This window comes from Nyctereutes procyonoides, unplaced genomic scaffold, assembly GCF_905146905.1.
Source record: "Nyctereutes procyonoides isolate TBG_1078 unplaced genomic scaffold, NYPRO_anot_genome, whole genome shotgun sequence".
Classification (NCBI taxonomy): domain Eukaryota; kingdom Metazoa; phylum Chordata; class Mammalia; order Carnivora; family Canidae; genus Nyctereutes; species Nyctereutes procyonoides.
In genome coordinates this window covers 11644339-11705286 of record NW_026575044.1, presented here as the reverse complement: position 1 = coordinate 11705286, position 60948 = coordinate 11644339, and the positions used below count along the sequence as shown (strand labels likewise).

The 60948-nt window shown below is 46.1% G+C and overlaps 1 protein-coding gene across 1 annotated transcript; it reads right to left on the bottom strand.

Annotated features, from left to right (window-relative positions):
• Positions 1–13316: 13316 nt before the first annotated feature.
• Positions 13317–26129, bottom strand: SDE2 (SDE2 telomere maintenance homolog). The gene is made up of 7 exons (XM_055324532.1): positions 25954–26129; positions 19673–19790; positions 18178–18289; positions 17622–17791; positions 16331–16445; positions 14183–14687; positions 13317–13650 (listed from the first exon to the last, which is right to left on the bottom strand). The coding sequence occupies exons 1-7, from the start codon at positions 26071–26073 to the stop codon at positions 13429–13431; spliced, it is 1362 nt and encodes a 453-aa protein (XP_055180507.1). The 5' UTR covers positions 26074–26129; the 3' UTR covers positions 13317–13428.
• Positions 26130–60948: the final 34819 nt, after the last annotated feature.

Here is a 60948-nt window from a genome sequence, read left to right as displayed (position 1 = left end):
CTTGCTTCTCCCTCTGCCTGTGTCTCTATCTCTCTCTCTGTGCATCTCTCATGAATAAATAAATAGAATCTTAAAAAATAAAATAAAGCACTTAGAACAGGAAGGCCCCATGTAAGTGCTTTAAAAAAAAAAAAAAAAGGAAAAGGAAGGATGTCAGAAGCTATTTAACTGACCCCAGGCCCCTCAGCCAGTCCCATCCATGGAGAACAGCCCTGGTCAATGGGAAGGGAACACCTCGTTCGGAAGATCCATTGTGAAAAGTCCGTAATATATACCAAGGACCTTCAAAACATTCGTAGCCTTGACAGCTGGTAGCTATGCCCATGGTGAGCGGGGCGTGAGGCGGAGTCGTCCATCACTGCGTTGTACATCTGGAGAGAATGTGACGTCGTGTGCCAACTGTACTTCAATAACAAAACAAAAAGAAAAAGAATTAAAGATTTAAAAAATCTTCCTAGTCTTGCTCCAGCAAGTCCCCTTTTGTGGATCTATCCCAGGGAGATAATCTGAGATTCAGATAAAGGTTGTTTACACAGATTCTATGTGGCATTTTCTTATAATTACCAAAAAATTAAGAAAATACAAATGCCCAATTCAAGAAATATAAAAAGATGATATAAAATAAATACACAAAATAAATCATTAGTCATTAAAAATCATGTTTAAAAGAACTTAGGGGGCCCACAGATGGCTGTCAGTTGTTCAGAGTCTGCTTTTGGCTCAGGGCCCTGGGATCCAGCCCTATGTCGGACTCCCTGCTCAGGAAGGAGTCTGCTTATCCCTCTGCCTCAGCCCCTTCCTTCATGTTTGATCTCTCTCTCTCAAATAAATAAGTAAAATCTTCTAAAAATAAAACAAAAAAATTTTTAAAGAATTTTAAATGAGGCACCTGGCCAGCTCTGTCTGTGGAGCGTGCAACTCTTGATCATGGGGTCATGAGTATGAGCCCCACATTGGCTGTAGAGATTAATTCAAAATAAAACCTTAGAAAAAAGAATTTTAAATGGCATGAGGAGAGCTCACGCTATGCAGGGTCAATTTAGAGAGCAATACATAGCATCATTTATAATGTATGATTCCAGTCAATATACATAGAAGGGGGAAAAAAAGAAATTCACCGATGTGTTAATGATGATTATTCTTGAGTTGAAGAAATCTGGGTGATTTTTAATCTCTTTTTTTTTAAGATTTTATTTATTTATTTATTTATTTATTTATTTATTTATTTATTCATGAGAGACAGAGAGAGAGAGAGGCAGAGACACAGGCAGAGGGAGAAGCAGTCTCCATGCAGGGAGCCTGACATGGAACTCGATCCCAGGTCTCCAGGATCACACCCCAGGCCAAAGGCAGTGGTAAACCACCGAGCCACCTGGGCTGCCCTTTAATGTCATCTTTATACTCTTATTGTATTTTCCAGAATTCCTGAGAGCTTATTTTTTAATAATCAGAAAAATGAGATTTTTGTTTTGCTTTGTTTTTAGTGCACACACTCGGATGTCACGACAGATAACTTTCTGCCAATAACCTGCCTGCTTGGCAGGGGTGCGTTATCTAACCACAGACACCCAGTCTGATGAACCATGACAAGGGGAGAAACTTGAAGTTTGGGGATCGCCAGCATCTGGGGGCTCCCCAGAAGTAACATGCATTCCCTGACAACCTGCCTCCATGCTTGGTGCCAGAGGGGCTGCCACTGTGGAAGAGGCACAGACTCCCTCGGGATGGGTCCACAGATGGCTGTGAGTTTATGGATTGGCTTCGCTGCCCATGCAGCAATCACACTATTTTTAAAATATTTTATTTATTTGTTTGAGAGAAAGAGTGTGTGCACACAGGGGTGGAAGAGGAGAGGGAGAGGGAGAAGTAGATTACCCACTGGGCAGGGAGCCCAATATGGGACTTGATCTCAGGACCTGAGACCATGACCTGAGCCAAAGGCCGACACCCAACCCAGTGAGCCACCCAGGTGCCCCCTGCAACTGCATTATTAAGTATTTATTCATTCCTCCTTTTACATCCTTACAACTTGATTCATGTACACACTAAATCTTAATAGATAATCTATGTCCAAGTTGGAGAGATTATGTTTTGAATGTACTGGAATTTCATACTCATCCCTGTTTTACACATTTACTATACTTACTATTTTGGGAGCTATGATTTAATTTTGCAGCCACACCAGAGGTGTTTCCAGTTTTTACTACTGAAAGCACTGCTATTAAAACATATTTGTGTATGTGATTCTTTTCTCTTTTGACCTACTTCCTTGGGGAGTAAATTTGCAGATGGTACTAACATTCTCGTCTCTGTCTGCCTAGTTGCACTCCAAAAGGATGTTCACATGTTCTAAGTCTCCAGCAATGAAACGAGTGTACATGTTTCCCAGAATCCTCAACACGGAATCTTCAGAGTTAGCTCTCTTGTGTTGCTCGCTACCGGTGTAAGAGCCATAAAATGACCCCTCGGTGTTGTTTTAAGCTGTACTTCCTTATAATTTTAATTATTTTCCATATTTATTGTTTCCTCTAGACTGTCGTGTTGGACAAGAATAGTTTTAGACATCAATTGCAGAAAATATCCAAGAGGTAATATCCTCTTTCAGCTACAGTTTCAACTTGTCTTCAAAGTCTTTAGTGTAAAACAGTGTGATATTGGTAGGAATAGATAAATACACCAAAAAAATAAGAGAATCAGAAACAGACCCCACAGGGGACGTGGGGGTGGCTCAGTGATTGAGCATCTGCCTTTGGCTCAGGGCGTGATCCCAGGGTCCTGGGATCAAGTCCAGCATCGGGGTCCCCGTAGGGAGCCTGCTTCTCCCTCTATGTCTCTGCCTCTCTCTCTCTCTCTCTCTCTCTCTCTGTGTGTGTGTGTGTGTGTGTCTCATGAATAAATAAATAAAATGTTAAAAAAAAAGAGTAAACTCAAGCCAGACAGGGGAAGAAGATACAATTCATCTATTTGACAAGGGACTCGTATTCAGAATACATAAAGACTTAGTAAAAGTCTCTCAGGACAGAAAACCAACAGCAGAATGGACGACAGACAGGCAGTCACAGAGAAGAGACCCACATGGCCCAGAAACACAGAACATTGCTCAGCCTCACCAGTCATCGGGGAAATGAAAGTTAACACAATGCAATCCCACCACAATCTGACCGTTAGGAAAGACCACATGTTGGGGTCTCCCACCATCTCCTACAGCTGAATGTGCCCATATCCTAGGACCAGCGCAGGTGTGTGGCCAACAGAACAGGGTCGTGCATCCCTCAAAACCATGTGTTAGAATGTTCATTGTGCTACTGATAATGCAACCAAACTGGAAACCATCCAAATGCCCATCCATCATAGAACAGATGCAGCGCCAGGCAGCAGGAGGAAGTGCAGAGCAACAACCGTGAATGAATGACAACTACCACAAGCGATGCGCTGAGTCCCACATCCACATGTGCACCACGGAGATCGGACTTGTATTCCAGCCACAGGAGCTGGGATGCTGCTTACCCCTGGGGGTGGTGCCCAGGTGCAGGTACAAAGGGACGCTGGAGATGCTGGCAACGTTCTGATTCTCCATTCAGGTGCTGGCCACACCATTTGCTTGTACAAACCTCACGCTACACATTACGCCTTATATTCACTATTCTTCGTGTACGTCACATTCAATAACACAGTTATTTCCAGTCACCATCAATGAAAAGACCTGTCAAGAGTAGGAAGGGTGCTTTAGCAGAACATTGCTGGTGCCTCACTTGCTCTGGAAGCCGGGGGCCTCCCTTTTTAGTTTCTCTTCATCTTTCCCTAATTATATAGTTTTATGTGTTTCTACAGATAGGTGTAATTTGAAAATAAATTCTTTTTGTGTGTGTTTCTTGGAACGATTTTCCCACGGTACAAACCTGTGAATGCAGATTGGCAGAATTTTGGCCATTCCTCTGGGGAAATGTTTCAAATAATTGTATTATGCTGCCCTTCATTTCTCGCTTCTTGTGGTAAAGAGATCTGATGTGTTTCTCTCTAAAGCTCTTTATTTTTACCCAATGTTTTTAGTTTCTCTGCGTCCTACCTTTGCACAAGATAGTAATGACGTAGAGATACAAGACCACCGCAGTGTCACCTCCCTCCAGCTGCAGTGGGGAGAGCCTGGCCCTGTCCCACCAAGCAGTCAGGGGGTGTAGGCTCAGGGACAGGGGAAATCAGGGGCTCCGAACAGGCCAAGGTGACCCCTCTCCAGGCCATCCACCACCTGTCAAGACCAGCATTGCCATAAATGAGCTGGTAGGGCAGGTGATGCCACCAAACAGCCTGCCAGCACCCACCCCTCCACCCCTGGCCAGGCACCAAGCAGCACATCCCCTACAAGCTCCGCAGCTGTGACCTAGACACAGCCGGGGCCTGGGTAGTAGCCGTTCCGGGGGAGGAGACAGACGATAAACAAGACAACAGAGAAACCAGATAACAGGAAGGAGGTAAACAGGGTCATGAAAGAGAGAGTGACCGGAAGGCCTCCCTGAAAGGCCACGTCTGGGGTGAGAAGGGGCCAGCCGGGCAGCAGCCATGTGGGTTCGAGGTCAGGAAGTGGCCAACGTGGCTGCAGACAGGGGTGGGGGCAGGGTCTGGCAGAGAGGGTCCCAGGCCATGGGAAGGCTCTGACTCAGAGCCCTGGGAAGCCACTAGGAGGTCTAAGCAAAAAAAGTGACACGATCTGACTTGTATTTGTTTTTTTTTGGTTCTGTTTTTTAATTTTTATTTATTTTATGATAGTCACAGAGAGAGAGAGAGAGAGAGAGAGGCAGAGACACAGGCAGAGGGAGGAGCAGGCTCCATGCACCGGGAGCCCGACGTGGGACTCGATCCCGGGTCTCCAGAATCGCGCCCTGGGCCAAAGGCAGGCGCCAAACCACTGCGCCACCCAGGGATCCCTGTGTTTTGTTTTGTTTTTTTTTTTAAGATTTTATCCATTTATTTGACAGACAGCGAGAGAGTACAAGGAGGGGGAGCCGCAGAAGGAGAAGCACCCTCCCCGCTGGGCAGGGAGCACCATTCGGGTCTTGATCCCATGACCCTGAGATCATCACCTGAGCTGAAGGCAGACACTTCACTGATGGAGCCACCCAGGCACCCCCTCTACATACAATTTTTATATCTGGTCTTTTTTTAACAAGAATTGCAATATTTCATTCTTATATCTTGGTATCATCTTTTACCCTGTCTTCCCACTTTACTCAGTGATTATTCATTTTCCCAAAAATCATGTTTCCAAAATAAGGATATAAAGAATTATGCCTAAATTAAAAAGGGGGGGGGAATCCCTGGGTGGCGCAGCGGTTTAGCGCCTGCCTTTGGCCCAGGGCACGATCCTGGAGACCCGGGATCGAATCCCACGTCGGGCTCCCGGTGCATGGAGCCTGCTTCTCCCTCTGCCTATGTCTCTGCCTCTCTCTCTCTCTGTGACTATCATAAATAAATTTTAAAAAAAAGAATTATGCCTAGAAGCTTTCAAAACTCTTTTTGTCAATAAACTTTATTTTTGTAAAGAGAATCTTTTTTTATTCTTTGGAATAATTTTTTTAATTTAAAATCAATGAACTAACATATAATGTATTACTGGTTTCAGAGGTAGAGGTCAGTGATTTGTCAGTCTTAAGTAACACCCGGTACTCATCACATCACATGCCCTCCTTACTGCCCATCACCCAGTGACCTTGTCCTCCCTCCCCTCCAGCAACCCTCAGTTTGTTTCCTAGAGTTAGGAGTAAATAGAATCGCATGTCAAACTCTGATATACAAAGTTTAACAATGCTATTTTACTCAGATGCATTTGTTTTCCAAATCAAAATCCTGGCATTTGCTTAGGGTAATGGCAAAGAGTAAGCACACAAAGACTATCCAGATGAAGACAGCATTGGTCCAGCACAGAGGAGGTGCAGAAAGGCAGCACCCAGCACCCTTGCCCTGCTCAGCTCCACAGACCAGGGACAGACCTGCTGCATCCCCAGCAGCCCATTCCCTCCCCAGCCAGGGCTGCACCCAAGCGGATTTCCCGGCACTTCTAGGAGCCTGTCTAGTTCTGCCGAGTGATCAGAGGGGACAGGGTGAGTTGGGGAACACCAGGGCAGGAGTAATGAGCTGGAACATCACATCAAGCCAGACATTTCCCACTGAAGTGACACGAGGGCATCAGGCAGAAATTCCTGTCAGAACTGTCCAAAACACAGCTATACCCCCCAAAATATATATTTTTAGAACACAAAAATAAAGGCGTTGTTGAAGATATAAGCATATTCAAATTCCTCCAGCAGGACACAATAGCACATGATTATGAAAGAATCCTTTGTTGAGAGGTAGTAATTTTATGGGACACTCAGCAAGCCTGTCACTGCAGTGTTCCCCATCTGCAGAGGCAAAGCAGAAGCGAAACACAAGAATCCCAGGATCAGAAAGGGTGGAGTCAGTTCCCATCCAGGCCAGCTGCGCCCGAGCTTCTGCTGCCACTTATCCTGCGTGTGGGGTGGCGGGTCTCAGGGACCCTCCCCGGCCCCCACTGCCTGGCCCTGGGCTTTGGATCGAGTTTGTTAGCGCCCGGCTCCCTCTGCTGGCAACGAGAGGAGCCTGCCTTCCTCACCCAGCCCCACGGTTTTTCATGGGAGGCGGTGGAGAAACACAGAACATTCTCTACAGGATTGCCATTCGTGCCGGCACTTCAGTTGCTCTCAGATTTTATTCTAGTAAACTATTCGCTTCCAGTCATTTTCCTCAACAATTTTCAAAGGCACCCCATGCCTACAAGCAAAGATTTCAAACACACCCCATGGGATACACCTTACAATCCACTGGTGATGGGGAATATATTTGTGATTCTATTTATGGTCTCAGAAAACACGCCTTTATTAGTAGAGATGTACATTCACTCATTCAATAAATATTTGCTGAGCACCTTCTATGTGTGAGGCATTAACGAAGCACAGAGAATCTCTGCCATGATGGAGCTTATTCCTTATGGGAGGAGAAGGATATGTGGTAAGTAAAATAACCAGTATGAAAAGTGGTGGTACAAAAAAGGACAGGCAGGAAAGGAAAGAAGGATGTGTACGGAAGAGAGGTAGTTGCTGTTTTATTTTTAAGATTCTATTTATTTATTATTTAAGAGAGCACGAGCAGTGGGGAGGGGCAGAGGGAGAGGGAGAAGCAGGCTCCCCATTGAGCAGGGAGCTCAATAAGAGACTCAGTCCCAGGATCCTGGGATTGTGACCTCAGCTGAAGACAGACACTTCACCAACTGAGCCCCTCAGGCACCCGGGAGTTGCTGTTTTATTTATTTTTTATTTTTTTATTGGAGTTCAATTTGCCAACATATAGCATAACACCCAGTGCTCATCCCGCCAAGTGCCTCCCTCAGTGCCCGTCACCCAGTCACCCCAACCCCCAGCCCACTTCCCCTTCCACTACCCCTTGTTCATTTCCCAGAGTTAGGTGTCTCTCATGTTTTGTCACCCTCACTGATATTTTCACTCATTTTCTCTCCTTTCCCTTTATTCCCTGTCACTAATTTTTATATTCCCCAAATGAATGACACCATATAATGTTTGTCCTTTTCCAATTGACTTATTTCACTCAGCATAATACCCTCCAGGTCCATCCATGTCAAAGCAAACGGTGGGTAGCTGCTGTTTTAAATGGAGATGAGAAGTGAGCCATCCCTGTCAGCAGATGGAGAAAGAACGTTCTGGGCACAGGGACTGGTCAGTACTAAGCTCTGGGGGCCGAGTGTCTTCATATTAGCACTCTTCAAGGTTCTGGGCATGCTGATTTGGACTCAGGGGGATTGCTGTGCCGTGCTCCCCATGACACCTTCCTGAGCCAGGCACTAGAGCCCTAAAGTCCAATTCAGCATGAGAGGTGGCTGCTGTGGATTGAGAAGTGCTATGAGTGTAAAACACACACCAGATTTCAAAGACTTGGCTCAGTGGTTGAGCGTCTGCCTTCAGCCCAGGGCGTGATCCTGGAGTCCCGGAATCAACTCCTACATCAGGCTCCCTGCATGGAGCCTGCTTCTCCCTTTGCCTGTGTCTCTGCCTCTCTCTGTGTGTTTCTCATGAATAAATAAAATCTTTTTAAAAAGATGAACGATCTTATTATTGTCTTAAATTGATTACATGTTGAAGTGAGATTTTGAACATATTGGGTTAAATGTTAATTTTATTCATCAAAATTAATTTCACCTGTTCCTTTCTTTTTTAAAAAAGATTTATTTATTTATTTTGGGAGGGCGAGGTGGAGGGAGAGGGAGTGAGAATCCCAAACAGACTCCCCGCTGAGCAGGGAGCCCCACTTGGGGTTCAATCTCAGGACCCCAAGATCACGACCTGAGCCAAAACCAAGAGTCAGACACCTAACTGACTGAGCTACCCAGCACCCCTCCTCTGTTCCTTTTTCCTGTTTCATGTGACTATGGGAAGATTTCTGATCCACTTGTGGCTCACGTGGCATTTCTGTCAGACAATGGTGCTCTCCAGAACACTCCAACAGCTTCTGTTTATTGAGTAACCACAGCTGCCCAGCACTATGTCTGGGGCCTTACCTACCATATTCTTTCATCCTCAGAAGCCTAGAACAGATATGACCTCTTCTCCTGGTAGGCTTAGGGAACCAATGCTCAGGAAGGCTATGCAAGTTACCTGAGGAAATACTGCTAGAAAGTGGAAGAGCAGGATTTGGACCCAGATCGGTGATTGTGCCCTGAAGCCCACCACACAACATGGCCTGTATTGCAGGGAAAACTGTTCATTTTATGTCACTGCAAATGCTTCCATTCAACCCACAAACCCATGTGGCTCAGGCCCCAGATTCTCAGGGTGACCCTGAAGCAATCATGCATGAATGATTTGGATGTGGGCTCATTTCACAGCGCACCATTAGTAATTTATTAGTAAATTACTGGAGATGTAATGAAAAAGCTGGAGATGAATGAAAAGTGTGTTAACACCAAGAGGCATTTTTTGAATCTGACATCAAAGTGTCCATGTCCAAGAGTAGACTGGCATGGCCTGAACCAGACTTCTGTCCAGAAATAGGGTGAGGGGCTGGCGGCTGAGAGTGGCCACCTGGATTCCACGGTACCCTTCGCCGTGTTCCTGTTCAGACAAGTGAGTACCTTGCCAGGAGCTCAACATGTGGTACCTTCTTGGGTCTAATCAGAGCCAGCCTCAAACCTATAGCTGGTATTAGGTTACTGAGCTTTCAAAGGCACTTCCGATCTTGAAAACCCATTAACCCGCCGGTCCGCCGTGGTAATCTCAGCACGTGGAAGGTGAAAGCCTCCCTCTTGCCGAGTCCCCTTGAATTGATCGACAGAATGTTGCCAGGAGGTTCTCTCACAGAGCATGCAGGTGAAGGGGGGCTAAGGAGCAGCCCATGGGCATCTCCACCCAGGGCTGTGAGGGCAAGAAGGCGACCTGGCCCTTCACCACAAACCCCCTGGCCTCCAGCCTTTCACTCGCCCAGGAAGGGGCAATTTCAGAATCAGGGTCTTCTCGCTTTGCAAGACCAGGTCTGTGGCGCCGATGAGCTGCTGGGATGGCCCTGCGGTCAGGGAAGGACGCCCCAGCCAACCTCACGCAGCCATTCAGGAAAGAAAGCTTCAGGGGATCCCTGGGTGGCTCAGTGGTTTAGCACCTGCCTTTGGCCCAGAGCGTGATCCTGGAGTCCCAGGATCAAATCTCATATCAGGCTCCCTGCATGGAGCCTGCTTTTCTCTCTCTCTCTCTCTCTCTCTCTCTCTCTCTCTCTCTCTCTCTCTCTCTCTTTTTCGGTATCTCTCATGAATAAATAATCTTAAAAAAAAAAAAAAAGAGGAAAGAAAGCTTCAGCGCCAGCTGCCTGAACCACCCCCAAGTGAAAGCACCTCTGATCTGACAAAGGAAACCCCTGGTTAGTCTCAATTATCTCCTTCCCGCTCTGAGGGTGCTCCAGATGTACACATGCCAACGTGATGTGAGGAAAACCATTTCAACCACAACTAGAAAACTCATGCTCCCTAAGCAACGGGAAAACCCCACCACCACAAGCATATAGCAGATTCCCTCCCCGTGGGAGCCCAAGTGACAGATGTCCTTGTGGGTCCCCCAGGCTCACACCCAGGCCACACTTCCTGCGGGTGATGCTTTCTAGCCAGTTAGCATTGTGGTGGCACAAAGGCCTAGCTGGTGAGATGCTGGATTCTGATGGGTGACTTCAGCTGGAGGGTCCTTTATCCGCCTGGACGAACATTCCTTGGAAGGCACTGCAGTCTGGGACTCTGCCTACACTATCCTTCTTTCTCCTCTGGCCTTCCATGGGAGCCCGCCTCTCACACCAGTCCCCAGTGAATCTCTTCCTAGACCCTTAATTGTGCACAGGTGGACATCCTGAAAAAATAAGTATTTGTAGAGAAATCAACTCGAGGGATCAGAGGAAATGTGTTCCCACGAAGAAACAGGAGATATGCTGAGCCCGGCGTGCATACGCACGTTTCTAAGATTAAAGCAAGCCAGCACGACCAGGTCCAATCTGAGAAAGATTTTTCTACAGGAAAAACCTAATTGTTGAATTGATGAGCACACAAAAAGTGGCAAATGGCAGACTGGATATGAGATAAGACTCAAGTTGGGAACAGAGCAACAATCAAATAATAGAATAATGCCCTAAAATAAAAAGGCCAGTCTTCATACCTCAAAAGGGCCACCCAATACCAAGAACTATTAAGGAAGAGACCTCACCTAGAAATAACCTGTGGCCTTTTTTCTTCAGAGAGGCAGAGACAACCTCAAGCAGACTCCACACCCAGCACAGAACCCCTGACACAGGGCTTGATTTCATGACTTTGAGATCACAATCTGAGCTGAAACAAAGAGCCAGACGCCCAACCAAGCCACCCAGATGCCCCTCTTCCTCTTAATTTCCTTTAAATATGTATGATTAAGTATAGAAATTACAACATATTAAAGGGCTTATAAGGAATATAGTTTAATATATATAAAAACAAGACCATAAACGACAGGAATGGTAAATGGACCTATGGTGTTGCAAAATTTCTGTTTTATGTGAAGTGGTACAGTAACTCTAGGTAGAAAAAACTGAGAATGAATATAACTCCCAGAGCATCCACAAAAAAATCGTGCAAAGACAGGTCACCTAAAAAGGCAATCAATTAAAATGTAATTCCAATCCAAACAGAAAAACAATAAAATGATAAACCTAAATCTGACTATGCCAATAATCACAGCTAAGGCTAATGAAAAGGTGGAGTCTGTCAGAACAGATAAAAGTGCAAAATCCGGGGATCCCTGGGTGGCTCAGCGGCTTGGCGCCTGCCTTTGGCCCAGGGCACAATCCTGGAGTCCCGGGATCGAGTCCTGCATCAGGCTCCCGGCATGGAGCCTGCTTCTCCCTCCTCCTGAATCTCTGCCTCTCTTTCTCTCTATGTCTATCATAAATAAATAAATCAATATTTTAAAAAAAAAAGTGTAAAATCCTGGGTAGCCCCGGTGGCGCAGTGGTTTAGCGCCGCCTGCAGCCCAGGGCATGATCCTGGAGACCCGGGATAGAATCCCATGTCAGGCTCCCTGCATGGAGCCTGCTTCTCCCTCTGCTGTGTCTCTGCCTCTCTCTGTGTCTCATGAATAAATAAAATCTTAAAAAAAAAAAAAAAAAGTAAGATCCAAGTTTGCACTGTGTATAAAAATTCCACTTACTTTAAGTAGAAAGACACCAGAGAGGCAGAAAAGTAGTGTCTCATGCACACAGGATGCATTACAAGGGTGGAGAGGCTCCAATTCACATCAGATACAAGAGAACTGGACACAAAAGGTATTAGCAGAGATAAAGAGGGAAATTTTGTAAGAATAAAGTGGTCAATTTATTAGGGAGGACATGACATAACCTAGTAACAGGCCTTCAAAAATGAAGCAAAATTGATACAATTAAAAAAACAGATAATTGCACAATCATAATAGATTTTAACAACATGTAAAACCTGAAAGACACAAAAGATCCATGAAGACACAGATGTGAACAACAGTTGTATTAATCACATAACCTGTTTTACAGAACAAATTCACCCAATGTTTCAGAATACATATTCTTTTCAGGTGAATGTGGAACACTCACCAAAGCAAATCATACGCATACAGGTCATATTAGGAGTCTCAATAAAACTAAAAAGACTGAAATCATAAACATATTCTCTAACGTTGATAGAATTAAACTATCAATAACAAGATATTTAGGGAAAAAAAAAAACAGACATCTGCTAATTAGGCCAATACTTCTAGATAATCGACCCATGGGTCAAGGAAGAATTCACAAGGAAATTAGGAAACATTTACAACTGTTCATGAAGACACAACATACTAAAATTTTTTGAGATGCAGCTAAAGCAGTGCTTAAAGAAAAATGTATAACTTTAAATACTTGTATTAGAAAAAAGTCAATATCATGACCTATAACCTATCTTAAGCTAAAGAAAAGAGCAAAGTAAATCTGCACTAAGTAGAAGAAAGTTAATGATAAAGAGCAGAAATCAATGAAACTGCAAAAGTTGAGAAAAATGAACAAAGCCAAAAGTCAGTTCTTTGAAAATCAGATCAACAAAACCAATACACCCCTGGCTAGACTCATTGGGGAAAAGAACAAACAGCAACTACCGGTCCCAGAATGAAAAAGCAGTTAGCACCACAGCTCCCAAAGATGCTACAAGAATGAGGGACACCTGTGAATCACCTTATGTCCGCAAACCTAACAACTGGGATCAAACGAATACACTTCTCAAAAATTTAGCTGACCTTTCAACAACGTGAGAGTTAGAGGCATCAATCCCCGAGCAGCCAAAAATCTGTGACTTCTGACGCCCCCAAAAATGTAACTATGAAGAGGTGACTGTGCCCTGGGAGCCCAAGTGATGACATCAAGTCAAACACATATTCTCTGTGTTCTATGTATTATATATTGCGTTCTTACAAGAAAGTGAACTAGACAAAAGAAAACATTATTGAGAAAACCACAAACACTGACAGTACCATACTGTATTTCTTGAAAACAAACAAAAAAAAAATCCATGTAAGTGGACTCCTGCTAACCAGTTGTTCTAACTGGTGATGTTCAAGGGGCAACTGTATAACTTCCCCTAAATCGCACATGACGAAAGCAAAAATCTGAATACCCCTATATTTATTAAATTAAATCTGTTATAAAAAAAAAATCCCACAAAGAAAACTGCAGGCCCAGATGGTTTCACACATTAACTCCATAAATACAATAATGAAAAAGATAGTCAGAACTGGGTCATTAAAAAGTCAGCTTTAATATCAGCTGAATAATGGCCAAGAGTCAACATTATGCAGGCTACAAATGCTAGACTATAAACACATAGGAAACCAGCTCCGATAAAACTCATTTCTTCTTCCCCTTCAAAGGCTTGGCGAACAGAGCAGGGTCAATCTGTTCCCTTGTCAGTCCCCTGACAGAGAAGAGTCTCGCTGCCCGCTCCTGCAGGGTGCCCCCACATTTCAGTCCCAGGGCCATCAGTTCACACTTGAGCCTGTCCAAACCCAGTGCCTCCATCTCAGCTACAGAGCTGAATGCCAGCAGATCAATCGTGTCCTGACCGGGATCCTGAGAGAGGAAAAAAAAAAAAGAAAGAAAATATTCAAAACAGGCTCTTCCTCTTGAAGACTTTCCTTAGCTGTCAACTACATTCCATCTGACAAGGAATTTTCAGTTCCTGGGAGGCTCAGGCAGTAAAGCATCTGCCTTGGCTCAATCATGATCCCCAGGTCCTGGGATCGATCCCTGTGTTGGGCTCCCTGCTCAGTGGGTAAACCACACCCATTAAGCTCTTACAGATATCCACCCCAATTCAGATATTAAAACGTGATCAATGTGTGGCTTAGAACTGATAAAATATGGAACCAAAGCTGCCACCTAGAGGCAAAAAATGACATACATTTCAAAATTTAAAAGGAAAAAAACCAAAGGACTTTTGGGGGGATAAGGCAAGCTTCACCCTTGTCTGTACTTCTGATTATTAAACAAACCAGCCCACTCGGCAGCTGATGGGGAAAGCACGTTTTTGGGTTAAGGACTCACTGAGGAACTATAGCCATTAAGCTGCCTGGCTCTGGACATGGACCCCCAAACTACTTACTGTGCTTCCTGACTGGCTTCCCTCCAGGCTGGCAAGTGGGGCGCTTTCCCTGCCCTCTCCAGGCGCAGCCTCCGCAGCTCTGTCCCTGCCAGCCATCTCCAACTGCTTTAGCTCCCCGGTCGCTCCAGGGCCTGCGGCCTCATCTTCCTTGGGCTCTTCACCTTCTGTCCCCCTCTCCTCCTGGCTTTTCTCCGTTTCCACGGCCATCGTCTCATCCACACGACCCTCGGCAGAGCTCTGCCCCAACGTGGCACACCTGCCTGCAGAGACAGCATGCCCAGAGCCTGTCCCTGGGGTCAGCGGTGGCTCCAGGGACCGAGAGGCCGCACTCGGCACACTTGCCCCTGGACAGTGGTGGGAGGACCCGGCTGCCAGCTCCATGTCATCGCGGCCGCCGTCTAGAGCCTGCGGGCTCATTCCCGAAGTACTAGGAGCTTCTTCCCCATCATCATCCGAGGTCTCTGAGCTGGACTCCTCTGCCGTCTGCAGTCCATCCATGCCCAACCTGCCAGAAGCGACACAGGCTTAACACCACTCCACTGCCTCTATGCTGAACAGTCAGGGTTTGTCTGGGGAACGGACTGTGTCAGCATCAGAGTATCTGCTCATTTGAGGTGGAAAGGAGCTAAGTTTTAGGAAAAGATATTCAGAGGTATAAACGGGGAGAAGAAATTCAGTGAGCTTGGAACCAATCATCCCAAAGATCCAACAGGGACTCCTCTATAAAGATGTGAATCTCTCTCATTTTTAAGATTGTATTTATTTATTTAAGAGAGAGAGAAAAAAAAGCACAAGCAGGGGAGGGGGAAAGGGAAAAGCAGGCTCCCTGCCAAGCAGGGAACCCCACGGGGGGCTAGGTATCAGGACCTTGAGATGATGACCTGAGCCGAAGGCAGACGTTCAATTAACTGAGCCACCTGGGGACCCCAGAGGTTGTGACTCTCTTCATATAAAACTGATTTTGCCTAAAGCTCTTTTTCCTATCTTGTACAAATCTCAACTGTTAGAAATGTAGCTAAAATAACAAACCGTTAAAATCCTTTTTCGTTCACAATTACCCCAAATGGGAAACTACCCAAACTATCAACAGGAGATGGATAAACAGACACTATGATACTTGTGAACAGAAAGGAACAAAAGTACTGAGACATAATACTAGCCATGGATTTCAAAAGCATTGCGCGGAGAGACTCCAGACACAAAGGGCTGTAGGACATTCTGGAAAACACAAAACTATCAGATCACATAGCACAGTAGTATCAGAGCATGCTGGGGCAGGGGAACAGGAATTAACTGCAAAGGTGCAACTGTTAGTGAAATGGAAAAATTCAGTATCTTGATTTTAATGGCGGTTATGTGACTGTCTTTCTCAAAACTCACAGAGCTCTTCAATGAGAAAGTATGGATTTTAGTGCACATAAATTACATCTCAATAAACTGGACTTAACTCTCTCCCAACCTCACACAATCCAACTACCTTTTCTCTCAAGAACACTTACTTCCTATTTCAAGATTCTATGCTAGACTCTCAGTTACAGGATCTTTAATTAATAATTATTTTTCTGTCCCCAAAGCAGAGGCCAGCAAGAAAGCAAGATCCATCTGGAGGTCATTTTCTAGAACTTGGCCCAAGGGAACTGAGCTAGTAACCGGAGAACCAAGTGGGAAGGGCGGGAGCGCTACCAGAATGATGGCCAAGAAAAGGCGCCATTGTGCCTCTCAGCTGCAAGTACAAAAGTGGTCAGAGAGAGGTCTAGCCGTGGCCGCAGACCTCAGTAACAACTGTGAAAAACCATGGAGAAGACAAAACGATCTGGAAAGTGAAAAGTGCAGCCATGGCTCTACCTAGAAATTCTGAAAGTTAAATCCTTCAACACTAGAGAGTAATTCAAGGATAAAGTGATTTTTCTGTGATCTTTCACTGTAAGAAAAAAAACATCCTTTAGACTCCATTCCTGGCACTCAAGGCAGAAACCAGTAGTAGTGTGTACAGTGTGACAGCTATGGAGAACTGAGAACTAAAGCACTCTGGAAATTTCTGAGCTCCCCCCATCAAACCTTACTTTAAAAAGTGTTTACACCAGATAGGCAAGAGGAAGCGTGCCGGTCCACATAAATCTCTTTGGGATGAAAAGGAAGCACACTTACCAAAAGCACTTCCTTTTCCCTGCTCTGGCTCCTCTGTCTGCTTTTGATTTGTTGGGTCTTTTCCGACTCTCACCAGTCTCTGCTGACACCATCTTGCTGGAGGCAGCCTGCATGCCTAACCAGAAATTTTCACAACTCAGTTACGCTATAGAAAGTATGATTAAAGACATAAACTGTATGGATTACAAATGTAGCTGCATTGCAATCTAAAGCTCCAGTTCTAAATTTCTTAACATACCAAAATTTAAAATGGCTAAGATGAGATTCAACTTCATTTTACACAGATTCAAAGTAATGAGCATTCTGGCTCTGGAACCAGGTTTTGAAAATACCAATACCCAAAAAAAAAAAAAAAAAAAAGAAAATACCAATACCCAATCTGTAGCTCTGAGACTGATGGGTGCATACCTGGCCTCCCCAAACCAGATGGTCCATCCCTTTGTACTCGCTACTTGTGTATTATTACATCATAACCTCTGATTGAAAGGATTCCTTATTATTCAACTGAATCCACAAGAGCTCTAGCATAATGCTAAATAAAAGTTAAATAAAAATTAATAACAATCATTCTCATTAAAAATCATTTAGGGATGCCTGGGTGGCTCAGTGGTTGAGCGTCTGCCTTTGGCCCAGGGCATGATCCTAGGGTCCTGGGATCGAGTCCCGCATCGGGCCCCCATGGGGAGCCTGCTTCTCCCTCTGTGTATGTCTCTGCCCCCTCTCTGTCTTTCATGAATAAATAAAACCTTTTTAAAATTAATTAATTATTTAATTAAATAAAAACCATTTTTTAAAAATGGACCTAAAAAAAAAAATGGACCTGAAACTAGATGCAAGTATGTTGAGGTGTAAACACTTCCTGCAGGCTTGGCAACACCTAGCACAAGTGTTCTCACCTGCCTGTGCACCCCTAGAATTCAGGAGTCAAATACATCACATTCTGTGTGAGTGTGTGCTCTTTCTTTCCTGGGATATAAGGCATACTGTTTATTATTATTTTGAAAGATTGTATTTTAGAGAGCGCGCACAGGTGCACACAGGAGGCAGAGCAGAGGGAGAGGAACAAGCCGACTCCCTGAGCACAGAGTCTGAGATCATGACCTGAGCAGAAACCAAGAGTCAGACGCTCAACTGACTAAGCCACTTGGGTGCCCTCATATTGTTTATTACTGAGGGGAGAGGTTCCACGACTTTCATCCACTCCTCAGAGGTCTGTAACCCGAGACTCCAGGAGTACCCTTTGTATGCAGCCAGCAACAATGTAGCTTCAGCAAGGAACCATCACTCTCACCTTTGAGGACAGAGTCCTCCAAGCGTTCAGCCATCTCATGGCATTGCTGCTGGTACGCCCGGCTGGTAAAGCAAGGCCTGGGCTCTGCAAGCTTCCGCTGCAGGCGCTCCAAGCGCTTCTGCTCCTTCTCAGCCTCTCGCTCAGCTTGCTGTTTCACCCACTCAGCCATCCTAGGACAGGAGAGACAGGGAACTGACCAGACGTATCACACACAAGCTTGTTTATATGTGAGGAGTTCCCCTCCCACACCCCTGGACACACATGCTTGTTTATATGTGAGGAGTTCCCCTCCCACACCCCTGGACGAATCCACATTGTCCTGCACATACTGTGATATTCCTTCAGAAAGGTGAGCCACGCTTATCATAGGTGCCCTGTGACGGACCCCTAAAACCCGACAGGAATTATTAAACTACAGAGAGAGCTAAGGCCGATAACAATGAGCTAGAGCGCTAATCTTTTAAGTCCACATTTCAATATGCATGGCCTGTGTACAATCACCACTGGCAGCAAAGTGTGTTGTTGTCTTTGAAGAAATTAACAGTGGGCAGCTTACGCTTTTTCATGGTTGACATCTCGTAGCCTCCTTCCACTGAGGTCCCGGCAAGCTTCTCGATTGGTTGTCTTCTCAATCTGAGCACCAAGTGCACGAAGCATAGATCCAAACCCTGGGCAAATATATTTGGAGAAAGCAGTTTAAAAAGGGTTCAAGGATTGATAAATATCAAATTTGTGGAAATGCTATTATACCTCAAGATTAAAAATGATCTCTTTGGGGAGCCTGGGTGGCTCAGTTGGTTAAGCATCTGACTCTTGGTTTTGGTTCAGGGTCTCGAGATCAAGCTGCTCATTGGGCTCCAAGAGAAGTCTAAAATTTCCCTCTCCCTCACCCTCTGCCCTTCTCTGTGCTTGTGCGTGCACACTGTCTCTAAAATAAATAAATCTTAAAAAAAAAATCTTTTTTTCTTTTTTTTTTTTTTTTAAAGAAAGGGACATCAAGATTCTACGCAGGTATCAAAGGTACAAGTACTGATAAACCAGGGGTGCCAGGGTGGTTCAGTGGTTGAGCGTCTGGCTTTGGCTCAGGTCAGGATCCTGGGGTCCTAGGATCGAGTCCTGCATTAGGCACTCTGCAGGGAGCCCGCTTCTCCTTCTGCCTATGTCTCTGCCTTTCTCTCTCATGAATAAATAAATAAAATCTTAAAAAAAAAATGATAAACCTGATTCAACCTCATGCATTTTGCTCTTCCTCTTATACTTCTGAAATACTGTCTCTATACCACTGGGATATCTTAAAGGGTTTAACCCAATGCCAGAGATTCCAAGATTAATAACTTAAAAAAAATCTTTTTATGGTGAGATTTTGCAGTGAGTTTCAAAGCAAAAGCAATTTTAAGTTGTCCCTAGCTAATAAGGTTTCTTCTTATTGACAGAATTTCAAACAAGAGAATGATTATAATGTGCGATGCCAGTTCTCTGAACACCAAATCAAGTCACTGTGAATTCTGAGAAAGCTTTGGGATGACACATTAGTGCATCAGGAGAAATACCCAGGACTGCCCATATTCAGTGTTTGCTCTTTTAGTTTCTCTTCTCTATTCTTAGAGAATAATGTTCATGTAACAAGGATCTTAACCTACCCTAATCTATAAATGGCTGTATTCCACACAGGCTGGCTTTAGTCCTCTCTGGGAACTACAATGACCAGACAAAATCTTGCTAAAAGCAGAAGAAGATTTAATTGTTTTAACACTCTTTCTTCCACAAGCTGCACAGAATAATGATCGTTTTTCTTCATCTAATCTTCCCCCAAAGTTTTAGAACCTAGCTGCCTAAGAGCTATCCTGCTTCTGAAGGCAAAAATTATAATCAGACAATATATTCCTCAAAAAGAATAAAAGAAAGTACTCAGAACTAGGAAAGTAAAGAAAGGATTTCATAAGGCAAAATAAGAATGGCATACTCCAGAGGCCCAGAAGTGCGTTAATTTCCTCCATAGAGCTAGAGACTGCAGCTGTAATATATGGCAGCCACAAATATGCGCGTCCTACCTCCTTTTCCACCGAAGAGCCTGGGTTCCAAACTATAAACTGCACCATGCTGCACTCTGTCGTTGGCATCAACGAGTGATCCATTGCACTTCACAAAAAAGCATTCCACTGGAACAGCCTAGAGACAAGGTTGGAATTTTTAAATGAGACGACACAAGCTTCCTGCAGGAGCCTTGCCTATCATGTCTTTATTACTCCAGTTATAAGCAGACAGCATGTGTTCCATTAGTATTTGTTGAACTGAATACCCAAAGAAAAAAAAAGTCATGTCAGAGGATTTATTCAGGGTATGACTTTTTTTCTAACACCTCATCATGATACGCACAAGAATTTGCGTAATTTTTTGTCTTTCAGGCAAAAATTAAGAACTGCTCTCTTCTCTTCTGACAGGAAAACAGAGTCAAGGTAGAAAATTAGACAGGGTTCAGACCCAGTAACTCTGCAAGTCCCTTTTTCTCTCGTTTTTGTTTTAAACAAGTAATATCAAGTTGCACGAGTTTAAAAGTGACAATACACCTTCTGAAAAGTGTAGGTAAGGACGAGCAGGGGGAGGGAAGGAGACGACAGTATGATCTTTGTACACCTATATATAAGCTTTAACAGGTGGAGGATCAGCGGGCAGCAGTACTTTTCTGCCCATGTTCCCAAGTTACAGCAGAAACCCCATCTGTGTATTTCAAATTTTCTCATATCAAATGATGAATATAAGATATAAAACCTAAGTCTTGGGCAGCCCGGGTGGCTCAGCAGTTTGGCACCGCCTTTGGCCCAGGGCCTGATCCTGGAGACCCGGGATCGAGTCCCACGTCATGTTCCCTGCATGGAGCCTGCTTCTCCCTCTGCCTGTGTCTCTGACTCTCTTTCTCTCCTCTCTGTGTATTCTCATGAATAAATAAATAAAATCTTAAAAAAAAAAAAAAAAACTAAGTCTTTCTAAACAAGTTTCCGATGCTGTAAAAAAGACAATGGAAGAGTATTCTCCAAAGTTATATGGAACTTGAGAGATACACAATTAACCTATAATATCAGGAATGAGGAGATCTACACACTAACAGAAAGGAGAAACGCACAACTGCCATCTTTCCGAAGTAGACACAATGAACATTCGTTCTGAATCCTATCACATGGCCGTTTCAACAGGACCCGTCCATTCATTCAACAAATATTAATGAAGTCCCTACTATTTGCCAGGTACTTTTCAAGCACTGTAATACTGTAATGAATAATCCAGTGAATACAGACCCTGCTCACAGAGCTTCCATTCTACTGGGGAAAGACAGGGAAAGAATAAGTGAATGATATACAATGGCCAGTGGTGATAAGCAGGGTAAAGGGGACACCAGATGTGGATGGGTACACCAGTAATCTATCTTACATATACTGTTAGTCAAGAAAAGCCTCTCTGATCAAGAGACATTTTAGCAGAGAATTTACAAAAGGGAGAGAAAGAGCCACATGGCTCTCTGGGGGAAGAGCATTTCAGAGGCAAAACAAATGCAAAGCGAGGCAGCAGAGACGAGCCAAGGGTATTCATGGAACTGTAACACCACCAACATGGCTGGAAGAAGTCTGCCAAAGGGGAATGAGAAGGCCTGAAAAGCCACTGTAAGAACTTCAGGCTTCACTCTGAAAAAAGCCACTGCAGAGTCTGGAACAGATTGAGAGTAGAGTTATATTCTTAAAGGATCACTCTAGCTGCTAAATTGGATATAAAACTATAGAAGCAGAGACATCAGTGACATCGGCTACTGTGACAACCCAGTTGAGCAATGAAAGCCATCTGTATCGGGGTAGTGGTAAAAGGGGATGAAGAACAGGGTGGGGGGCCCTAAGGCTCTGGAGGTGGGCAGTGAGAGCCACAGAGCAATGAGAGAAGGGGAAATAGAGTTGCCATTTGTTAAGAGTGAGAAGCACTTTTCGGGTACCAGTCTCATTCAGGATGTGTTCCTTTGAGTGGTCTAATAGCCACATGAAGATGCTGAGTAACCTGATGGGTACACAAGTCTGCAGTTTGGGGACAAGGTCTGGGCTGGAGCTTTACATTTGGAAGAGGTCAGCACGCCGATGGTACTCACAGCCCTGAAAATGAAGGATACGTCCTGCATGACGGAAGAGACACTGGAATGAAGATCAAACACTCAACTCCAGCCAATCCATGATTCAGAGCTCAGGAGACGGGCAGAAAGTAGCAGGAGAAACTGGAAGGGAGGTTAATGAGGTGGAAGAGAACTGAGGGTGACGTGTGGACACAGTGAGCAAAGTATGCCAATGTCCGGGTGTGCCCAAAGATGCTGACAGGCCAAGAGAGAGGAGGCCTGGAAACCAATGATCGGGTATGAGAACACAGAAGATGCTGACATGCATGACAGGAGGTGGTCTGCTGGAGTGACAGGAACAAAAGCCCGACTGGAGTGGGCTCTAGAGAAGTTTTCTGTTCAAGGATATTTTCTATTAAAAAAAAATTAAAAAAAAAGAAAGAAAGAAAAGGAGGCGACATCTGGAAGGAATGTGGACTCAAATGTGCACACTGGTGGGAATGATCCAGGGGAAAGGGAAGGCACTGGGAAGTGTAGAGGAGATAGAACTGATGCTAAATATGGTCGAGGAGACAGGGTACAGTGCAAAGCAGAAGCTAATCGCAACTCATCTGTAATGACTGGTTATCCACAGTAATGGACCAAGAGAGGGCCAAATGTATGACAACGAGGTAGGGCACTGGTGTGAGGATAAGGACTCTGTCTCTTGACTGCACCAAATATAAAGTACGGGCCTGGAGATGGGAGAAGCACCAGAGATTTTAAGAGAGAAGAGATCAAAAAGTCACACAGGAGAGTGAGAGCAATGAACCTTGGCACTACTTCCTAATCTTTCCACACCGTGGTGTACAGAAGACAATCAGGGTGACACAGGGAAACGAACAAAGCTGCTGTAGCACCCCCAGATTCTGCCCAGCTGTGCAAATGCTGCAGGGATCAATATTCTCAGCGGTCCTTCTACCCAGTGGAAGCCCACCCTGGCCTGGGACTACAGAGTAGAAGGGCCAAGAATTACGAAGGTCGGTGTTTGTGAACTTACGGTCAGACTGATTTGTGAGATTGGTTTCCCTAGCACAGTCACTGCCTGCATGGCGGGGGGGGGGGGGGGGGGGGGGGCAGGTAGATTTAACTTGACTAGAGTTTTCCTAGGCAAACATGCTAGCAGGAGAGAAGAGCCAAGGAGCTCAGCCTACATGCAATTAACAGGAAGGTCTATTATCTGGAAAACACTGTCCGCTTTTAAGAATTATACAAGATTAGGGATCCCTGGGTGGCGCAGCGGTTTGGCACCTGCCTTTGGCCCAGGGCGCGATCCTGGAGACTCGGGATCGAATCCCATGTCGGGATCCCGGTGCATGAAGCCTGCTTCTCCCTCTGCCTGTGTCTCTGCCTCTCTCTCTCTCTCTCTGTGTGACTATCATAAATAAATAAAAATTTAAAAAAAAAAAAAGAATTATACAAGATTAAATGAGATATGTAATATACCTCATGTTTGTTTTATGTTTATGAATGAAAAGCAACCTTAGTTTCTCTTATTTTCTATCTAGCAGGTAAGTATTTCTAACATTCTAAACACCTTTTTTTCTAAATAACTTTAAAAGACATTAATGTGAAGGCAGAAAAATTATATACACCGTACTTCGTTTCCAAACAGAACTACTTATTAAACAAGACAACTGATCAACAAAATTGCACTTTCTACTTGTTAAGATTCTTATCAATAATCACTAGCGGAAAAAAAGGACAAAGAAAATTTAGAATCAACTTAAGGGTCTTTCACTATTTGTGTATTATAAACTACTTCAAGCACAAAGTACTGTGCTAATCTCAGCCCAATCAACTCAAGGCCACCAGAGATACATGTATAGTTCACCAAAGTCAAATTTACTGGCTCACTGCAACAAGGAAGGGGCAGGAGGGACTGCAGACAAAAGGAATAGTGCAGTGTCTCAGCACCAACAAAAAAACAATTAGTATAGGATTTGGGGCAAGGGTGGAGGTTTATGTGAATTTAAACAAAGTGGTTTTGAGGGGCTCAAAACAAAGCAGAGCTATGTAAAAGGGGCAACATCAGGTCTAGACTGTGAAGCAGATTGGATCCAGACCCCCGTTTCCTTAGAAACCACAAAGTTAAGATAAACGTGGAATGTTGTGTTCAGAAACTCCTAATCTGACTCTCTGCACCTGGGCTGGAAATCAAGCATGCTGTCTCTGTATCAAAGTGACTTAGAGGGCAGCCCTGGTGGCTCAGCAGTTTAGTGCTGCCTTCAGCCCAGGGTGTGATCCTGGAGACCCAGGATCGAGTCCCATGTCGGGCTCCCTGCATGGAGCCTGCTTCTCCCTCTGCCTGTGTCTCTGTCTCGCATGAATAAATAAATAAAATCTTAAAAAAAAAAAAAAAGTGACTTAGTCTCAAGGCAAGAGCGGGATGTTTAATCTTCACTGATAAAATTTCAAACAGCAAAGACCCTTGTAGTCTGTAATTTTCCAGATCAATGTTTCTTAGTGAATCAGAAAGCAGCACACTTCCAAGAGAGTCATTGTAACATTTTACAACTGCACCATGTCAAGAGAAATACTGTTTCCTATTAACTTGGCAGTTGGCTCTATTTGTGTCTTTTATCCTAGCCTGAAGAACAGCAGGGCAGATTTATACTTTTTCAGTGGACACAACACTGACCTCATCCCATCAGAATAATTTTGTTTTAAAAAGAATGTTGTGGGGATCCGTGGGTGGCGCAGCGGTTTGGCGCCTGCCTTCGGCCCAGGGCGCGATCCTGGAGACCTGGGATCGAATCCCACGTCCGGCTCCCGGGGCATGGAGCCTGCTTCTCCCTCTGCCTGTGTCTCTGCCTCTCTCTTTCATAAATAAATTAAAAATTAAAAAAAAAATGTTGTGAACTTGAGCTATTTTAATTTCTTCCAGTATCTCACAGGATACCCTTTTGTAAATTTCTTGTTTCTGTTCACATATGTTATGGTCCTATCTCTTGAGCACCTGACTGAAGCATCCATTTATATTTCTTCCTTGTATTTTAAAATTATTTTTTTCTGGGGCACCTGGGTGGCTCAGCGGTTGAGTATCTGCCTCTGGCTCAGGTCGTGATCCCAGGGTTCTGGGATCAAGTCTACATCAGGCTCCCTATAGGGAACCTGCTTCTCCCTCTGCCTATGTCTCTGCCTCTCTCTGTTACTCTCATGATGAACAAAAAAAAAAAAAAAAAAAAAAATTAAATATTTTTTCCAATACTTCTCTCAAGATCCTATTTTTTTTCTGGTCATTTTGGACCCACAGTCGTTGAGATAAAGGCTTATTTTCAGAGATATTAAAATCCATCTACTTTGTAAAATATTTCCCCTACCCAGATGGTCAAAAACAGTTCTGACAGTTTTTAGACTCCACTGTAGTGTGGAAACACACATGGGGAAGCTGAAAAACATATTTGCAAAGACGGGTTGCTTTTTCATGGAACCGGTCCAAATAAAGATTCGGCTTAAAGTGCAGTGTTAACATGTTGTAAGCCTATAAATAACAAGCAGAGAAGCGAGCCTGGAGAAACACGGATAAAGTGAGGTTATAAAGAAAAACAGACTAGTAGGTCAAGTGCCAAATTTAAAATTAGATTCGGGGAGACCACCAAATTGTTTGGATAACCGAACAGGTGTGACGTCTCACGGCTGGTGGAAGCTCGCTTACTGGGTACTTCACTCAACCACACAGGTAACTCTGGGAGTCCACGGCAGGTTTTCAGAAACATGTACGGACACATGTGGCCTTCAGATGATCCGTGGAAACACCTAAAGGACAGGACGCGCGTGTGCGCGCTCGGCCCCGACCTGAGCCGGAGGAGCCCCCCGCCCCACCCGCCATCCTCCGGCCCAGGCCCGGGTGTGAAGACGCTCCTCTAGGTCGGAGCTAACGGGGCTGACCAGTGGACGACATGCACGTCCTACAAGCCCGGGATGGATGCACGGAACACGAGAGAGGAGCCCGACAAGTCATCCGACAGCGGGCCCAGGGTCCCCGTGCGCCCACCCGGAGCGGGACCGAGCACCGGCGAGCCGCGGAGCTGCGGCCCCTTCCGCCACCCCCGACACGAAAGCAAGCAAGGCCCCAGCATCAGTGTGAAGCCCCTCAAAGCTGGGGAGCCCTCAGACTCAAACACCGAGAACCCCGAGGCAGAGGCGCGGCCCCGGCCGGCCGGCTCCTCACCCCATCCCGCCCGCCAGGAAGCGCGACCTCACCTGATCCCGGCAGTGTCGGCGGACCACTTGTTGGACGGACCACCGGGCCGAGGCACAGCGCACCGCCTTGCACCCGAAGCCGGGGCCGCGAACCCACACCAGCGGCGCGGCCTCCGCCATCTCGGCGAGCTCCCGGACCTCCAGCTCCCGGGACAGCCGCCGCCACTCCCTCGGCGCGTCTGGATGGCGTCACGAGGCCTTCCGCGCCCCGCCCCTCCGCTTCCGCTCGCCCCGCCTCTCCCCCCTCCCCTGGGGCCGGTCACGTGAGCCGGGGGCCCGCGCCGCGCAGGCGGGGGAGGGGAACAGGAAGGGCTGGCGGCGGCCGATAAGGCAGCGCCGCGCGAGGGCGAGGCGTTGCTAGGAAACGCCGCTGGGGCGGGGCTCGGGGGACCGCGTATAAAAGGCTGGCGCGGGGCCGGCTTGGGAGCGTTCTGGCCGCGCGCGGTAAGGCGGTGGTCCCGCCGAGTCCCTGGCCCCGCGCGGTTACCGGTTACCTTGGGGTCGCGGAGGGTCGAGCTCGAAGGAGCTGCGCTCGCGAGCGCGGAGAGGCCTCCTAGGCCCGGGCCCCGGAGCGGCCGCCGGGGCTCTCCTCCTTTTCCTCCTCCCTGGTCTCTGCTGGCCGCGCGCAGTGCCTGCTTCCTCCTCCCGCCGGGGAGGGGGCCTGGGCCTGGGCCTGGGCCTGGGCCTGGGCCTGGGCCTGGGGCGGGGGCGCCGGCCCGCAGCCTCTGCTCTCGCTGGGACTGCACTCGGCCGAGGAGAGGCCACGTCCGCTACCTGGGATGCCGAGGCCTGGGGGGTGGGGATTCGGACGGTGGTCTGGGCTTCACTCGCCCTGCGGGGGCGGGGGGCTGCCAGCAGCGCCGGGAGCTGCCCGGAGCGCGGGGGCCGCGGTGCCCGGGGCGCAGGCAGGCCCTGCAGTCGACCCTGTGCAGCCCGAGCAGGCTCTGTCCGCCTCGGCCCGGAGCGAGCCGCCTCCGGGGGTCCCAGCCCCAGGCCTCTTTGTTTACGCACGATTTCTTCTTTCTTGGGGTTGTTTTGTTTGTTTGTTTTTAATGGCTATTTCAAAGGGCTGAGGGCTTCCCCTCCTACGAGAAACCAGACAAAAGAGCAGTTGAGCTTCACACAACATTTTTCCTTCGGTGATTTGTACTTTAATTAGTCCTTGTTAGTTAGGAAAGTCAACGTCATTTAGTATTAGCCTGGCGTCTCATCCTCCTAAAGCTTCATGTCCGGATGAAATCGTTCGCTATCTCTGTTGCATTTAAATCCCTGTTATTAAAAAAATTCTAAGTATTGAACAGGCGTTGCCATTTAAAATAGGAAATAACTTGTTACTAAGTATTGTATTTTCAGAGATAGATATTTACTGAGCAAGCAATATATAAGGCGTTCTCAAACTTTTACACTGAGCCACAGCACCATGATGTACACTGGGTAGAAGTCAAATAAATATTAATTGGATATGCGATGAATTACTAAGTTAGGTAGTCAAATTATTCCCAATGTACATCCGAAGAAATCTATTTCGCAGCAGAGCAGTAGAACTACTTTATATCCTAAAAATGCAGAATTCAACTTGGATTGATGCTTTCAAAATTCATTTAAATAGCTCGGAAACTAAGAACCCTAAAGTCAGGGCTACGGCCAAAGACACATCAGTAGAGAAAAATCTAGAAACATAGCTGATTCACTGGGTGGCTGAGAGTATACAGTGGTGTCCAGCAGACACAGTTGTGTCCATGACTATGAAAACAGACAACTTCTGCCACCTTCCCCTCCTCGGTGGTAGGCAGGGAAGGGACAGGAAGACACATTAGGGTTGGGACCAGTAGGTGGTGAGAGGGTGGAGGCCAGTTCCTCTTTTAGAAGAATAGCTTAGCTGTGCTCCTGGGACCCTATTTGCTGTTTCCAATAAGCCACACTCTGTTCCTGCCCATCTTCTCCAAAAGACTGACTCTAGCCCTACCTTTGCTTTTTTGAAGATTGGTTCAGATGCCAGGAGGACACTGTGAGCACGTCCTGAGGCCATGTGGAGTAATCGTTCACTGCCAGGAAATGACAGCTCCAGACAATGTTTGTGTGGCAACCCATGACAGGGGCTCAACTGAGCCAGAATGTCATGCTGTCCTGCAAGAACAGGAAGCAGGGCTGCACACTCTGGCAATTTTTATAGATGACAGTGAGGCTCCTGAACTCATGGATTTGCAGACTAGCTCCATGTGCGACAGGCAAGTCACACTTCGGTGTTTCCAGCCACGTCCGCTCCGAGGCAAGGACAAGAGGTTGTTAATGCCATCTCTATGACAAAAGACAATGGCATAGCCTGGCTCCTCTGCCACAAACGCAGAAGTGCTATAAACTCCTAAATTGGCAAGTGGTGTCTTATGGATGGTTCCAGCCCCAGGAACAATGAGGTCAGCTTCTAGGATGGAAAAACAGCTTCTGGGTAAGAGCTGTGTAGTCCACCCTGGGTGGTGGATGATGTGGGAGGTGGAGCCTGAAGTAAGGATCCAAGACGTTTGGCTGCCAGAGAAGGCACAGCTCCACCCTCCTTCCTGTATTGGACAGAAGAAAACAGGACACGTCAAGGGCGAGGTGGAGTTGGGAGGTGGAAGAAGTGTGTGTTTAGCTCTAGTGCTGGGAAGGAGCTTGAGAAGGCAGAAAGGAAGAGTAGGGTGGAGGTATGGGCAGAGAGAAAAAGCTGGACCCATAGTCAGTGCAGAAGCCCACCTCTGTAAGTGTCAGCAAGAAGAAAGGATCTTCATTCGGGGTGGACTTCCCTCAAGAAAGTTGTCTCTCCTGATTGCCTTGTGTGCTTTTTTTCTTTTTTTTTTTTCTTAATCTTGTGTGGTTGTCATTCTTAGGCTTCCATCAAATAATGCTGTTAACGTTACAAATTTTTCAGTCATGCCATTCATTTGTACTAGAATTATAAAGCAACACTGGTAGAGCACTTGTCCATAAACGTGGTGTTTCAGCACTGGAAGGTTTTCAACATTGAAATTCAATTTCCCTCTTGTCAATAAAAATCCATAATTTTTTATGAATTCTGCATGGCCATTCAAAAGGGGATTTCCTCCTGGAAAATTCAGAGATCCGTAGGAATATTTTTTAATCATTTGACAGAGTATGTTTGGTGTATTAGGGTTTTCTAGAGAAACAGAGCCAATGGGGTGCAGAGAGAGAAAGAGAGAGACACACTTCAGAGATACCGATGGCTCAGTTCCAGATCACCACAATAAAGCCAATATTGCAGTAAAGCAAGTCAAATGAATTTTTTTGTTTCCCAATGAATATAAAGGTTATGTTTATACTATTGGGTATGGAATAGCAATTATGTCGAAAAGAATACACACACCTGAATGGAAAAGATATTTTATTGCTGAAACACCCCAACCATCACCTGAGCTTTTGGCGTGTTGTAATCTTTTTGCTGCTGGAGTGGTTGCCTCCATGTTGGTGGTGGCTGCAGACCGGTGGGGGAGGGGGCGGCGCTGAAGGTTGGGGTGGCTGTGACAATTTCTTAAAATAAGACAACAGTGTCAGGATGCCTGGATGGCTTAGCAGTTGAGTGTCTGCCTTTGGCTCAGGGCGTAATCCTGGGGTCCTGGGATCGAGTCCCACACTGGGCTCCCCACAGAGAGCCTGCTTCTCCCTCTGCCTGTGTCCCTGCCTCTCTGTGTCTCTCATGAATAAATAAATAAATAATAAATAAAATCTTAAAAAAAATAAGACAACAATGATGCCTCATCGATGGACTTTTCCTTTGGTGAAGGATTTCTCTGTAGCATGTGATGCTGTGTGATAGCATTGGACCCATGGTAGAACTTCTTCCAGAATTGGAGTCCGTCCTCTCAAGTGTATTGGTGTCTGGAATATTCTAAATCCTTCGCTGTCATTTCAACGATCTCCATAGCATCCTCACCAGGAATAGATTCCATGTCAAGAAACCACTTTCTTTGCTCATCCATTCAGGTTTTATCATGCGATTGCAGCCAATCAGTCCCATCCACAGGCTCCCCTTCCAATTCTAGTTCTCCTGCTCTTTCCACCCCATCTGCAGTCAGAACACACACAATATTTGTCATTTAAGTTTGCCATCCTATTTTGGTACCCTAAAACAATTATAATAGTAACATCAAAAAAAATCACTGATCAAGATAACCATAAAAAATACAATAATAATGATAAAGTGGGGCATCTGGGTGGCTCACTAGGTAAAACTCCGATTCTCAATCTCAGCTCTGATCTTGATCTCAGTATCATGAGGTCAAGACCAGCGTTGGGGGGAATCCCTGGGTGGCGCAGCGGTTTGGCGCCTGCCTTCGGCCCAGGGCGTGATCCTGGAGACCGGGGATCGAGTCCCACGTCGGGCTCCCGGTGCATGGAGCCTGCTTCTCCCTCTGCCTGTGTCTCTGCCTCTCTCTCTCTCTCTCTCTCTCTCTCTCTCTCTCTCTCTCTCTCTCTGTGACTATCATAAATAAATTAAAAAATTAAAAAAAAAGACCAGCGTTGGGCTCCATAGTAGGCATGGAGTCTACTTAATAATAATAATAATAATAATAATAATAATAATAATGACAAAGTTTGAAATATGAGAATTACTCAAATGTGGCACAGAGACATGAAGTGAGCAAATGATGTTGGAAAGATGGTATGGAAAGACTTGCTTGTCTTTTGCAGGTTTGCCACAAACCTTCAACTTGTTAAAAAAAAAATAACACATCATCTGCCAAGCAATAGAGCAAAGCATGAGAGGGAGAAGCAAGCAGATTTTTTTTTTTTTAGATTTTATTTATTTAAGAGAGCTCAAATGAGAGAGCAGGGGGAGGGGCAGAGGAGAGGGATAAGCAAATTCCCCACTGAGTCTTCACCTGGGGCCTGAGGTCATGACCTGACCTGAAATCAAGAATTGGACCAGCAACATAACCACCCAGTCACCCCAGCAGGCAGATTTGTTACAAAGAATTGGCTCACCCTCTGTCTCCACAATTATGGAGGCTAATGAGTCCCAAGATTTGCAGACTGATCCAGTAAGCTGGAGACCTAGGAAAGCCAATGATGCAGTTCCCATCTGAGGGCAGGAAAAAGCTGATGTCCTAATTTAAAGGCAGCCAGGCAGAAGGAACCCTCCCTTGCTGGAAGGTGGGTCAGGTTTTCAGCTCACATCAGGCCTTCAACTGACTAGATGAGGCCCACCATTCAAGTAGAGGGTAATCCACCTAACTCAATCTAGTGATTCAATTGTTAATCTCATCCAGAAATACTCTCACAGGAATATCCAATGTAATGTTTAACCAAGTATCCAGGCACTCCATGGCGCAGTCAAGTTGACACATAAAATTAACCATCACATCCACTAACTGGGATTATCTTTAATGAGAAAATAGCCTTCACTATTTCGTTTAATTTTACTTTGGCAACCAAAGGGAAAATATTTGATGAATAGAGATTGATTAAAAGTCAGATGTTCCTCACTCCCTGGAAGTTTTGCTGTGTGAACTCAGGAAACTGCTTACGGTACGCACTTATGAATGGTTACAGAGCTACACACAATTGTTCTTAGAATTTGCCTTTGTATCCTAAGGTGCGGTCAAGGTTTGTGCTTGTGAAACTCTTGTAGAAGTTTTTGGGGTTTTTTGTTTCTTTTTAAATATTTTATTTCTTTATTCATAAGAGACACAGAGAGAGGCAGAGACATAGGCAGAGTGAGAAGCCGGTTCCTGGCAGGGAGCCCAAGGCGGAACTCAATCCCTGGACCAGGATCATGCCCTGAGGGCAGACACTATTCAAATGCTGAGCCACCCAGGAGTCCCTCTAGAAGTTTTTGAATAGAAGGTGTCTTATCAATCAGAAGGCCAGTGTTCATTAGGCAACTGAATTAGCATTCTAGTTTAAATAAGTTAACTAAATTTATTTTAATGATACAGCCATCTGGCTCACTCACCTACCTAAAACACATTTTTTTAAGAATTTATTTATTTAAGGACTCCTGGGTGGCTCAGCGGTTGGGCATCTGCCTTTGGCTTAGGGCGTGATCCCACGTTCTGGGATCGAGTCCCACATTGGGCTCCCTGCAGGGAGCCGGCTTCTCCTTCTGCCTCTGCCTCTGTTTCTGCCTCTCTCTCTCTCTCTCTCTCTCTCTCTCTCTCTGTCTCTCATGAATATATAAATAAAATCCTTTTAAAAATTATTGATTGGGGATCCCTGGGTGGCGCAGCGGTTTAGCGCCTGCCTTTGGCCTAGGGCGCGATCCTGGAGATCCGGTATCGAATTCCACGTCGGGCTCCCCGTGCAGGGAGCCTGCTTCTCCCTCTGCCTGTGTCTCTCTCTCTCTCTCTCTCTCTCTCTCTCTCTCACTGTGTGTCTATCATAAATAAATAAAAAATTTTTTTAAAAAATTATTGATTGGGCAGCCCCGGTAGCGCAGCGGTTTAGCGCCGCCTGCAGCCAGGGCATGATCCTGGAGACCCGGGATAGAGTCCCACGTCAGGCTCTCTGTATGATGCCTGCTTCTCCCTCTGCCTGTGTCTCTGCCTCTCTCTCTGCCTCTATGAATAAATAAATAAAATCTTTAAAAAATAAAATAAAAATTATTTATTTATTTATTTATTATTTATTTATTTATTTGAAAAAGAGAAGAGAGCACAAGTAGGGGAGGAGCAGAGGGAGAAGGAGAAGCAGACTCCACACTGAGCAGGAAAGCCCAAGGCAGGGCTCGATCCCAGGACCCTGAGATCATGACCTGAGCTGAAATCAAGAATCAGATGTTTAACTGACTGAGCCACTCAGGAGCCCCTAAAACATATTTTTAGAAAGTAAAACAGGGGCTGCCTGGCTCAGCCAGTGGAGCATGGGACTCTTGATCTTGAGGTCATGAGTTCACGCCCCACATGGGCATAAAACTTACTTAAAAAAATAAGACATAGAAATAACCCAAAGGCCCCTACACAGCTAACATCTGCATTTTGCTCAAAGAACCCTAGGTTCTTCTTGTTTTAAAAAGAATTATTAGGGGATGTCTGGGTGGCTCAGTGGTTGAGCGTCTGCCTTTGGCTCAGGTAGTGATCCCAAGGTCCTGGGATCGAGTCCCACATTGGGCTCCCCACAGGGAACCTACTTCTCCCTCTGCGTATGCCTCTGCCTGCCTCTCTCTCTCTCTGTCTCTCATGAATAAATAAATATTTTTTTAAAAAAAGGATTATTAGAAGTGTGAGGGTCTGCTTAACAGCCTACTGAAAGTTAGCGAGTTAATATAAAGCCCATTATATGAATCAAGGGGACAAGAAGAGCAGATTGCCAAATGGGGGCAGGTCCTAAAGGAGGCTGGAGGGGAAGCAATGATGAGAAGTATCAGTTGGTGGCCAGAGTAATATAAAAAGACAAAGCAAAAAAATTTTTTTTTAATTAAAAAAAAAAAGAGCAAAGCTAACACCGCCATTGAGGTAGATTCCAGGTATTGGGTCAAACAACATCGTGTACCTCAGATGACCCTAAAGGCATTCCTATATCACAGCAGAGAGAAAGCACAGGAGAAAATGTCGAGAATCCTGAATCCTGAAGGAAAGGCTCAGCTATATTCAGTGTGCCCTAGGTAAGATGGCAAGGCAGCATAATACAAGTTCTAGAAGTCCACCAAAAAGGGTAGAATTTTGAACGTTCATGAACACACCAATTAAATCCTAACAATTGAGAAAACTCAGGTACCCAGAATAGCAGGTTTCCCCAACGCACCAGATACCAAGAGTCTTAGCTGCTGAGACTCTTCCACCAAATACCTTTTGTCCTATAATGTATTTCTAATAGAGGATAAGACAAAGTGTTTTGCATACAAATAAATAATTTCCTCCTGTTACTATAATATGATAGTGATATCAACACATAACTTGGAATTACCCAGAGCCTTGGAGGAAAAAAAAAAGGATTCTGGGATGCCTGGTGGCTCAGTGGTTGAGCATCTGCTCGGCTCAGGTTGTGATCCCAGGGTCCTGGGATCGAGTCCTGAATCTGGCTCCCCGCAGGGACCCTGCTTCTCCTTATGCCTGTGTCTCTGCTTCCCCCTGTGTGTCTCTCATGAATAAATAAATAAATAAATAAAAATAATAAATAAATAAATCTTTTTTTAAAAGGAGATAAAAGAAAAATAATAATAAATAAATAAATAAAATAAAGGAGATAAAAGGATTCTCTCATTTTCTGTAAATTAGTAGAGGGCTCTCCTTTGACTATTTCCCAAAAATCTACAAGGCTTGTGTCTGGACTATCTGAAGGGATCATAAAGGGTATGACACACATGATACACTGTAATCACTATGGATGCTGCCAGAAGCATGGGAGTACTGCACATTAGCTGCTACAATTTAAAGATGCAAGAAATTCATGTACAGTCTCCAGATGATATTAATATTAAATTAGAGCAGTGTTTCCCAAAGTGTGTTCCACGAAATGCTAAGTCATCACAATGCACTATTTTAAAAGAATTTAATTTTCAAGCCGCCTGGGTGGCTCAGCAGTTTAGTGCCACCTTTGGCCCAGGGCATGATCCTGGAGACCTGGGATCGAGTCCCACATCGGGCTCCCTGCAGGGAGCCTGCTTCTCCCTCTGCCTGTGTCTCTACGTCTGTTTCTCATGAATAAATAAATAAAATCTTTTTTAAAAATAAATAAAAGAATTTAGTTTTCAAATGAATTCGGTTACACTCCCATAGCATATGCCTTCCAATGAAGATTCACAAAGTTAAGGGGCACCTGGGTAGCTCAGTTGGTTAACTGTTGACTCTTGGTTTCCGCTCATCTCAGGGTCATAATCTCAGGATCCTGAGATCAAGCCCTGGCTCCATGCTTTGAGTTTCTCTCTCCTTCTGCCCCTCCCCACTGTGCACACTCACTTTCTCTCTCTCTCTCTTTCTCTCAAATAAACAAATCTTTAGAAAAAAATATTCACAAGGTTCATTAATATCATAAAAGCCCCAAGAAATTCTGTTATCTTTGTTTAAACCAATATTTCACAAACTTATTTGACTATGGGACTTCTTTTCAACTTCTACCGATCAGCATGCCCTGGGATTGGTATTCAGAAAAGGTTCATATGGAAGTATGGTTAACTATCAGGTTTTTTTCTTTTTCTCTCCAGTTTTGATGATATAACTGGCATACAGAGCTACATAAGTTTAAGGGGTACAGCCTGATGATTCACATCTATTGTGAAATGGTTGCCACAGTAAATTTATATAACATCCATCATCTCATATCAATAGAAAGAAAGAAGAAAGAAGAAAGAAGAAAGAAAGAAAGAAAGAAAGAAAGAAAGAAAGAAAGAAAGAAATTTCTTTTCCCTTGTGATGAGAACTCTTACGACCTCTTAACTTCCCTGTATGCCTCACAGCAGCATTAGCTACAGCCACCATGTAAACCTCACTTCCCTCATGCCTATTCATTTTATAACTGGAAATTTGAATGTTTGACCCCCTCCCCCCACCTCCCCACCCTCCCCCACCCCCTTTTCTGCCAACCATAAGGCTGATCTCTTTTTCTATGACTCTGGCTTTTTGTGCGTTTTTCCATTTGTTGGTTTGGTTTTTCAAAGATTTTATTTATTTATTTATTTATTTATTTATTTGAGAGAGAGAGAGAGAGAGCATGAGCTGGAGAGAGGAGCAGAGGGAGGAGCAGACTCCCCGCTAAGCGGGGAGCACCATGCGGGACCTAGGACCCTGAGATCATGACCTGAGCTGAAGGCAGACGCTTCACCAACTGAGGCACCCAGGCACCCCTGTGTTTTGTTCTCTAGATTCCACATATGGATGAGATCATGCAGTGTTGGATAGGCCATGAGGCCCACTTGGTTCGCTTGACTTAGCATAATGCCCTCAGGGTACATCCCTGTTGGCACAAATGGCAGGATTTCCTTCTTTTTTTAGGCTGAGTAATATTTCATCATGTATACACATATACCACACATTTTTATCCATTCATCCCACAGTGGACACAGGTTGCTTCATGCCATGGCTGTTATAAATAATGCAGCTACGAACGTGGGGCGGGGGGAGGGGGACATCTCTTCAACATAGTGTTTTAGTTTCCTTCAGGTATTTTCCCAGAAGTGGGATTGCTGGATTATAAAGTAGTTCTAGTTTTGTTTTGTTTTTTTTAAAGATTTTATTTATTTATTCATGAGACACAAAGAGAGAGAGAGGCAGAGACACAGGCAGAGGGAGAAGCAGGCTCCACGCAGGGAGCCCGACATGGGACTCGATCCCAGGACTCCAGGATCACACCCCAGGCTGAAGGTGACGCTAAACCACTGAGCCACCAGGGCTGCCCAAAGTAGTTCTAGTTTTAATTTTTTGAGGAATCTCCACACTGTTTTCCACAGTGGCTGCACCAGCTTGCATTCCCACCAACAGTGAATGGAGGTTCCCCTTTCTCCACATCCTCACCAACACCTGTTGTTTCTTGTCTTTTTGATCCTAGCCATTCTGACAGGTGTGAGGCAACATCTCATTGTGGTTGGGGTTTGCATTTCCCTGCTGACTAATGATGTTGAGTACCTTTTCATGTATTTTGAAAAATGTTCTTTGGAAAAATGTCTGTTAGTGTCCTTTGCCCATTTTTAATTGGATTATATGTGGGTTTGGTATTGAGTTGTGTTAGTTCTTTATCTATATGTTGGATATTAACCAAGGGGGTTTAGAAAAAAAAAACAGACACTGATCATAAAGGCAATTCATCGGAGTATTCATGGAGCTCAGTTCATTTTAACACAAAACACACTTTGTTCTCCCCATACCAGCAAAATCTACTTTGCCATGTATATTTTTTCTAGCATTTAGGATCAGGGCTGGTGAGCTAAATCTTTCTCTTTTCCGCCTTTTGGAGGATAAGGTAATAAGCTAACACAACGGTATCACTTGTCCTCCTCATGCCCGTGTGCAGTCAATAAACAGAGGATTTTATTGTGTCAGGATGAGCCTCTGTATCATCCCAGCTCCTACCGAAGATCTGGAGAGCTGCAGTGTGGGTGGGTCGCTCAGTGCAGTTCCAGGGCCGTTCATTTCTCACCTCCCAAGTGTAGGAGAAGACAGGTGCGAGGCAAAGGACTAGCTGGACGGACAACTAGATGAACAGTTAAGGGCCGCCTCTCCAGACGCTCCAAAACCCCACAAATAAAAGTCATTCGAAAGCATGTCAGACCAATGCATGCTGTGATAGCAAGCACACACCCGTGCGCTGCGTCCTGTTCGCGTGTAGGCGGCAGAGGAGCCTAGGAGCCGGCCTTGGGATGGAGATGCCCCCGAGCAGGTGCTTAGGCACGCACGCATGCGCACACGCACAGACCGCCAAGGCGCGCGGAGCGGAGCTCAGGGTCCCCCTGGACCGCATGAACATGCACAGCCCGAGACAGGGTGCAAGCCACGGAGGTAGACGGGGTTCGTAATGCCAGGCTGAGGCTTCCAGACCTTAGTCTGTAAGGAAGGCCAGACCACAGAAGGCTCTTTCTGGTTTTGATTCTGTTTTTATTGACGGGCCAGCTGACACACAATATTACATTAGTTTCAAGAGTCCAGCATCGTGATTGGACAAGTCTACCTGTCGTGCCTGTGGCGCTGTGCTCACCTCAAGTGTGGCCGCCTCCTGTCACCATACAGCACGATAACAAAATGCTTACTAGACTCCCTATGCTGTGCCTTCCATCGCCGTGACCACAGCAGGTTTTGAACAAAGAGACATGATTAGACCTGTCCTTTAGAGAAATAATCCTGGGGACAGACTGGAGGCATAAACAACAGCTGCCCTTTCTTTGAATAGTTCCTCCTATTTTATTAGTCTGGAAACAGAAAGGTTGAGTGGCTTGACCTAAGTCACACAGCAACAAGGTGTCAGAACCAGGATCTCAACTCAGGTCTGATTTCACAGCACAGAGACCGACTACCTGGTCCTACAATTAGGCCCTGTTCAGAGGGAATGAGGGCATTGGCAGGAAAGGGAAGAGGACAGGTGGGAGATGGTGGGGAAGCAGAATGGGTCGGTGGCTGCCTGATTGCACACGTTGGCCTGGCTTCCTCCCAGAGGAATCACAGTCTGGAAGAGAGATGGCCACAGAGCAAGAAACGAGACATCTGTGTGCAGAGCACCTTCTTCCCGCCAGAAACCCTCAGGGTTGCTGCCAAGCCCTGCGCTGGGCGACTCTGGAGCTCCTCGGAGGCCCATCTTTATCATCAGTGTGCTTCTTCCCAGATTCCTTCTCTTCGCCTTTCCAGGTATATATGTGGGTTCCATGTGCAGCCTGTCAACGTCTGCATCAGGAGTTCATAGTGACATTCTGCTATTATCTGCATGAATCTGGAAAATGCCTGTACATTTGCGTCATCAATCTATGTAAATAGAAAAGCCCCATAGAAAGGTCTGGGTGCTCCTATGACATTCATGGAATGCAGATGTAGATAAAAACATTATCATCTTGAGTCACATTCCTTCGTGCACTTGTTGTAATATAGGATCTGGACCTCCTTGCACATGGAGATTGTGGTTTGCTGTCCCTGACACAAGAGAGCCTGTGTTATAATTTTGACACTGTCTAGGAACTTATTTTAGGGTAAGAGTGGCTTCCTGGAAATGCCATTATCTTTTCTATGAAATTTCAATGCTCACAAGAGGTAAGACCAAAAAATGGGATTCCCCCATCAGATACTCAAGCATTCCAATTCCACCAGCTTCTTTCTCGCTGTCTGGATACATAATCATGTTTCACATATCCTAAACCTCAAATCCTCCTCGACCCTGTGCCCCTCAGACACTGCCAGCCTCCACCTGCTCCCTTTGGGCTGGGTTCCTCAGAGGTGGTCTCTGTGCTTGTCCACCCATCCCTCACCTGGCACCTCCATCTCAGCTGCCTGCCCTGGGGGGAGTCCCCTATGCATCTGAGGGTCTACCACCTGCCCCCCTCAGCTTGCATCACCTGCTGTACTCCCCAACCCTGTGATGGCTTCTATCTACCCAGGCCTCAATATGTAAAACCCAGCATCATCACAGATCCCCACACTGTGTCATCCCCCCAAATCTGATAGATATCATATCCTTCACACCTGTGTCTCAGCCCTCCCACCCCCAGGGCTATTGCCTTGTTTCAGCCATCCCAACTCTGGCCTGGGTGAGCTCCCTGCCACCCCCCTACTTCACTGCTGCCAGAGTGACCTCCCTGAAGACAAGTTAGTGATGTCCCACCCCCACCCCGATCCTCCACTGGCACCTAGCTGCTTCTGCGCCCCATCTCATCTGGCCTCCCATTCTGGGCTCTACTTCAGCCCTGCTGACTACTTATGCTCCCTGTACCCACCTCGTAATCCACACCTTTCCACCTTTCCTCAGCATTCCCTGCCCTGGCTAATAGGATCAACCCTCCTTCTCTGGCCCCTACTGGACCCCATGGCAATCCTAAAGACACCAGGATGCTTGTGGCCCTGTTGTCTCAGCCTTTCTGTGACAGATCATAATCTGCTGAAGGGCAAGGACTGTGTGCATCCTATTTATTTTTCTGCTTCTAGCTTCAGGCTCAGCATCTGACAGATAGTTGGTGCTCCACACAGATTTGAGGAGGGGATGTCTATTAATTTTCGCTAGCTACACTGGAAATGTTATTTTTTTGTAAGTTAAAAATTTTTATTTTGGGGTAAGGATAACATCCTATTTGCTTCAACACATCAGAAAGATCCAGATGTTGTGCTTTTTTTAAGAAAAGATTTATATATTTATTAGAGAGAGTGAGTTAGCATGAACAGGGGAAGGGGCAGAGAATCTCAAGCAGACTCCCTACAGAGCAGGGAGCCTGACATGGGGCTCAATCCCATAACCCCAAGATCAGGACCTAAGCTGAGATCAAGAGTCAGACACTTAACCAACTGAGCCACTCAGGCACTTCTGGTCCAGATGCTTTTTAACCTTTTTCCCTATTTCTGTTTCTAGCCTAAAAAGGCTCTATCGTTCATGTTCCAAGTGCAGATGACCAGGAAGCAAGCAGGGCACCCAGTTAGCAGGAGTCAAGTTGAGTAAAGAGGGTGATTGGCCCCAGTAAGACTGATAGTGGTTCTAAGACGATGAAGTCAGTTGAAACTCTCTATAATCAAATCGAATCTCAAATTATAAAAGATTTAACGTGGGGGTGGAGTTAAGGGCAGCAGAGTAATCTTTAGTCCTGGAGATTGTTTGCAGAACATCTAGAGCAAACTAATGTTCTTGCTCTGAATATAATCAAATTGATCAGTTTTTCCTTTTTTAGTTAAATGTTTTTCATGTCTTCAGAAATTTTTCCAAGTTTGATGTCGTAAAGAGTCACCTGTGTTTTCCAGTCAGAGTTTTTATGTTTTGTTTTGATATTTAAGGTCTTAATCAATCCATTTGGTGTTGAGTTTTATTATAGACCAAAGTAGGGATTCTGTTTTGTCCTTTTCCATATGGATGATAATTTCATCCCACTCCATTTATTCGGTAGTCTCCTCTTTCCCACTGTCTTAAATGTCACCTCTGACGTCTGGCAGTTTCTTGCCATCCCGCTCTGTTCCCCCGGTCACTTGGTCTGCCCCTGGCCGGCACTGCACCACTCAGATCACTATCACTGCATACTATCTGCAGGGTAAGTGGCTTCTTGCTGATCTTTTATCAGCATCCTGTCTCCTGTTCACAGTAGCAAAAACCCCCAAACAACCCGAATGCCCATCAAGAGAGGAGTGGATGGATAACCTGTGTTTTATCCCCACAATGGACTATGATTCAACAATTAAAACAAGGAAACTACAGCCACATAGAATGATATGGTTGAGGGGATCCCCAGGTGGTTCAAAGGTTTAGCACCTGCCTTGAGCCCAGAGCGTGATCCTGGGGTCCCAGGTTCCTCTACTACTTCCTCTTCCAACAGCCCCAAATTTGTTTTCGGCATCCCTGGTTGAATTGGTATAAGACAGAAAGACACAGGAAAAAGTGAGGCATGTGTAGTAAGTAATACACTCCTGTGAATAGTCTTCATTCTATGCCTTTCCCAGGAAGGGCTCCCTGTGGGCACACCCTGCCTTACCATTTATTCTGATAACAGCCCATGGAAGGTTACTGAGGATGTTTGTCCTTGCATCTCAGGGCCCCAGCCTTCAGCCCTCTGCCTATATGTGGACTGCCCTACCATTGTTTCCTGAGCTGGCTCCCCAGGACCACCGGGCGGGTTTCCTGAGCCCATTGGCAGGTCTCTTCCCATGCTTGGACTGCTTCCAAACTGACGAGGGGGACTGCAGGGCAAAGAGGCCTGGTACTGGCAGGAGCATCCTTGTCTGAGCAGTACCTGGACCCCAACATGAGACAGGACATAGGTGAAGAGAGAAGGTTCTCCTCTTGCATCAGCGGGTCTCATTGGGTGAGAAGGGGAAAATAATTTCTAGTTTCCACCTGAAGAAACAGGGTTGGAAAAGAAGGACAAAATGGATGTTAGGCAACTCTGAAGCCCACTCAAGGCAGACAAGAGAGCATCTTTCCCCCATCTTCCTCTCCAAACACCTGCTTTGCCTACAGACTAGTTGTTCCCAAACTTTAGTGCCATCCAGAGGGGGCATTAAAACAGGTTGCCAGGCCCCATCTCCAGGGCTCCTGATCCTGTAGGACTGGGGAGGGTGGGGCCTGGGAATGTGCATTTCTGACAAGTTCCCAGGAGATACCCCGGCTGCCAGATGGTGTGACCCACACAGACCAGACGACCGCACTTTGGTTGTGACACAAGCTCTGATCCCCTTCTGTTGGAGCCTTCTAAAGGAAGGCATTAGAAATTTGGAGTTTGACTATTACCCTTCAGGTCTCTCCTGCAACCAGGTTCCAGACACAGTCAGGGACCTGATTGCACCACTGACACAGTTCCACACCAGAGGTCAGAAGCCCATGGCGATTCCTTGGGAAGCATTTTCCTGCCAGCATAATGTGGGCAAGAGGCATCATTAATTCATCTCTCGCTCACATTCGCCCAGAAGACGCCTTCTTACCCGGAAATATATCCTGAATTGGGCTCAAAGGGCATTTGGAGATTGAGAGTCAGGACCTCCTCTAGTGCTTGTCGGTTTGTTTTCTGAAAGTCTGAGTCAGGAATCAAGGGCCACCCACACTGATGTCCCAGGCAGAGACAAACAACAACAATGAGCCTTTGAGGCCAGAGCAAGGAGCTAGCATGCCCTGTGATCCCAGGTAACCGACTCAAGCCTCAGGTTCAGAACCCACACCTTCTCACTGAGGGTCCGGGGCAGAGTCTTTTTAGGTGAGCACTGTTACTGCTTGCATTTAATTGCAGACTTTCCAGCATGCCAGCCCCACAGTCTGTGGACTTTTAATCTCATGCATTAGGCTGACCAAAGTTGCTCCTTGCCAACCAGGAAATGGTTTGACCTGATCTCGCAGTGAAGAAGGGAATTAGTATCTGGAGTAGAATATAACCTTGGCCCTTTGTACAGTGGATTTTTCATTCCTGGAAAAGCAAGCCAGGAGAGGCTTTACATCATAGCAGGTAGAAGCCCTGTCTGGTCAAGCTTGACGGGGCTATTCTTCTTTTTTCCCCCTCTCTTTCCTGTTGGCAGGTGAGGACATTCGACTCTTTCCAACACATCTGAGGCATGCTCCAACAGCATCTTGTTGTGATTTACTGCTTAATTATAACCGTACCCATGTCTGCCTGGGCCTGTAAAAGCACTGGAGCCCTTTCCTTGTCATCTGACATAGGCAGTCGTAACTGCAATTTTTTTTTAAGATTGTATTTATTTATTTGAGAGAGAGAGAGAGAGAGCAAGCACGATTGGGGGGGGGTGAGGATCAGAGGGAGAAGGAGAAGCAGACTCCCCACTGAGCAGGGAGCCCAACAAGGGGCTCGATCCCAGGACCCCGAGATCATGACTTAAGCCCAAGGCAGATGCTTCACCACCTGAGCCACCTGGGTGCCCTATAACTGCAGATTTCAAGAAGATAGTTTTTTATGGCTAATGAATTACGTCTAAAGTACTACCAAGCCAAGGAAACCAAAACAAGGATGCAGGAATAAAGCAGAGAGAAAAAAAGAGAGAAACATTTGAGGCCAAGGGAAACAGAGGCTGCAGAAAGCCTGAGCTTGGATGTGATGCCACCTTCTCTAGCTTGGGCCACAGATGGGTTTCTGATGGGTGATCAAAAGACTTCTGGAGCTATCCTACAGTGGGGCAGGAGAGAGACAGAGATAGAGAGACAAAGAAAGAGATGCTTTTTGAAGAGAAGAATGCAAACCAAAATCTGTATTTTCAGACCAAAGTGCCTTTGAGCTGTAATAGCCTGCCCTGACCACCGAGAAATCAATGCAGCAGACTGTAGGGATGGTCCTGACCCCTGAGAGCCTGGGCCCAGGACCCCTGAAGCTGACATCAGCCATGAGGAGACAGCAGGCTCCAAAGTCCAAAGTCTCGCCTCTGGAAGAAGAAAAGGAGCATTTCAGTTTCAGTTCTGCTCAGGAGGCCCAGTGTTTGTGATCACAATTTGCAGTTACCTCCAGCCTTATTTTAAAGTTTGTTTTCCCTGAAGGTCTCCAGGGGCGTTGGGAGGGGACCCTGCAGCCAGCAGCGGAGGAGCCCTCAACCCTCATCCTGTCTGAGTAGACCTGAAGGGTACCAGGAAACTGGTATGAGGCTTTGAGAGAGTCACAGGAGCCATCATCGTCATTCTGGACTCTTCTAAAGCCTCTTTCATCTGAAGATCTCAAAGACCTACATAAACATTCATTATTCGCACAGTGCCGCTTGGAGGTAAACAGGTATTACGATTCTATTAGCTTCTCACAGATGCTTTATCTACCTCTGCAACCTACAGTTTCCGTCCCGTATTTACTTTAGGAAAAAAAATGATTATTTCTCCCAGTTTGTAGGGAAAATGAACTTGCCTACTAAGTGCACAGCTCTGGGCAAAAATCTGTAGGCCATACATAGAAATTCTGTATAAAGCCCAGCCCCTGCCCTTAGGGAGTCCACAGTCTATTGAAGAGATGAGAAGCATACATACAGTGAATAGTAATATAAAAATTATTTCAAGGGGCACCTGGGTGGTTCAGTGGTTGAGCATCTGCCTTTAGCTCAGGTCATGATCCCGGGGTCCTAGGATCAAGTCCTGCATCAGGCTCCCTGGTTGGCAGGGAATCCCCTGCTCCCTCTGCCTCTGCCTGCCACTCTGCTTTCTTGTATGCTCTCTCTCTCTCTGCCAAATAAATAAATAAATAAATAAATAAATAAATAAATAAAATCTTGTAAAAAACAAAAAAAAGAACTACTTAAAAAATAGAAATACATGTATACATACATACATAAAAATTATTTCCAGACAGGATACAATTAGTGCAGAATGAGAGGTTTTCAGCAGGAGAGCACCATGGATGCTGGTAGTCCAAGAGAGCTTCATGGAGGAGGAGGATTTGGACCAGACGTTGGATACTCAGTGTGTGAGTGTGTGTGTGTGTGTGTGTGTGTGTGTGTGTGTGTGTGTAAATGCCCATGTGCATTCCAGCAGGGGATGAAAGTGTGGACAAAGGTACTGAGGTAGGAACATGCCTGACTTGTTTAGAGGTCAGATAGTTTGATATCGCCATAGCTGGGAAAACAGTGAAGGGTAAGATTGGAAGGCAAGGTAGGCCAGGTGCAGAGCCTTAATAACAAATTTTCAAGATTTTGATTATTTTATTCCAGAATAAATTGCATAATTTATTTTTATAAATGATTATAAATTTATTTTTATTTTTAAAACTATTTTTTAGGGGCACCTCACTGGCTCACTGGTTGAGCGTCTGCCTTTGGCTCAGGGCATGATCCCGGGGGTCCAGAATCAAGTCCCACATTGGGCTCCTCACAGGGAGCCTGCTTCTCCCTCTGCCTGTGTCTCTGCCTCTCTGTGTGTGTCTCTCATGAATAAATAAATAAAATATTTTTAAAATAAAATTTTAAATGTATGTTTTAGAAGTAATGATAATTTTATGAATTATATCATTCATTCCAGAATAAATTAAGTAGGGTTAGCAACCGGCCCATGTGAGCTGTTAAAGCTCAGGCTTGACATGAAATAATAAAGAAAATGCATGAAATGCACCCTTAGAAGAGGAAGGAAATAATAAAGATCAAGGTGGAAATAAATGAAAGAGAGATTTTAAAAACAATAGAAAAGATCAATGACACTAAGACCCGGCTCTGTGATCAGATAAACAAAATTGGTAATAAAGGATATGAAATCAATTGGAAAAAACACACACTGGGTGGTTTAGAAGAGGTGGCTTAGGGAGAGTGATGGTTCTCAGAGTGTGGTCCATGAACCTGTGGTAGTGGCATCCACTGGGAACTAGTTACAGATGCCGTTTCTTGGGCCCGAGCGCAGACCTGCTCAGACACTGCAGAGTAGGACCCCGCCTGCCGGTGACTAACCGATGGGCACTCAAGTTCCAGACGTCCTGAGTTAGAATTCTGACAGATTGGCTTAAACTCAGCAGAATCTCTCCGTCTCATCGAAGCTCTGCACAGTTGAGGGATACACTGTTGAACCAGATATTTGAATTTGTCTTTTTAAAATCTGTTTTGGGATGCCTGGGTGGCTCAGTGGTTCAGTGTCTGCCTTTGGCTCAGGTCGTGATCCTGGGATCGAGTCCTAGATCAGGCTCCCCACAGGCAGCCTGCTTCTCCCTCTGCCTATGTCTCTGCCTCTCTCTGTGTGTCTCTTGTGAATAAATAAACAAAAATCTTAAAAATAAATAAATAAAAATAAGCCATTTTTATTTTGTGAAAATTTAGACTTACACAAAAGTAGAGTAGAATGTTAAACACAACACCCAGATTTAATAACTAGCCAGATTAAAAAAAAAAACTAGCCAGATTTGCTATACTGTCCCTTTCTTTTTCTCTGAATTATATTTTTACTCCAAGAAATGATCTCGGGCAGCCCGCGTGGCTCAGCGGTTTGGTGCCGCCTTTCAGCCCAGGGCCTGATCCTGGAGACCCTGGATCGAGTCCCATGTCGGGCTCCCCACATGGAGCCTGCTTCTCCCTCTGCCTGTGTCTCTGCCTCTCTCTCTGTGTCTCTAATGAATAAATAATAAATTTTAAAAAAAGATTAAAAAAAGAGAAATGATCTCAACTCACTTCTACATATTTCAACATGCATCTCTTAAAAACATACATGTGGGACGCCTGGGTGGCTCAGCGGTTGAGCGTCTGCCTTCGGCTCAAGGGGTGATTCTGGAGTCCCAGGATCGAGTCCCACATCAGGCTCCCTGCATGGAGCCTGCTTCTTTCTCTGCCTGTGTCTCTGCCTCTCTCTGTGTCTTTCATGAATAAATAAATAAAATCTTAAAAAAAAAAAATGTGTTCTTGAGGCACCCGGATGGCTTAGTTGGTTAAACACTTGACTCTTGGTTTCGGCTCAGGTCATAATCTTGGGATCGTGGGATTGAGCCCCGAGTGGGGCTTCACACCAAGCCTGGAATCTGTTTGGAATGCTCTCTCTCCTTCTCTCTCTGCCCCTCCCTACTTTCTTTCTCTCTAAAATAAATTTTAAAATCTTTAAAGAAAAAATCATACAACCACCATCTTACATGACCATAATGTCAACATCATACCTACAGGAAAAGCAGCCATTCCTTGGTTTCCCCCAAGACCCAGATGATAACCACATTTCTCTGATCGTTGAAGTAGAGTCTATGAAATTCTACTGTGGCTGGCTACTGTTTACATTATGAAACCCACCAACCATCATAAAATTTAGAGGGAAGGACACCTGGGTGGCTCAGCGGTTAAGTGTCTGCCTTCACCTCAGGGCATGATCCCGCTCTCCTGGGATCGAATCCCACATCGGGCTCCCTGCACGGAACCTGCTTCTCCCTCTGCCTATGCCTCTGCCTCACTCTCTCTGTGTCTCTCATGAATAAATAAATAAAATCTTTAAAAAAATAAAATTTAGAGGGATACTGAGAGGGAAAAAAGTTAGATGTGTTTCTTTGTAAAGTAATTCTAGAAAAAAAAGTTTCCTTTTAAATATAGGTAAGTTTGTAAGTATTTGAGGAATGTTCTTTATTATCAGTGGGTTAGATAATATTACCTATGAAACTGAGTATCCATTTTGGATGCTGTGACATCACACTGGTTGTCAGATGGCGTAACTCAACAGGGTGAATCTTCCTGCGTGTAAATGTGGCTTCCTGTAGTCAGCAGCAAGCATTGCTGAAACGCATGGTGTTTTCTGACACTGCTTTGGAAATACCTTGCCATAGGAGTATTAAAAAGACTGTAAAATATTCTAGTACCTTCTAAATATTCTTAGTTCATTTCTGGAGTCAGAAGTAATAATAATAATTGTACACACTTCTACAGTCCTTTCAAGCACTTTACCTACATTGGCTCATTTAGGTTTTTTTTTAAGCCATTAAGAAAGGGCTTACATGATGCGAGAACAGCAGGACACACAGAGAGAAATGAAACCATAAGAAGCTAATTCACCAAATATTCAGGTAATAGGAAATTAGATTTTTAACTTATTTTTTCTCAACAAGTCATTTTTTCCAGATTCCATTTATCTTCTGTTGTATATGACCTGTCATGTATAAAATGACAGAAACCTTGATACTTATAAAACCCTGATACTTTCATTAGTGTACACTAGAGACCCGGACATACTGTGTGTATCCCTTGCAAATGTAGTTTGAGCTTCGTGATGAAACAAAGCACAAAGGATAAATTTGGGTCAAAATCAAAGTGAACCACCTCTTACAATTTGATACAGGCTCCAGATTTTAATTATTTCACTTTCTTCACCCTTTGTGGGAGAGAAGTGTTCCATCCATCTGCCCTGCTCACCTCCCCTCTTCTCCCTGCCTCATTCCTGCTTCTCAAACATGTAACTTTCACAAATGTGTCACTTGGTGGAATTTTATTTAGATTGTTTGTAAGTTTGAGTAGACTGTAAGCAAGTTGATAAGATCGTCAAGTAGAGTGATCTTATCAAACATAAGAATAATTCCAAAAATAGTTGTCGCCTCTCAGGCTTTTTTTTTCTCCCAGTAATGAAGCTCACTCCTTTAATTATAGTTTAAGACACTGTGTTGAAATATTTAATCTCAGAGTAATGACTGGATCTTAGTTTCCTAATTGGCATCTGTGTGTTTGGCATCTGTGCCGAAGCCTGAATCTAAGGGTGAGCACACAAGATATGGACTCTGTGTAAACCACTTCTGATACCTGCTCCAGGGCAATGATGTCATAACCAAGGAAGGAAAGAGAAATAGCATATATTTTATGATGCCACATATTTTTTAATCACTAACCAATGACCTGTTAGAGGGTAGGAGTCTAACCAAAAACCCAGAAGCAATCAGCCCACGGCAAAGAGTCATGGAAGCCCTGAAGGACCCTTGGCCTTTGGAAGTGCACCTTGCTCTTTCTAAAATGGACTCTCTGGTACCTGGGAGTACTTCCCAGAACATACTGCCCCACCCACCACTGGGTGACTTATTTAAAACCTTGTGAAACCAGCTTGAAAGGACTAGAAGGGTAGGTCAGGGAGAGAAGTTATTGGCTTGAATGAACTCTGTCCACCAAAATCCTTTCCTGTCCTCCTCAGAGGGGAAGCCACAACTGTGTCACTTGGGCCCCCTCCCCTCACTGTCATCAGCATATTGTCTGAACCAAGATACAACTCCCCGTGCACTGCTCGGAGACATGCCTCTTTGGAGACACGCCTCTTTGGAGAGTGCCTGATACTGGCTGTGGGCGTGGGACCTACAGGCTCACATTCCCTGAATAATGCATGCCTGCTTTGTTGGTGTTTATCCAGGTTCAGGTTACACGCAGTGGAGGTGCAGCAAGAGGTGGAATTACAGAGCCGGCTTTTCTGCCCACCGAGGATGTCTGCGAAATGAGAGGTCAGACCAGAGACTGCTAACCGGCTCTGCAGGCAGGCAGCAGGGTTGCTCTCTGGGCCACGGAGTGGGGAGAAGAGAATCGGGTTTTCCAGTTGTGCTAAGTATAGGGGTGACGCATCCCCTGCAGGGCCAACAGCCATGCCACAGGCCTTCTCACTCAGGACAGGGTCTCACCAGCTTCTCTAGAAGCTTTAGAGCTCTGTGTGTGCCTGGAGGGCCCCGACCTTCCCAGCTCTCTGAAAGGGCAAAGCGCTTTCCTGCCACCGGGAGTACCAGGGCGTGGGAGGGACATGAAGCCAGCGCCCTGACACAGTGAGGAACCATGCAGGCCACTCCCAGACACCGAACCATCCTGGTGGTTGCTTAACAGGGTCAAGATCAAGCCAGCTGTCACCCTGGCAGGGCCTTCGGCAGCCACCAGATGTAGGCGGAGGCCACCTGAACTTTACGTTCGCATCATTTGTCCCATCCTGATCCCTGCCCTTAGCCCCCAGCTGCAGCTTTGATTCTTCCCAGTTCATATAAAAGGGTCCGATCACGTCCCAACACAGCACTCATGCTGCCAGTGAGTTCCCTCTACAACCTCGTAAAATGGGATCATTTTGTCTTCATGTCAAGGAGAAGAAATTAATACTTAGGTGACCTACCACCAGGAAGAGATGCTTCAGGAAAGGAACCCACGTCCATCAGACTCCAAAGGTCACACTCTTCCCACTTCCTCATTTTCCATTTAAAAAAAAAAAGGTTATGTTATAAACACACACTGCTGTCTGTCTCCACCTCAGAATTAGCGGATCCCAAGTCCCGCTGTGATTGAGCTCTCTGGGCCTGATCCGTTCTAGGTAAAGGTGACAAGTGTCTTGACAACAGGAGGCCATAAGATCCCTTGCTTCCTGGGACTCAGTGAGTTCATTCCTGTCCCAAGATGCTGAGTCGACAACATTCTTTGAACCCTCTGTTTTGGCGCGGTGTAATTCTCAGCCCCCAGTCAACAGATTGGCTGGCATTGCCACCTGGGAAACAGTGGCTTCCCTTTCATACTCTCCCTCTGTATCTGGAAGCCATTAACCTGAAGTTTATTTAACGACATCCTCTCCTCTGTAACAAATTGAAGGAGGGCAGAGGCAGTGTCCTAGAGAAGGCACCCTTATTAGTTGAAGGTCCCGAGGAGCCCATACCCCAAAGCTTCACATATTCTCCCACAGAGCCTCTTGTGGCAGGCCCCACTACTCAGGTAGACCAGAAGTAGATGCGAGCACAGCCCCACCTCTCTAGGCCACCCTCCCGGCTGCATGTCCCTCGGCCCACCTGTTCACCTGCTGAAGTTTTCTTTTTTATCTGCAACAGCTGGGTTTGGATGCTCCTGAAGGCACCAGGTGAGCCTACAAGTACCCGAGCACCATGTACTTCTGCTCTAACATTCCTGGGTCCATATCTAGGGCAGGGATCTGCTCCACTATCAGGAGGCACCGTGGCAGAAGAAGATAGATGAGTTGGCCACTCTGATGGCTCTTTATCCACAATGAGACAGAGTGGAAACTCCCTCTGGTTCCCTCCTGAATCCACTGCCTAAGAAGCAGGATAGTCTGGACCTGAATGAAATCAAAGTGGTTTACATAAAAATTAGTAATATTTGGTTTGGACGCTGTCGGACTAGAAGTCCCAACTCTATCTACAGTAGAAAGGTAACTCTTACTCACTCAACCCACAAAGGTACATCGAGAGCCTCTTAAGAGTTGAACTCTATGGCAGGTTTGTCGATTCAACGGTGAGAAAACCCACTCTGTTCCTGTGGGGTCTACAATCAAGCAGGAGAGAGAAACGTTCAGCCAATAGGAATACAAACACATGTGAAATTTTAATTTGATGATAGAGTGTAGTTCACATGATCTAAAAACCAATGGGAATATAGCTACTCATTTTTAAAAACAGGCATTATATAACAAAAGCAGAAAAATATGAAGGCAGGGGGCCCTGGGTGACTCAGTCAGTTGGGCATACAAACTCTTGGTTTAGGCTCAGGTCATGATCTCATGGGTCATGGGATTGACCCCTGCATTCAGCTCCACACTCAGTGGGGAGTCTGCTTGAAGATTCTGTCTGCTCCTACCCCTGCTTGCTCATCTTTTCTCTCTCTCTCTCTCTCAAATAAATAAATAAATAAATAAATAAATAAATAAATAAATAAATAAAAATCTTTTTAAAAAAATATATGAATGGGGAAGAAACAATGATTCTTTTTTTTTTAATAAATTAATTTTTATTGGTGTTCAATTTACCAACATACAGAATAACACCCAGTGCTCATCCCGTCAGGTGTCCCCCTCCGTGCCCGTCACCCATTCACCCCCACCCCCCGCCCTCCTCCCCTTCCACCACCCCTAGTTCATTTCCCAGAGTTAGAAGTCTTTATGTTCTGTGTCCCTTTCTGATATCTCCCACACATTTCTTCTCCCTTCCCTTATATTCCCCTTCACTATTATTCATATTCCCCAAATGAGTGAGAACATACACTGTTTGTCCTTCTCTGATTGACTTACTTCACTCAGCATAATACCCTCCAGTTCCATCCACGTTGAAGCAAATGGTGGGTATTTGTTGAGAAACAATGATTCTTGATAGCAGTTCCTCTAACCAGGGAAGGATGGCAGGGCGATAGGGAGGAGAACCATATTCAAAATGGATTTTAACCGTATCTGACTTGAGTTTGATTCATCTTAAAAGAGAAGGAAAACATTTGAAATCAATACGGCAGAAAGGTAACATTTGTCTACATTCTAAATTCTGGATCATGACTATACAGGTTCTTGATGCAGCCTCTGAATTTCTCTGAATTCCTTTTTTCATTAATAAACAATATTTACAGATGTTTTACATTATAACCATGATTCACTGCTGGAAAGGCAGGTCCATGGGACTGTGAGAGGGGGTGGGGGTCTTGGCGTGGGATGGATGCACAGCCTGGGACTCCCCCTAAGGAAGGAGCAGAGCCTGCAGGAGTCGGGAAGTCCTCAGGGGTCACCTGTTCTGGAGTGATGCACTTAGGAGACTATGTAGGAAATCCAGAGATGATAGGGGCTTGGATGGGGAAGCCAGAGTGGTGGATGTAGAGTGAAATGGCAGGACCCAGTGGTGGGATGAATGCAGGTCTGAGGCTTTCGTGTCCAGGTGGCGCCATCGGGCAGGTGGTGGTACCCCTCAGGCTATGGGATACTGAAATACACCTGCGTTCACCAAGGAGACCGGTGGACTTACTGATTTCAAGCACCTGGTCAACGTTCAAGGAAAAGCAGGGTGCAAGAAGGCAGGCACACTAGATGGGGGCCTCCAGAGCTACTGGACACTGCCACTGCTTTACTGATTGTCAGAGAACCAAAACCCAGCAGCTCATCCGGTCCCTCCCAATGTGACACATCCATGTTGCCACTCTCAGGATCAGCAGCTAAAGGGCCAAAACAGCAGCTCACCCAGGTGGTGACCATGTTCCCTGTCTATACCTGGGCAGTGAAACTGCCCCCAGCTGTGTTACATTTGACCAACTCATTGAGGATCGTGTCTGGTTTTTCATTTTCCTTCTCAATACCACCAGGCCTGCCAGGCTCCCTCTCAAGTCCTTGCTGATCTCAGGTCCCTTTCAGCTGGACTATGCTGCAGTCTGAATATCTGTGTCCCCTCCCCAAAATTCTTATGTTACAAACTTAAGGCCCAAGGTGGTGATATAAGAAGGTGGGTCTTGGGGATCCCTGGGTGGCACAGCGGTTTGGTGCCTGCCTTTGGCCCAGGGCACGATCCTGGAGACCCCGGATCGAATCCCACATCAGGCTCCCCGTGCATGGAACCTGCTTCTCCCTCTGCCTATGTCTCTGCCTCTCTCTCTCTCTCTCTCTCTCTGTGTGTGTGTGTGTGTGACTATCATAAATAAATAAAAAAATAATAAAAATAAAAGAAGGTGGGGCTTTGGGGGGTGGTCATCAGGTTCTGAGGGTGGATCCCTCATGAATGGAATTAGTGCCCATTAGAAAAGGCCCCAGAGGGCCGGCCCCCTGCCCCCCACCCCTTCCACCTTGTGAGGTCCTGGCCATTCACAGCCTGGAGCAGACCTCTTCCATCAGACACCAAATCTGCCAGCAGCAGTGACTTTGGACGTCTGGTCTCCAGAACAGGAGAAATAAAGCTCTGGTGCCTGTAAGTGACCCAGTCTGTGGCATTCTGTTATAGCAGCCTGAGCACACCCAGACTCCAGGTATACCCTGACTCCAGCCCAGAGGTGTGCTCTCTTGGGTTGGGCTGTCCCCAAATCAGACCCCGAGGCAGACATGGAGCAGGGAGGCAGGGAGGGAAGGAGGCCAAGGAAAGGAACATTATTTTCTCAATTGCTGCTGTGGCAAGTGCAGCTGGGGCCCAGCCCTGCTGGGGACCCTGGGAGACAGTACAGGACACACTCCTCTGAATCCTCCTTGTCCATGGGGTGAGGAAGTAGGGGAGCCCCCATTTCCCATCCCTGGACAAGTCCCCAGAATGTGAAGTCCAGGTACGTCCATCACGTGGAAGGAGAGCTCCCAGGTGGAAAACTGCAGGTACCCATAGCAGGACAGCCCTGAGAATGTACTGGAAGGCTGAGTGATGAAGGGATGTGGATCCCACAAGAATTTTTGTGCTCTCTGTGACAAACAGGCTCTAAGGGGGTCCCCATACTCCCCATGTCCCAGAACCTACCCCCTTATATCACCCAGTTGCCCTAAGTATGGGTGGGACCTGTGACTGCTGATAGAATCTAGAATATGGCAGAGAGGATTAGGTTGTATTATCAAAGTTCCCGTTCTTGCTGGCTTTTCCCCCCTTGCTGGCATTGCAGAAACAAGCTGCCATATATTGCAAGAGGGTCTGTGGACAGACCCAGACGGCAAGGAAGCAGGTGGCAAGCAGCTTGTTGGAGACAAGTGTGGCCTCTGCCCTATGGTCAGCAGAGAGCCGGGCTCCCAGTCCTAACAGCAGTAAGGAACCGAGTCCTGCCTACAGCTGAACCCGAAAACAGATCCACTGCCAGTCAAGCCTCCAGGCAGGGCCGAGCCCCATAGACCCACAAGTGCGAGTCCTTACCTTGCCTACCCAGATCCTGACCCACAGGGTGTAAGATAATGAGCAAGTGTTGCTCTAAGGCTCAGTCTGTGGTCATCTGTTGCACATCATAGAAACCAAACGTGCTCCCTCATCCCCTGTGCCTCCCACCTGAGCCAGGCGTCTCAAACCCCTTGTCTTGTGGCCTTCACTCCATGTCCACTGAGGAGTCATTGTTCTCATTAAGATAAAGACATTGGGCAGCCCGGGTGGCTCAGTGGTTTAGCGCCGCCTTCAGTCCAGGGCCTGATCCTGGAGTCCAGGGATCGAGTCCCACGTCAGGCTCCCTGTGTGGAGCCTGCTTCTCTCTCTGCCTGTGTCTCTGCCTCTCTCTCTCTCTCTGTCTGTCTCTCATGAATAAATAAGTAAAATCTTAAAAAAAAGATGTTGCTCTGACCTCTGAAACTAATAATACACCACATGCTAATGAATTGAATTTACATAAAATAAAATTTAAAAAAATAAATGTATCGCACTTTTTTTGGTCTTATTACAAGAATAAGCCAAGTGCATTCTACAACATTTCTATAATAGAAGCCAAAAAAAGTTGATGAAATTCACTCAACTTTTTCTTAGGTAAGTTCAAACTTTGAACTTTCTTCCACGGGGTTTTCTCTGTGAGTCCTATAATTTATTCTTTTTCACACCTGCTCTAGACGAACTTTCACCCAGAGATAAGTTTATAGTTGGAAAAGACTGCATTTAAATGGATTGTTTTTGAACTTTCCCAAAGAGGAGCGCTCTCAAAATACCCATAGAATTGAAAAGAGACATTATTCCCCCGAGAGAAAAGCTCCCGAGGGACAGGAAAGCCAGCATTCAACCTTTGCTCTAAGAGAGTCTTGATCCACTCAGGAGGAAAGAAGTGCCAAGTGTTTGAGGCCGTTGATCCCGAACATCTTTTCAGTAAACAAAGGGCTTTGGAGCTTAGAATTTAGGTGCTGAATTTAGCAAAGGAGGACCAGCAGAGGTGGAGCTTTTGTGTCCTCCCTCACTGTCCTATTCTCTCCCCTTGCTCAGCCTGCCTCCACCCCCCAACCCCCAGCAGCAAGGAAGTGACTCTCCTGGGGGCTCCCGCAGGCTCTGGGGCTCTAAGTCCCCAGGTGGCAGCCCTAAGGCATTTCCTCTTCAGTCTCTTCCCCTCCAGCTGTGTCTCTTTCTGCTGCTCACAAAGCAGTTTCAATTCTACCAGGATGTGGCCTCTGTGAGGCCACCCGCCAGTGAGTGAAGCTACTCACCCTCCTATTCCACCGGCATTCCTTTCTGGGGGTGACGAGGTGTTTCAAGTTCACTCACATTCCTTTAACGAACCTGCTTTAAGGGACTGCAGCCTGCTGCGCAGTGTGATGGGTGAGCAAGCGTGTCCCCAAGAAGCATCCCTGCCCGCCAGGACCTTAGCCCTGCCCGTGGAGCCCAGGGCGTGCACAGGGACATTCTGTGTCCTTGTGGCTCCCTGCGGTTTCTCTGCACACCGCGCTGCAGGCACCAAAGAGGGAGCTTGAAAGCTCGGGGTTAGAGGGGCACAAGGTAGGAGGTTAGCTAACATGGACCTTGAGGAGATACCACTGCCCACCCACGAGGATGGTCATGATGGCAAAGATGGGCAGTAACAAATGTTGGGGAGGATGGGGAGAAATGAGAACCCTCATGCGCTGCTGGCAGGACTGTAAATGGTGCAGCCCATTGGAAAACGCTTGGCAGTTCCTCCCAACGTCCAAGTTACATATGATTCAGCAATCCCATCCCTAAGTGTACATACCTGAAAGAATTGAGAACATGGCTACAGGACAACTTACACATACACGAATGTTCCTTAGCAGCATTATTCGCAGTGGGCAAAAAATGGAAACAACCCAAAAAGGCACCAACTGATGAATGGAAACACAAAATGTCAAGCATCTCCATACAGTGAAATATTATTTGGCCATAAAAAAGTAACACAGTCCTGGGGCGCCTGGTGGTTCAGCTGGTGAAGCATCTGTCTTCAGCTCAAGTCATGATCTCAGGGTCCTGGGATCGAGTTCTGCATCAGGCTCCCTGCTCACAGGGGAGTCTGCTTCTCCCTCGCCTCTCCCCACCCCCTACTCGTGCACTCTCTTTCTCTCTCTCTGCGTCTCTCTCTCTCAAATAAATAAATAAAATCTTTAAACAACAATCACAATGCAGTCCTGACACGTGATAATGCTGACGAACCTTGAAAAACATCATCCTAAGTAAAATAAACCAGACACCAAAGACTACATATTTTATGATTCCATTTACGTGAAATATCTAGAACAGGCAAACAGAGAGTGAAAGTAGATCTGTGAGTGTGGGGGCATGGATGGGAGAATGCAGAGTGGCTACTGACAAGCATAGGGCTTCATTTTGGGGTGATGAAAATGTTCTCTAGGATACTTGGTTGCCCCACTCTGTGAGTATACTAAAACCAGTGAGCTGTACACATTAAAAGGACAAATCCATGGGGATGTGAATTATAGCTCAATCAAACGTTTTTACAAAGAAAAAATGCTAAGAAATATTCCACCCATCTCCACCTTTGGTAACATCCAAGGAAACTGTAGCCTGAAACGTTGTTTTTTAAAACATTACACAGAAAACTTATTTTAGAGGTGCCTGGGGGCCTCAGCTGGCTGAGCATCCAACTCTCAATTTCCACTCAGGTCACGATCTCAGGGTCGTGGGATCGAGCCCCATATGGGGGTTCACTCTCAGCACAGAGTCCACTTGAGATTCTCTCTCCCTCTTTCCCTGCCCCCACCCAAACCTTTTACTTTATTATTCATATTTAAAGCATAGGAAGTTATAGGTAGATGCACTTTCTTCTGAAGTGTGAACTCCAAATACCATCTTCAGAGATCTTCCCAATAACTTATCCCCCATAGCAAAATGTACACTCACCTGAACAGGGAAAGAGAGACACCCTGGGGTCTCTACAGCACTCAGCCGGTAGCTGGAAGATCCCAAACTGCTGACCTTTCAAACCAGGACCATACTTGCTGTTGGAATAAGGGGGCCCTCCTCACACCATGAGGTCACCAGGTCTCCCAGGCCGATTCTCCTCTCGGTGTTCTGAGGTGCTTTGCTTCTGTGAAATCTGCTATCTCTATAAGGCTCCTTTTGCATCGACTTCCAGAAGCAAAAGGCAGCTTTCAAATGGAAGATCTTTATGAGTTAATGCACAAGCATCTTTTGTGAAGGAGTATACATTCTCTTTTGTTGGTCTCTTATCCAAAACTACATCATAGCAAAGGCTCCAGGGAGGGCGGGAACTTCTGGAGCTCTAACCAGACTGGCCATGCACTCACCTTCGAACGCCTCTATGGCCACACAGCCTGTTCTCCACCAGAGAGTGCCCATAGGCTGCAGTCACTTCTCCTAGGTCTTGATCTCTGAAAGTGAGCAATTTCATCTCACAGGACTCCGTCAAGGCCTTACACGTCCAGAAGAGCCCATCGGGATGGGCTTCCTATAGAGTCACTCACTTAAATTTGTGGCACACTGTCAGGAGCTGAAAGGTGTTCATTCATCACGTGGATAATACCAGCGTCAGTTTTCCCCCACGTGTTTGCATTCAGCCTTCTAACTTAAGGGAGTCAATGATGACTGCCTATTTTCTTCATCAGAGAGACCCACCTGGGGCAGCCCGGTTGGCTCAGTGGTTAGCACCGCCTTCAGCCCAGGGCCTGATCCTAAAGACCCGGGATCGAGTCCCTGGTTGAATTCCCTGCGTGGGGCCTGCTTCTCCCTCTGCCTGTGTCTCTGTCTCTCTCTCTCTCCTGAATAAATAAATCTTTTTTTTATAAAAAAAAAAGAGAGAGAGACCTGTCTGCAGGACAGCTTGGTTGGTGACAACTGGGAAGCTGGTGATGATATTGCCACAAATCTCCAGCCAGCCCCTCTAGCAGGGCAGCTCCACCAAACTGCAGCCCCTGGACCCCTTGACTGCAGCCTCCTTGGTGACCAGATTTTACCAGGTTTTTTTTTTTTAAGACTTTATTTATTTATTCATGAAAGACAGAAAGAGAGAGATGGAGACATAGGCAGAGGTTGAGAAGCAGGCTCCCTGTGGGGAACCCAATGCAGGACTCCATCCCTGGTCCCTGGGATCACGACCTGAGCCAAAGGCAGATGCTCAACCTCTGAGCCACCCAGGCGCCCATATTTCACCAGTTTTTTTTTTCACCTGTTTTACACTCACGTGTGTGTGTGTATGTTTAGTTCTATGTGGTTGTATCACACATCACAGGTGTGACCACCACAGTGGAAAATACTTTCATCTCACACCTGGCTTGTGCTCCACCTTTATGGCCAGTTACCCCCTCCTCCCCTCCACTTGATCCCTGGCAACCTCTAATCTGTTTTCCATCTCTATAATTTTGTCACTTCAAGAATGCTGTATAAATGGAGTTACACACTGTGTAACCTTTGAGACTGACTTTCTGCACTCAGCAGAATTCTTCGGCGAGCCACCCAGGTGGCCGTGTTTATCAGCAGTTCCTTCTGTCTTAATGCTGAGCAGTATCCCGTGGCATGGATGGACCACAGTTTATTTAACCTTTCAGCTGTGTGGACATTGGGGTTGTATCCAGTTTGGGACAACTACGAATAAAGCCGTTATGAGCATTCATGTACAGGTTTTGCTGTGGGTGTAAGTTTTCACTTCTCTGGGATGGATGCCCAGGAGTTGACTATGGGGTCACATGGTGAGCCCCTATGTCATTAGTGAGAGACCCAGCCATCATCTTTCCTATAGGGGCCGTCCCATTGCATAGGAGTGCTCCCCAACTCGCCAGCAACACCCCAGTAGTCCGGCTCCTCTGTATCCTCTCTGGCACGTACTGTTGTCACAAGTGTTTATTTTAGCCATTCTCATTATACACATATATTTTTAAAGTTAGACAAACATGCACCAAACTTTTGGCAGTGGTTATTTCTGGTGTGAGTGCGTGTGTGGAAAGTGACTAACATTATGGAGAGCTTTTACTTTCTATGTTATGTATTTTTGTAGTGTTCAAATTTTGCATTACTCAATGCGTGTTTGGAATCTAAAAGTCAACAAGGATTTTTTTAAAGAGTTAACAGACAGTGAGGAAGTGAAGACAAGTATTATAAACCAGTCTGTGGAAACGTTTGCCCGTGAGAGGAGGGGGAGGTGTGGGCAGGAGCGGGGAAATTAGCGTGGAGGGAACGTTCTCTGTGATGGAGCAGAGAAAAGAAACCAAGTTAGAGGGAGAGGCTGATAACTGGGGAGAGGGAATGTCTCTGTGAAGTCAAGACCCCTCCTCCTCTGCCCTGCTCCGTGTCCCGGGAGACCCCACGCCCTCCGGTTTCCAGAATTCTCTGCACAGCTAAGAGGCAGGAGGAGAGAGAGGCAAGGATCTCTCAGGCGCCCCTCACAGCGCCCTGAGACCACAGTGTCCTCCCCTGCCCCCTGATGCCCAGGTGCCCGCACCCCTGCCATGGCCTTTCCATCACACCTCCCTGGTTAAGCCCTAGCAGTGCTCAACAAGCCAGTTTTGAGCACGCCCCTCCCCTCTGCCAGGACCCTGGCTGGTCCATCAAGGGGACAAATCCCCAAAGCAGCAGCAGGGACCCAGAGCAAGAAAGGGGGGGACGCCCAGTTCTCTGAGCCCCAGGAAAGCCAGGGAGGGTGATAATCCAGCGGAGATGTCTGTGGGGAGGAGGAGTTCGTGCCTCCAGTTGCCTGGCTGGTCTTGGTGAACTAGGAGGCAGAGGACAAGACTGAGCTTCCTGAGGGCATCATCTTGTCCTCTTCTTAAGAAAAAAAAAAGATTTTATTTATTCATGAGAGAGAGAGGGAGAGACACAGGCAGAGGGAGAAGCAGGCTCCACACAGGGAGCCTGACACGAGACTCGATCCTGGGTCTCCAGGATCACCCCTGGGCTGAAGGCGGTGCTGAACCGCTGAGCCACCAGAGCTGCCCTATCTTGCCCTCTTCTGAGGAATAAAGCCCTCACTCTGGCTCTTCGATTTGGGCTGCCCAGGCTCCCAGCTCCAGCCCCTCAGCAGTGGACAAGGTACCCTTCCACCTCTGCAAGCTCATTACACTGTTAGATTGCCTGCAAAAATCACTTCGCATTTTCCTTCTTGTGTTGCCCTGTCAACCTAAAAATGGAAATTTGGAGTGATTTTTGTTGAGGCTTTTCGTGCTCAATCAGAACTTCCTCTGGCCATGGAGGAACTGAACAAAGGATAAAGACGATGGCCCGAGCTTCCCCTTTCTGCCTGGTCCTCAACCCTACTGCAGGCTTTTCCCAAGTTTTCCCCCTTTCTTCCCATCTCTGTCTCAAGATTATTTCTTTTTTTTTTTTAAAGATTTTAGTTATTGGGATCCCTGGGTGGCGCAGCGGTTTGGCGCCTGCCTTCGGCCCAGGGCACGATCCTGGAGACCCGGGATTGAATCCCACGTCGGGCTCCCGGTGCATGGAGCCTGCTTCTCCCTCTGCCTGTGTGTCTGCCTCTCTCTCTCTGTGACTATCATAAATAAATAATAATAATAATTTAAAAAGATTTTATTTATTTATTTGAGACACAGAAAGAGAGAGGCAGAGACACGAGCAGAGGGAGAAGCAGGCTCCCTGTAGGCAGCCCGATGTGGGACTTGATCCTGGATCCCAGGATCACTCCCTGAGCCGAAGGCAGACGCTCAACCGCTGAGCCACCCAGGCATCCCTCAAGATTATTTCATTCTTCCGAATCCTCACCTGGTTCCTCTCATGTCCTGGAGGGAGAGAGAGACAAAGAGAGAGAGAAAGAGAGAGAGAGAGAATCTCAAGCAGACTCCACGCTAAGGGCGGAGCCCCACTCAGGGCTCCATCTCATGACCTGAAGATCACAACCTGAGCCAAAACCAAAAGTCAGATGCTGAACCAACTTGCCACCCAGGCACTCCTGGGTCTCCTCCTCTGCTAAAATTTTATTTATT

Excerpts from the sequence above, each read along its gene's own strand:
- SDE2 (XM_055324532.1), bottom strand. The coding sequence starts at position 26,073 with ATGGCGGAGGCCGCGCCGCTGGTGTGGGTTCGCGGCCCCGGCTTCGGG. Across the intron at positions 18,290-19,672 it reads GCTCTTCGGTGGAAAAGGAG|GGTTTGGATCTATGCTTCGT; the intron begins GTAGGACGCGCA and ends ATATTTGCCCAG. Across the intron at positions 16,446-17,621 it reads GGAGGACTCTGTCCTCAAAG|GCATGCAGGCTGCCTCCAGC; the intron begins GTGAGAGTGATG and ends ATTTCTGGTTAG.